The sequence below is a fragment of the Pyrus communis genome, chromosome 13 (assembly GCF_963583255.1).
Source record: "Pyrus communis chromosome 13, drPyrComm1.1, whole genome shotgun sequence".
Lineage (NCBI taxonomy): Eukaryota > Viridiplantae > Streptophyta > Magnoliopsida > Rosales > Rosaceae > Pyrus > Pyrus communis.
Genome location: NC_084815.1, coordinates 14,353,982 through 14,423,964, shown reverse-complemented (window position 1 = coordinate 14,423,964; position 69,983 = coordinate 14,353,982). Strand labels below are relative to the sequence as shown.

At 35.7% G+C, this 69,983-nt stretch overlaps 3 protein-coding genes and 1 non-coding gene across 5 annotated transcripts; all 4 read left to right on the top strand.

Moving 5' to 3' along the window:
* The first annotated feature begins 8,928 nt into the window (after positions 1-8,928).
* On the top strand, positions 8,929-11,963 carry LOC137713150 (tubulin beta-4 chain-like). Its single transcript, XM_068452416.1, has 3 exons — positions 8,929-9,443; positions 10,421-10,690; positions 11,019-11,963. The coding sequence occupies exons 1-3, from the start codon at positions 9,050-9,052 to the stop codon at positions 11,684-11,686; spliced, it is 1,332 nt and encodes a 443-aa protein (XP_068308517.1). The 5' UTR covers positions 8,929-9,049; the 3' UTR covers positions 11,687-11,963.
* Positions 11,964-12,275: 312 nt separating this feature from the next.
* TRNAC-GCA (transfer RNA cysteine (anticodon GCA)) lies at positions 12,276-12,347 on the top strand. The gene has a single exon. It is a non-coding gene; the product is annotated as a tRNA-Cys (tRNA).
* A 31,632-nt stretch (positions 12,348-43,979) lies between these two features.
* On the top strand, positions 43,980-59,016 carry LOC137711926 (lysine-specific demethylase JMJ17-like). Of its 2 annotated transcripts, none has more exons than XM_068451080.1 (34): positions 43,980-44,030; positions 44,129-45,514; positions 46,675-46,732; positions 47,052-47,174; positions 47,605-47,662; positions 47,758-47,894; positions 49,221-49,379; positions 49,482-49,568; positions 50,329-50,511; positions 50,707-50,859; positions 50,949-51,140; positions 51,235-51,300; positions 51,553-51,648; positions 51,770-51,856; positions 51,984-52,100; positions 52,182-52,389; positions 52,477-52,541; positions 52,835-52,893; positions 52,990-53,121; positions 53,212-53,368; positions 53,445-53,780; positions 54,739-54,921; positions 55,013-55,074; positions 55,743-55,821; positions 56,133-56,282; positions 56,364-56,497; positions 56,710-56,827; positions 56,912-56,985; positions 57,075-57,219; positions 57,472-57,621; positions 58,041-58,136; positions 58,221-58,316; positions 58,416-58,612; positions 58,697-59,016. In XM_068451080.1, exons 2-34 carry the CDS (start codon positions 44,178-44,180, stop codon positions 58,944-58,946), a joined length of 5,544 nt encoding a protein of 1,847 aa, XP_068307181.1. In that variant the 5' UTR covers positions 43,980-44,030; positions 44,129-44,177; the 3' UTR covers positions 58,947-59,016. The 2 variants fall into 2 exon arrangements, with proteins under 2 accessions (XP_068307181.1, XP_068307180.1); XM_068451079.1 differs by having other exon boundaries at positions 49,218-49,379.
* A 959-nt stretch (positions 59,017-59,975) lies between these two features.
* LOC137713557 (uncharacterized) lies at positions 59,976-63,205 on the top strand. The gene is made up of 6 exons (XM_068452868.1): positions 59,976-60,220; positions 60,304-60,361; positions 61,135-61,203; positions 61,280-61,375; positions 61,668-61,757; positions 62,217-63,205. Exons 1-6 carry the CDS (start codon positions 60,072-60,074, stop codon positions 62,265-62,267), a joined length of 513 nt encoding a protein of 170 aa, XP_068308969.1. The 5' UTR covers positions 59,976-60,071; the 3' UTR covers positions 62,268-63,205.
* Positions 63,206-69,983: the final 6,778 nt, after the last annotated feature.

Here is a 69,983-nt window from a genome sequence, read left to right as displayed (position 1 = left end):
AAATCATGAGTGACACCTAGCAGTATGTCATGGCTACCCAAGCTAATAAAAAAAGGTAGATAACCTATTCAGTTTAGGATTACAATGCAATACGGTCTTTCTCTAATACAATACTCTTGACCACATTGTTTGGTTTGATAGTTTATTCATGTCTACTATCCAATGTGATTCTTTTACTTATATGATTACCTTGAATGTGATTTGGAACAACTTCCTAAATCTCATTTCATTCATGTGATTTGGAACGACTTCCTAAATCTCATTCATACTCTGGCTAAAGATTTTTAATCATATCATAAAGTATTCTCCCTCAAACGGTTTGAAGGTTAAAGATCCCTTGTTGTGCATTCACTTGCCTCCATGGCTAAGTGGCTTAAACCCAACTATGTCGTGGACACCCTTTAACGAAGTGACTTTGATATAGTCAAATATCAAGGACCTAACCATAAGACAATTATGATGTCTTAGGTCAAATGACTACTTTGCATTATCCCAACCATGAGTTTTCATGTGACATGAGTATGAGAACTCCTTGTTGATCTTGTTCAGTGGACTCATTCTCTATTGAGCACCTACATACTTGTCTTGGTGTCAGTCACACCAATGACTCGAGACCAGTCACTCTCCCTAAGAGAAGACATAACACGTACTGATCTTAACGGACTGTTAATGCCCAATCGGCAATCCTCTGATCAAGAACGATTAGGATATGTATAAGAAAGAGAATGGTCTCTTGAATCTAACTTCTTTAGATCACATTCTCCCGATTACATGTTCCTTGGAGTTATCGTTTAAGCATATAACATTTATATAAGACGGCTTAAAACAATAATATTTATTAAACTAGATTAGTCTAACATGTGAAATGTCCGTAAAGTATCATCATATGATTGGCTTTAGGGCACATTTCCAACAAGTTTTCCAACCAACTTTCCAAGTTTAATTTCATTTAAGTCTTGAAATTCTTGTATAACAGCCTTCTTTGTTTGAAATCTCTTGGGTAAGGTCCTCAATAATGTTGTCTTATTAATAGGTTTTCCTAACCCCAATGCCTCATTAGTCAACATTCAACTTTCTCGTAAAAAGACTGAGAAAGTCTCAGACTCCAACATTCTTAAATCTTCAAACTTTGAAAGAGTCATTTGGAATTTAAGATCCATCACTTGTTTGTCACCTTCATGTAGAATTCGGAGTTTGTCCCATACTTGTTTTGCCGTAGTGCAATAACGAATATGTGCAAATTGAGTTGGTGAGATGGCAGAAACGATGGCGTTCTGTGCTTTTCTATTAGTCATAGCGGAGTTAATCTCCCCTTAAGTCCACTCACTTTTGGCATTTACCATAGATTCTCCATCAACTGTCCTCAAATGAGCCTTCCATTCAAAAATAAGATAATCCATATCAATTAGATCTTATGCCTACAGAAGGATTTGAAACTTCTCACTCCATGTGACGTAGTTTGTTCCATCAAAGAATGAAGGAAAGTTGCAAGATCCCGCAACACGATCATGATCCATGGTGATAATCCACTCAATACCAACAGCTCCTAGAAACCACTCTATGTATATCTAGGGCACGACTCTGATACCAATTGAAATTGGTACCAGGTGGAATAACCTGTAATTTAAAATCTATATACATGCTTGTCTGACTAGTTAGCAACACTTATCAACTAAGATCATATATGTTAGTTTAGTCACAACGGAAATAGTCAATTTTAAGTTCAGTTTACAAAAATGTTCTAGGTTAACTAAGATCCATTTTAGTGCACATTTTAACTCTGAAAAATGAACATATAACACAAGCAAAAGGTAAGATAAGTAAACTAGAAAAATGATAAATTGCACAAGATGTTTTTGGCAGGAAAAACCCACCTCTAGGTTAAAAAATCAGGGACTCTCCACTGAGTCCAATCCACTAGTGAAATCAAGATTGTTACAAAGTAACCACGCAAACTCCATTACTAGATCTTAATCTACGAAGCAACTTATATCTTTATGCAACCTTGCCTTTCACGAGGTGGACTCCTTTAGTCTTCACAAAGTGACAGCTCCTCCTGAGCTCTTCACCATATGGCATCGAAATCCAATCAACTTATGCAAATGATGTTATGATGAAGTTGATGCAAATCTGGATTTGATCGCCTAGTCAATTTCACCAATTAAACACTTGAAAGATGAAACTGACGTGAATCCAAAAAAAGATCAGCTGAAAGATTTGAAACTAAAGAAGCTGGACCTAAAACAAAGATCAAAGTCACAAAAACAAAGCAGCCATAATATGCAATGATATGGGTATTTAGTGCATGAATGTGATTTTTGTGGCCAGGGTTTTCAAGTGAGAACCAAAGGACAGCTCAAAGCTGAAACCTAAGATGAAGCATTTATAGAGGGCTTTGTTTTAGACAAAGAGAGAGGATGGAAAGGCCACGTGTCATGTGCAAAAGCAATCAGAAAAGATCTAGGGTTGAAAAACACTCTCGGGTAAAAGGTTGTCAGAAAGCCCATGTGGGTTGTCTTCAAGTGTGTGCCCAGCTTGCATAACAGCAACAATGAGATTTGACTAGACATAACCACTAGACAGAATGAACTGGAAATAATGACGTGAAATGCATATGTATGAACAAACCTTTGATGAGAGAAATTAAGCTCTTGAAGTGATATATCCAACAGCATGATCCTAGATAAGCAATTAAACCCTAAATCTAACTACATCATGTATAAACTAGACTTCACACATGCCTTAATTGGGCTCAGGGTAGGCTGCTTCAGGTTTCCCAATACAGAGGTTCAAGCTTTAGGTTTATGAGTCGAAGGGAAAACAGCCTAGCAAGTATCAGGCTTGCTAGAGAGGTGGTCTAAGGTGCGAAAGGGTTCAAAAAATCAAAACTAGGAAAAAAATCAAACCAAAGCAAAACAAAATTTGAACAAAAAAAAAAAAAAATTGAACCGGACCAAAATTGGTTGGTTCGGTTTTGGTCCTGGTGTTCTAGAAACCAAACTAGCAGAACAGAACAGATATATTATTAATTATACAAGTAATCAAAATATGGAGGTGTGAGGGTTCGAACCTCTTCCCCTTAAGTTCAGAGTAGTTGTTTCAAGCCAACTTGACTATAGGCTTTGTGTTGCTATAATTGTATGAGTAAATCATTTATAATATTTTGGATCTTTAATTCTTTATAGATTTCTTTAGTTTACAAATCCTAGCCGTCCAATCCCATTTCACCTCTTCGTTTTCTCAATCACTCTTTCTCCCACCCTCCTCTCTACTTTCTTAGTCTCTCTCTCTCTCTCTCTCTCTCTCTCGCAATCTTCTCCAATTCTCTTAGCAAATTCCTTCTTCCAAACCGTGATTTTCCCCCGCCCTTTCGAATCATTACCCCTTTCAAATCGGAAGATTCTAATTCGGACTTTCCAATCTCTCTCAGGTAATTTTCAAATTGAAATAGATATGATTTATAATGTGGGTTTGCTGAATTAAAGTGGGTTATTTTTTTAAATTATTTTGTTGGGGTTTTGCATATTTTTTTCTTATTTGCTAATTCATTTTTATATCTAATTATATGTTAAACAAATGATCAAATATCACGTTAATTTGATTCGGGTTGAAATTTCTTTCAACTTGTTTTGATTATATTTACTTTGTACAGCAAGTCTGGCTTATAGCTTGTGTTTATGCAGGTTTTCTACATGGACGTATGGACATAAGGTTTAAAGGATTGATGTGTACTGTATTGCTAAAGAAAAAAACCGAAACCGAACTAAAACCAGATCGGGAAAAATTGAACCAAAATTAAACCGAACCAAAATTTTGGTTTGGTTTTGATTTTGACAAAAAACTGAACCAAATGAAACTGAACCTACCCCTAGTGGAAAGCCAAGTAGGTTGCTGGCTTCAAGAGTAAGCCGACGCAAGAAGCCCAACATAACGCTGGTTTCTGGAATGTAGGCCGAGACACCGGCTGAGGTTGTAGACCCGGAGTGAAAGGCTCAGGCACACAAGCGTGGTGACGCATATAGCGAAGCCCAGGGGCTATTGCAGTGGTCCTCGTGTCAGAACGAATGAAGTTGTCTTGCTCGGCTCGACACGACTTGGCTTCAGACCAGCTGTCTGGCTTGGCGCGGCTTAAAGTTACAACTCAGCGCTATGTCCCATATATATATATATATATATATATTTTTTTTTTCTTTTTTTTTTTTTTTTTCTAATTCTAGAGTTTTCAAACCCAAAAATTCATGTTTCTATTTTCTTTCGTTTCCTTGACTCACAATAATACCACATAGCAATTATAAATTGTATATGCATGAACATACATATGCAATATACAATATATATATATATATATATGTATGTATAGAAAAAATATATATATTAGGGGTTCATGTATTATGGGGAATGTATTTATGCTTCAGGTCGAAGAAAATATCAAACTTGTGTTTTAGGAGAATCTGATTGGCAGAAAATGAAATTGAGCCTTTGAATTTGTAGGAATCCAGAATTTCAGCTCTGATGCGTTGTCTCATGTTCAACACAAAAAAAAGTAAATTGAATCAATAGAAGTACATTAATTCAATAAATAAAAAGTTAATCATAATAATAATGATTAGAACATAATAATCCCTTGAAATATGAACAAACTCTCTTTAGCGTAGCGTCAAAAGTGTGTTGATAATGTGTTATATGGCCTATCGAAATGATGTATTATTGAGAGATGAGAGAGAGGGTGCAACAAGCATAGAGAGAGGGTGTGGCAAGCATAGAGAAATGTGGGAAAAATCATATTATCTTCTCTAATTGCAATGTGGAAGAGAAGTTTGAGTAAGACTTCTATATATCGTTACCTCACACTTGAGAGAAATCATTTGATGTGTAAAATAAGGGAAATTTCTTTATATGAGTGAATTATTGTTCCATATTGAGAGTATGAATCCCATGTCGGGGACAAAAGAGACTTTATATGTGCTTATAAGTAATTGGTCTACTCTCTATATTACCAATTGATTTTATGGTAGAACCTCAACTTTCTTCATGCTATCAGAGAAGGTTGTCCTGCATGTGAAACCCAACGGCCGCACGCACTTCACGTTACCCTATTTATGTTGTCCATGTGTTAGGCTTGAAAATTCACCACACATGAGGGGGCATGTTGAGAGTATGAGTCTCACATTGGGGAGTGAGATCTTACATGTGCTTATAATTAATAATTGGACTACTCCATAGATTGTCAATTAAATTTTATAGTGAAACCTCAACTTTTTTCATGTTATGAAATGGTTGGTGAAGAAATATGGGAAATTTCTTGATATGAATTCATTTTTTTGTCTTACCTAGATAATGGTTTGTTGTGGCACTCCATGCCAAGGTCATGTGGCTACCAATATGTGCCATGTGCTCCTGCTTCCTGTCCAACTACATTACCGTCATATTTTTTTGTGCTTCTGCACCTATTTACCAATGTCTGTATACTCTAATCTATTGATTTTTTTTTTGTGTTTACATTCGTATGTGTATTAAAATTATTCTGATTCACGACGATTATGTGGTAATTATCATATATAGAATAAAAAACTATTCGAATTTCACATTGCAATTCATAATCCAAAACCTAAACAGTAAGGAACTAGATTGATAAGGGTAGGATAATTAATCTAATCATCCACATTCCTTCTCTCCCCTATTTTTGCTTTTCGTAATCCATCTTATTCGAAGTAAGTAAACATGTCATACGTGAGCATACTTGTAAATCTAAGCTGAATTGTAATCTGTAAATTTGGATGGGTAATTAGTAAGTTTTGAGGTTGAAATAGATACATACAAGAAGAGAAGAAATGGATACATACAAGAAGAGAAGAATAGACAAAAAATGAAGAAGAAAGTGTGGGGGGTTATGCCAAATGCATCTGCCCACCTTGAATGATGGGTGATTGGTTGCTGTCGAGGGAACATCCCAATCTAATTTTGTGATAACTTAAGATGTGGATGGTTCATCCGACTCATATATCTTTACTCTTTACCAAATCACAGTCTATTTATTTTCTCAATCACTTTTAAAAGATACGCTCCAACAGCCCATATGTTTAATCATACTTTTGTTAAATAAATAAAAAATTATATTTCTGATATCTTCATCCCCCACCCCACTCTTACTCTACGTTATTGGATTACTTTCATTTTAGGGCCTATTTGATAATTAATTCGTTTATTATTTTTACTTTTGTGTTAATAATAAAGAGAGTACATGGAAAAACGAGAGATAAAAAAGAGCGAATGAAGGATGGTAGGAGAGATGAAAAATATAACAATAAAACTAAAAACTATTTTGACTTTATTTATATTTTCAAAATTTTCTTTTCACTTATTTAATTCTTTCTCTCTCTCTCTCTCCCATATTCTCATTATCCGTCTTCCATCTTACACAAAATAAAATGGATTATCAAACGGAAGTTAGTACCATGGAGTTTGCAACAAGTTGCATTTTATATATGTGCTTCCAATTTTGATTAAATATTCAGCAACGTTGCATATCAAAATCATGACAATTACTGCACCTTACAGATAAAATAAAAAATAAAAAATAAAAAAACAAAAAAATAAAACCAAACAAAAAAACAGAGAAATGGGGATTTTAAGTTCAAGACCTCCAAGAACCAAAATTTTGATATCATATTTTACAACCCACTGGTTCCCAAATTTTTAAGCTGATAGGATGTTTTATTTTCCCCTTATAGTTTAAAAAAGAAAAAACAGGACACAAATCGAAATGGATGTGAAGATAATTAGTGGGAAAAATCAACACTAACCTAATTACGAAATTATATTTTGGTTAATTAATGTAAGAACGCTCAAGAGTCAACATTGGATTCCAAGCAGCCAAGGCAACTAGTGGGGTGTTGGAAACAGACTGACATCGAATCTCCCATGCATCCAATAATTGCCCCTCTCTCTCTCTCTCTCTCTCTCTCTCATACATATATACACACACACACACATTATAGTATACGTATATATATTGCCACCCAAAACTTGATCTGGAAATCACATTCTTCTGGTGCAAGTCATAACTCATCGATCACTGACCAAAAAAATCCATTATTGTGAAGTTTTATTGTTACTAATCACAATTATACAGTATGGCGAAGGGTAATATGTCTTGTTGTAATTGGTATAGGATCATAGTAACGTAAATCTAAGTTACTTTGTTTTCAGGATGTGTTTTCGATTTCTTGTTAGCACATCAAATCAGCCATAACACAATATCCAAAAAAATAAAATAAATTAAAATAAAAACTTCAATTTAGATAGAAAACTTGTTTAATATGAAAATAAAAAATAAAAAAAATTCGTAGAAATCTGTTTATGAATACTATGCATGGCATCATCCGATCGATAAGAAACAACATTTTCGAATATAGTACGCATTATTTTTAAACAAAAAAAAAATAAGAGCTTTGATTTCAACATACATGAGCAACTAGTGATTTAGATACTTTTTCTGGAGGGTGATTCCAAAATTCTTGTTGATTATCTTCTTCGTCACTGTTTGATGCATTGGTGAATTAGAATAGTTTGCACATATATGGACTTTCTAAACTTGACTAGTGATTTCTCATCTATTTCATTTCATCATAATTTTAGAGGGATCAAATTTTCTACTGATGCTATTACTAATCTTTGGCATCAACAGGCCTCTGATTGTCAATTGTTGATGACCATGGAATTTGCCATTTTGACACTCATCAATGACTGACATTTATGTCAAGATTTTAAAGTTGGGCTAGCGGCACTCTACTAATAATACCGATGTTGTCCCAACTTAACCACATGCACAACCCAACAGGTGTTGACTTTAATCACAAAAGGTCTCCGCGTTATCAATGGTGGAACCATTCAGTTACAAGTAGTTAAGTATTATGTTATGTTTCTAATGTGGGATTGCATTCTTCAACATTCCCACTGACATGGGACCACGCCTTTAGTGGGCCATAAGTGCAACCAATTCCACGTTGATAACCTTCCTTTTTTTAAAGCAGCGGAAGATTCATCGTCAGGCCAAGTCAAGCTAAGTCAAGTCAGGATCAAGTTAGGGTCTTGTTCACAATTGGAACGTATAGGTCTGGTTGGGTTGGGTTAAACCACTCTGATACCATGCCAAGATTTCAGAGTCAGGCAAGCGGCCCACTACTAATCACACTGATATTACCGTAACTTAACCACCTACACAACTCGGCAAGTATTGGATTTTATCAAAAAATGATGCAGTGTTGTTAGTAGCATGGAATCTTCAACAAATTATTCATGTTTCTGATGTGAGATTCCATTCTTCAAAAAATGATTCTATCTTGTTTCTGATGTGAGATTCCATTCTTCAACAAATTATTCACATGCAAGTAAACAACTGTCTTCGGCTCATTTGTCAAAAACATGTAACAACCGCATGATCAAGTATATATAACATCTCCGTACATATGCATGTATGATATGGTGTATGTTTTGTTCTTGTCATGACATAATATTTTTCACCTTTGAAGTAATATAGCATTTCTCTTTGGATACCATATCCTTGATTATATTAAAATAGAGAATAAGTATAGCATATTAATGGCGATGATCCTCATAATGTGTTAAATAATTAACTCAAATTAGGTTAGAGAAAGAAACAAAACCCCCAGATCAAAAAATGGGTATTTTAGGAATATCCTAATTAATGACAGAAGTGAAATGAAATGGGAAGGGGTTGATAGGTGAGATTGAATGTGGCCAGAAGATAGCAAGCATGAATCTTGTTGTCGCTTTCCCTTATCCAGCTCACGACTCCCTGGTTGGAGTTTTGACATGCCTCTCTGAACAAACCACACGAAATTATTGAATGAAAATTATTATTATCTAAATATATTGTCAATTATTTCAACAGAAGAAAAAAATTAGAGAGACTTGAACAACTACAAAAAGAGTCATTACCATTTCATAATTTTCCATTGTTCTTCTCCTCCCTTGTTTTCTCTTTAGCCCCATAAACCCTAATTTATTTATTTATTTATTTTAGAAAATGAGAGAAATTTTGCACGTTCAAGCTGGACAATGTGGGAACCAAATTGGAGGCAAATTTTGGGAGGTGATGTGTGATGAACATGGGATCGATCGCACGGGAAAATACAACGGGAACTCTCACCTTCAGCTTGAGAGGGTGAACGTTTACTACAATGAAGCAAATGGAGGGAGATATGTGCCTAGGGCAGTGCTGATGGACCTCGAGCCGGGGACGATGGACAGCTTAAGAACAGGTCCTTATGGGCAGATTTTCAGGCCGGACAACTTTGTGTTTGGCCAGAATGGAGCTGGAAACAATTGGGCTAAAGGGCATTACACAGAAGGAGCTGAGTTGATCGATGCTGTTCTTGATGTGGTTAGAAAAGAGGCCGAGAATTGTGATTGTTTACAAGGTATTTAATTTGTAAGTTGAGATTGTTGGCCATTTTCTTCTTTCTAATTCTTCTTTTTTCTTCTAAAGTCCTAATTGATGTGATCGTATATTTCTAGAAAAGTTGGATACAAAATAGAAGATTTACTAGAGAATGTGGTTTTGATAGATTCTAAAGATAGATCAAAATTAGTTTGGACAAATTATTGTGTGGTACTGTAATACGATGATGTTGTATAATCAGTTCACGTGTTATAATATGAATAAATATCTATTGATATACACCCTTGAAAATATATGAACCTCAACTTATATTATAACATTTTAACTAGTTATATTACGTGACCATATTCCAATACCAGACAATAAGTTTTTCCCCTTTTTGTATGTTTTACCTACGAAATGAACACTGCAGGTAACACCGGAAAAAATGACAAAGACAACATGGTTGGCTGGCTATTTTGATTTTCTTAATTATTTTTTCATTTTTGGGTTTGGTCTTAATTAATTTTATTAAATTTAATCAAACAAATTATTCATATCTTTCTGCAAGGCTTTTTAGTTAAAATGGTCTTTGAGATTTGCATAACTCCTCACTTTGGTCCTTGAGATTTGAAACCAATAGAATTGGTCCCTAAGTTTGTCCACCATCAATCATTTTGGTCATTCCTTGAAAAATCTTCATTAAATAAGAATAGAATGACCAAAATACCCCTAATTTTGTCAAATCATTTTTATCATTGTTTATTAAATTGAGGGTATATTTGTAATTTTGATCCTTACTTAACATAATTGTGCACGGAATGATCAAAATGATTAATGGTGGACAATCTCAGGGACCACTTCTATTGATTTCAAATCTCAAGGACCAAAGTGATGTGTTATGCAAATCTTAATGACCATTTTGGTTAAAAAGCCAATCACAAGCAAGGCACAAGATCTTGGCTATGTTCATCATGATCAATAAAAATTAATTAAGTGTTTAATAATCTGTTGTAGGGTTCCAGATTTGCCATTCACTGGGAGGTGGGACAGGGTCAGGAATGGGAACCCTACTGATATCAAAGATCAGGGAAGAGTATCCAGATAGAATGATGATGACTTTCTCAGTGTTCCCGTCACCAAAAGTCTCAGACACTGTGGTTGAACCCTACAATGCCACCCTCTCTGTTCACCAGTTAGTTGAAAATGCTGATGAGGTCATGGTCCTTGATAATGAAGCCCTCTATGATATCTGTTTCAGAACTCTCAAGCTCACAAATCCAAGTTGTAAGTATTAATCAGTAATAGCCTTTTAGTCATATAAATGCAAGTTTTCCAACAATCTAATATGTTGCGTTGTCAGATTAGAATTGTTTGAATCATTTGATTACGTGAGTTTATTTAAACATTAGACCTAAGTTAAGAGTGTGACAACTTAACATGCATTCACATGTTCTCTTTTCAGACAGACATGTTATGTTATTAAGTTGTCAATCTTAAGGTTCATATTGGAAGTTTGATGACATAACTTGTCAGCTAAGAAACAAAAAACATTATCACTTCGTTATTGTACTTCTAAATACTAAAAGGTCCATTTGCATTATACATGCTACAGTCGGTGATTTGAACCATTTGATTTCCACAACCATGAGTGGAGTCACATGCTGCCTTCGCTTCCCGGGCCAGCTCAACTCCGACCTCCGAAAACTAGCCGTGAATCTCATCCCCTTCCCCCGTCTCCACTTTTTCATGGTTGGTTTCGCACCCTTGACCTCTCGCGGCTCCCAATTCTACAGAGCCCTCACAATCCCCGAGCTCACTCAACAAATGTGGGACGCTAAGAATATGATGTGCGCCGCAGATCCACGCCACGGCCGATACCTGACAGCATCGGCCGTGTTCCGGGGAAAAATGAGCACAAAAGAAGTGGACGAGCAAATGATCAACATACAAAACAAGAACTCCTCATTCTTTGTGGAGTGGATTCCAAACAATGTGAAATCAAGTGTTTGTGACATTCCACCAACCGGTCTTGCCATGTCCTCCACATTCATGGGGAATTCAACGTCAATTCAAGAGATGTTTAGGCGGGTTTCGGAGCAGTTCACGGTCATGTTTAGGAGAAAGGCCTTCTTGCATTGGTACACAGGTGAGGGCATGGATGAGATGGAGTTCACTGAGGCTGAGAGCAACATGAATGACTTGGTTTCTGAGTATCAGCAGTACCAAGATGCTGTGGCACAAGATGAGGGAGAGTATGAGGAGGAAGAGCTGGAGGATTGAGGATTGGGATTTTTCCAATTTTAGGTTGCTTGGGAAGGAAGAAAATAAACTGGATTACGTGTTGGGCTCAATAACTTGTGCTTGTTCTATCTTGATTTTTCTTTTTCTCTTTTTTTTTTTTTGTTTTTTTTTTTTTGTTATCAATAAGGAAAGCCTTTCCATTCGTGGGATTTGGGTTCAATTATGTTGTGAATATGTGATTGCTGTAATTTTTATGAGTTTTTATAAGAGAGAAAAACAATAAATTTCTGTCTCATTATCACGAATTATATTTTTATGACACTAATTAAATTGAGTGATTTGTTGCTTTTGCTTATAATGTTGAGACCACTTCCTACACATTGAAAACTTAATTTCAAATTTAATTTTGAGTTCAAACATTACTTTTCACCTCTTCATTGCATCTGAATTTTAAACTCATATATAAGTTTTTTTTTTTTTTTTTTTGGATAGGAGCCATATAACTTATAACATAGGAACATTATATTTAAAAATAAAATAAAAACAATTTGATCTGTCGAAGCCTTAGAACCCAGAACCTAATGATGAATCCTATATATAATCTACAAAAGAACTATTGTTTACAATTGGGTCCATAGCTCAGTGGTAGAGCATTTGACTGCAGATCAAGAGGTCACCGGTTCGAACCCGGTTGGGCCCTTACTTTTGGGTGCTTTCTGTTTTATTTTTTGGTTTCTTCCTACATTCGTGCATTTAATGACGTTTCTTTTGCTGGTCAATCATTCAACAAGATTTTTCAGTTCAGAAATAAGCAATGTCGACCTCCACCGGGTTTCTTAGATTATTAGTGATTAGGATTCTTCAACCGTCATACACACTTTCGTATGATTGCAGAAAATATTTCAACATATTCAATTTTGAACGTAGATGACTAAAGATTGAGTTATTTTTACCCTAAGAATAGTGTCAGAGACATCCTTCTCTAAGAAGGCTTTCGTCATCTCGCTCGATGTTAGGATGCGAAAATCGCTACCCAATCAATTTTCATTTGAATTATTTGAGAAAAGAAGGTAGCTTTGCTTGTGCCACCTAAGGGGTTCTTCGAAATCCTATATCCTAGCTCCAGAAACTAGAAACAATTTAGATTTTTTTAGCCATAAATCAATGAAAATTTTACTAATTAGCCATTTATCAATAGCCAATTTTTATTCTAAACTTAATGAATACAATATTTCCATTAATTATGTTTAGAACAATGAAAAATAAGACGTGTTGCATGCTCATATAAATACATGAGTTTTTGTTTGATCTTGTCAGAAAAATGCTTGTGGGTAATGTTTGTTTATGGTGCTTTGTCATATGGAAAAGTTAGAAAATACACCTTTTTATACGTTTTGTGATCTCAATATGTTTGTTTATGGTGATCTCTGTCTTTTTTTGTGCTTTGTGGTCTTGAAATTTGTGCTTTGTGGTTCTGAAGTTTGGGTTTTCATCAGTTTAATTAGGGTTTTTTTATGCTGGAATTTCAAGGGATGATGAACTTTTCACAATTAAAATGTATCATGGCAGGGAGCTTAGTGATGACTTCTATGTCAGAGGCAAGGTTGATTTTTTTTCTTTTGTGACAAAGACTTATTGCTAGAGGTTCATAATATGGTTGAGGAACTAGGATATGGAAATGTGTTCATGAGCTACCGTTATAGGTTCTTAAGGATGGAGATTCAAAATCGGTTGAAGCTATTGATGACTGATTCATATGTAATCAATACATGCAAATATGTGCCAAAACACATGATGATTGATGTCTACATTAAGAAGATAATACCTTAAGAATGTGCCTCTCCAGAGATAAAGTTTATTAAGTCATTTGAACCAGTTACTCAAACCAGTGTGGTTATTCAAGAAATTAATGGTGATAAGGATGACCAAAAGAGGCTAGTGCAAGTTAATATAGGAAAGGGCAAGCTAGCCATTGAATATCCAGTAAGTGGGCTTGGTGATGATTGTAGTGTGCCTTCCCAATCTGTGAATCAGAGGGTGTATTTTCAAAGTAAGCCAAATTCAAACATTTGCTATTTGAAAGTGGAACAAATGAAGGAATGGCTTTTGATCAGCTATAAAAAGGCCTTGATTCATTGGGGTTTGGTGATCTTAATGTTGATGAAGCTGGAGATGTACCGTCCTGTGTTGAAAAAGTTGAAGATGAATTGACGGTGGCTTTGTGGAATATGAATTCCATGAAGATGAAGTGTTGGCTAACATTAAGGCACAGAATAATCAACAACAAGGGAATGGATTTAAGCAACAAATGAACTTTGAACAAGAGACTGATGCAGATGTTAGTAAGCCAGACTACAATTCAGATCGCATTTAAAGTGTCCATGAAGATAGAGATGGTTATCAAAACAATAGTGAGTTATATCATGAGTTTAACAAGAAGATTGACATGAAGAACCCACATCTGTCAATAGGGTTAATATTTAGGGATGATGCACAATTTCGAAAGGCAGTAGTAATGCACGTATGGGGATGTTCATTTTCTACGAAACGAGAGGTTTAAGGTTGATGCAGCTTGCAAAGAAGGATGTCTTTGTTTTGTTAAGTGTGGAAAGATATGTAATTCAAACAACATGCAAATGAAGAAATTGCTAGATTTTCAAACATATAGTAGATTGTGGGTCAATAAGAATATGAAACAGACTTGGCTTACTGAAATATACTTGGAAAGGATCCAGCTTAATCCAATAAGGCATGTTGATTCTTTTGTGGAATTGGAGCTGAATGGAAACATGGTTGCTCGAAGAAGAAAAGCCCATAGGGCAATGACTACTGCTTTGAAGATTATTGTGGGTAAACATGCTAAGCAATGCACTAAATTATAGGATTTTGCTGACGAAATCAAGAAGACAACCCCAGGGAACACCGTGAAAATTATACTAAATGAGGGAAGGTTTCAAAAGATGTATATGTACTTGGCTGCATGCAAGGAAGGATTTAAGGTTGAGTGTAGACCTTTGGTTGGTTTAGATAGTTGTCATTTAAAGTCTTAGCATGGGGGTCAATTGTTGATTGCTTTGGGGATAGATCCCAATGTCCCATGATGAGACTTGGGTGATAGCTTATGCAATTGTTGAGATGGAGAACAAGGATTCATGGATTTGTTTTTCAGAAATTTTAGCTAGGAACATTGATATTGTAAATCAACATGGTTAGACCTTTATTGTAAATCAACATTCATGGATAAGGGTTTAATTCCTACATTCTTGAGGGTTTTTTCCTGATTGTCACTATAGGTTTTGTGTGCGGCACCTGTATACAAGCTATAAAGATCAATTTAAAGGCAAGGCATTGAAGGATGCTTGATGGGTTGCTGCCAAAACCACCACAATTCCACACTTCAAAAGAGTCATGGAGACACTTAGATTGTTTAACAAAGATGCATTTGACTGGCTCATAAAGATGCCTACCATTCATTGGAGTAGGTCTCATTTTTTAATTTTACCAAGTGTGAAATGTTGCTCAACGACTTGTGTGAAAGTTTCAATATTGTGATAGTGAAGGCAAGGTCCAATCCAATTGTAACCATGCTTCAAATCATTCATATTCATGTTTGATGAAAATAATTCAAATAAGGAAAGACATTATGGGAAGACAACATAAAGTTTTGTGCCCCAAGATTAAGAAGTTGGAGGATGAAAGATGGGAGTGTGTTCAATGCATTACTCAATGGTCTGGTGAGACAAAATTCTAAGTGGATGCTAGAGAAGGTGACCAATATGTTGTTGATTTGACTAAACGTACATGTTTATGTCGAAAATATGACCTCACAATCATACCATGCAAGCATGCTATTGCTGCCATTAATTACAAGGGAGAGAAGCCAAAGAACTGTGTGGATTAGATGTTGTTCCAAGGCCATGTACTTGGAAATATATTCTCACTTAATCCAGCCAATGAATGAGATGTCTATGTGGGAGGTCACTGAAAATCCACCTATCTAGCCTCCTCTATATACCAAACAACCTAGAAGACCCAAGAAGAAGAGAAACAAAGAGGTTGTAGAAAGGACAAAAGAAGCTGATCCTACACAAAATGAACCCATTAACAAAAGTGGAGATTCCACAGCCACAATAGCTCTCAAGAAAAGGCCAAGGGACCCTCAAATGTAAGATATGTAAAAAAAGGGCCACAATACAAGGACTCATCACATGCCTCTACCTACAAGACAAGAGGTGTAATATAACCCTTTACATAGTTATATGATTTTTAAGTTGATTTAACATTTCGTAAATCCTGCAATCCTTTGATTTGTTTTAGGCATCAAGTTCTGCACAAGGAGCAATATCCAGTAATCGAGGTGGTGTACCAAGGAAGAGGGGAAGGAAACCCAAGGTAAGAACTGCTCCACTTGTTTTATTGAGTTCAGGTTTGTAAATCAACTTGTGGCTTATATGATGATGATTTAGGGATTTTTTTGTATATTGAACCTTGAATGTTTTTGCTGATGTGGATGTTATTATACTCAACATTGGATGGAATTTTTGTGAAACATTGGCAGCAGATAGGACATTATTTGCAACTTGTTAGGAACTATCATTTTGCTTAGGTACTTGCTGAATATCTTTTTGGGAACACACTTGTTATTTTCAGTTGAACTACCACATGTTAGCTTTGGTTGCCAATTTTTGGAACATGTTTGTTATTTTCAGTTGAACTTTCATGATATAAATGCTAATTTAGTTGTCTATTTGGATATTAGATGCATTTCTGCCTATTCGTTGATTAGCATGTCTCATTTTGTGGGCATATGCCTTTTTGCATATTTTTGCCGGCAAATCCCATAAACAAATATGAAATTCAAAAACACATTATTTTGAGTGGGAAATTTGAATTTTGGGCCACATGGCACTTTTTGGGGAGTTGATTGACGTCGCAGTAGGATGTCTATGTGTTTACGTTTGGGAGGGAAAATTGAGCCCTATGGTGAGATCCACGACTATCACGTCAACTTTTAATAAACAAATAGATCAAAAATCCGACAAAAGTATTATATTGAAATAAAATAGCAAATGATGTATGAAGTGAATTGTTTTGAAAATGTTGTATAAGTAAAGAAGCAGAGAAATTATACAATTACAAGCATGCCATTGCCAGCAGCATTTTTCTCTTCACCTTTTCAAAGTAAGATCAAAACAACAGATTTGATCCTTTACAAATATATACATAATGTTTCAAACGAATCATATGATAATTTCTCAAGATTCTTGTATTGGAAACAGGTCATTTGAACAACAATGAAGGGCAAATTCATCATAAACAAAAGAGACCAAAACAACCCATCCAATAATATTGCAAAATAATGCTTCAAGACTCATAGCGCATGAACCAGTCATGCAATAGAAGATTAAGGTTTTACTTATGTTCCGACTTTGTGGTCTACTCGATGACTGATAGTCTCTTTTTAATTTTGCCTAAAGAAATTGAGATCCCTGTACAGTGCTCGTTTTTCTGGGAAAGAGCAGTCCAATACAGAGGAAATATGTTCATCTTCGACCTTTAGCATCTAATCGTCAAGCGCTTGCATTCCTTTTACCTTCAATTACAGAACCCTCTTTGTGGGCTATTTGCACCTCGTCACTCTTTCCAAGTGCCAAAAGAGATGCGACTTGCAAATACAAGGCAGTGTGCCAAACAGGGGAAATAATCTCGGTGCCTTCAACCATAAAACAAAAAACCCAGAAAAAATGTGCATAAATAAAATGTCATAACACACTATACAATCATTAAACAATATTGCCTCAATTTATTTTCATTTCTCCAATATAACAGACTTACGGTCTTCTTCTTAACTCTTCTTGATCATTTACTCATGTTTGGTACAGAAGAAGGATGGAAAACGAAGCAGCTCTAAAGGAATAGGTCTTCGCCTCCTGCTATTTGGTATGCATGGTGGTACAGTATTGCATGCAGATGGGAAGAAAGATAAGAATCTTCTTATCTAGCTACCATTCAACTTCTTTCCTTCCCAAAGTAGATTCTAGGTAAGCGTAAATCTAAATTATAACTCACAGTAATTCGATCCATCCGAAGTTTGAAAATGGTAACTTGGTGAGTGCACTACTGCTCCACTTTTCGCTCTCTACCAAGCAAGCTTCCCGTTTCCCCTTTCACCCTTCTAGTTTCTTTCCCTTTCATAGTCTCTCTACCAGACATACTGTTAGAATTGGTTCTCCCGAAGATTAATCCTCATTCCCACATCAGGGCGTCATCAACTACCGTGTGGACATCATTTACTTTAGTTTTTAGAATTATCTGAGCTTACATTGGTGACAAGCCTGACGACTGTCTTTGGGTTTTCTAGTAGTGCTGGCTATCATGTCTGGGTGGGTGCAAATAACTGAATAGTGACATGTGGTGAAGGTGGTTAGGATGGGTTTGCTGGCAATGGATTATAGATCTGATAGTTTTAGTGGTTATTCTCATGCAGGAAGAACAATCAAGGTAGTGATGCATGTCGATTTTGTAATGAATTTATGGAAAGTCTAAGGCAGCCAAGTGAGGATTGGAAAGCCCCACTTCCTAAACTCAGCTCAGGTTCACTCTAGATAGGGTTACCAGAACGCATATCTCTTGGTGAAAGCAACATTACCCTTTTTTCTTTGAGTTCAACGTCGCCTGCATCTGGTTGGTCTGTTGTGCTAAGATAACACCAAATCAATCAGAAACCAACTCAAGCTAACTCACAGGAAATATACAAGATGAAATGCAATAAAAATATAAAAGACACCAAGATTTAATGAGTACATCCTTGGAGCAAAAGGAGTACATCGAATTTACTGTTCGGTTCGGTTTTTCTTCGGTTTTTTTTCGATTCAGTTTGGCCTTTTTTCTGATTTTTTTTTTTCTTTTTATAAAAAAATATGAAGTTTGATAAAGAATGTGTGCTTACAATTGCAATTACTTATTGTAAGAAAATCAAAACATAATTACCATCGTAGGGTTCTATAAGAAAACCCTTGCAGAACAAATCCGAAATTATACAATTGAGACACAATCAAATTCACCACCACAATTTTTGCAGTTTGACAATGAGAAAATGCAAAGTGGAAAACCCTTGCAAAACAAATCCGAAATTACAAGAGTCTTACAACCTCATATAGACAAAAAAAAAAAACCTTCATACACTTGCAGCATTGGCCAGTAACCATCGTAGAAAAGACAGAAAAAATTGAACTTCATAAAAATGAGAGCCCTTTACCTTCACCATCTGAGTCTCACGCCTTTTTATACACATAAATTAGGAAGGACGAAGACACAGAGTTGCGATTGCGAATGGCAGAAGGACGAGGAAAAAAGTTGAAAAACGAAAGAAGGAAGGAATTTGTGATTAGGTTCAGGAATGATGAAAGAAGAGGGAGAGAAGACGGTAGGTGGGTAGAAACAAAAGAAAAAGAAGAGGGAGAGACATGCAGCTACTAGGGAGAAAGTAGAAAGAAAAGACCTAGGTTTGCTGTTAATCAGATTTCTCTTAACACATTTGGGCTTCAAGTTTGCCCTTCAAAACATTTGGCTTTGAAGATTGGGCTAAAAAAATAGAAACCCAATATAAATTAATTAATTAATATATTTTCGGTTCGGTTCGGTTTTCGAATTACATAAACCAAAACCGAACCAACCAAATTCGGTTCAATTTTTCACATTCGATTCGATTTTTTTCGGCCTTGTTTCGGTTCCGGTCCCTTTTTTTTCGGTTTTCGATTTTTTGAACCCATCCTTTCTATAAACCAAATGGGAGTGTATACAAAGAAATAAATAAAGAGGGAAATATAATGATTAATTTCCTCACTATACAAAGCTCAAACCTATTACAACAACTTCAACTTTGATAGAGTAAGTGCTAACACTATAAAATAGTAGATCATCTACCACGATAATTTTATCACGGCCCTTAGGAGTCTGTTATAAAGAGTACAAATTTACCACAGGCACAATAACTATGTGGTGAACAAAGATTTTTACCATAGACAAATTTTAGCCCATTTAGAATAGTTGTGAAAAATCACGCACAAAGTTGCAAGTTGTAAATATACTAAGCCACTACGGGCAATGATCATGATTAATATTGTTAGTATTCATAATGCCTTTTTGTTATCTATCATGGACATAAGAGGTAGTATAATCATTCATGCTTAATTAAAAAAGATTAAACAGGCAGGACACCACAATTTTGCAAAATTTCAAACTATCTTTGAGATTTGACAAATCCACTTTGCTCTCTATCTCCTCTCTGTGCCCATCTCTTCCACCTTATCTTCCTTTCCCCTGCACTAATTTCCGTCATCTCTCTACACATTATGGAATTTAAAAAAAAAATAAATTAATTATGTATGAATAAATATTTCAAAACAAATAAAAAATCAAAAGAAAAATAAAAATAACGCACGTCTCCCACGCCCAATTTTTTTTTTTTGCCCTCCCCTTCTTTCAAGGCCATTTAGAAAAAAGAAGTTTTATTTTTCCCCTAAGTTCCAAATAAAAATAAATAAAAAAAAAAACTGAAATGAAACTACACGTTTTATTAGAAACTGTGAGCAGAAATCATCCCCACCCACTTTTTTCTTCCATTCCAATTTTCTGATCTAACTTCCTCTTCACACAAACCTCTCCACAATCGATCATTCCTGGCACGGAGGAAGAACAAACAAAAAAAATAAATAGAACTCAAGGTTTTGATTTCCCTATCTTTTTTGTTCTATCACATTAATTAGGGTTTTTATCTCTATCTTTATTTCTTTTGCATATCTTTAACTATTCTTCATGATCTGTTTAGTCTTGAAATTGGTATTAGGTGAAATATCCTATAATTTAAAATTCAATATATGATTGACTAACTAATCAGCCTCACCAGTCAAGTAAGAATAAATTTGTTGGTTTACCAAAAGCAGGAATAAACAATTAAACCTATTTTACTAACGGGATCCTAGTTCACTAAGGTTCAGTTTAGTACACTTCTAAACTCTGATAGACTTAGTTGAAAGCACATGTATATTTGCAAGTTACGAGAACATGTAGCACGTACATAAAAGTGAGCAATGTGACAAGTAATAAATGACTTTCAACACAAAAAGTTTTTAGCCGAAAAAACCCACATCTGGGTTAAAAAAACTAGGGACTCTCCATTAAGTCCAATCCACTGGTGTAAACAAAATTCATACAAAGTACCCACACAAGTTCAATTCTTAGATCCTAATCTACGGAGTAGCTTATATCTTTGTGAAACTTTGCCTTACACAAGATGGACTCATCGTCAGTCTTCACAGGATGGCAGCTCCTCCTCAGCTCTTCACCTTGTGGCACAGAAAACAAACACAACCAATGCAAATCATATGATGATGATAGTTATGTGAAATATGGATTTAATGACCAATCAATTTCTGCAATCAAATAGTTGAGAGAAGAAACTAACGTGAATTTGAAAGACTTGGTCTTAAATGAAGATTTAAAACTTAGTAATAGACCATAAAAAAATGTAAACCTACTTCACAATGATTAGGTGTTTAATGCATGAAGAAGGTTTGGCAGCTAAGGTTTCATAAATGAAGAAGAGGCAAACTCAAGGCTTTCAAAAACACTCTCTCTTTAGAATAAATTCTGAAACCCCAGAACCAAAAGAAGCCCTAAGCAAATGTTTTATGCAAAATGAATGTTTCTTTTCAGCTAGCAAGGACAAAGACACTTGTCAAATTAGAAAACAATCTGGACAGATCAACGACTAAAAGCTGGTAACCAACAAAAATGTGTCTGTCAGCTCATGTGGACTATCTTAATTTGTGTGCCCAGCTTGTATAAAGTCAGAAAGCAAACTAACATGACAACTTAAACTAGTCAGAATGAAGACATGAAATGCACATGCATGACCAAACCTTTTGATGTGAGATGAGCCACAACCTTGAATGTATATTCCCAATAGTAGCAGTTCATAATTAGAAAATAGCCTAAAACTAGATTGAGCATGTGGGAAAATTACAATATTGACAAGGAAAGTCAAACATTAAAGTTTAGACTTCACAAGTCTGATGTTGTTACGAGGAAAATAGACACAAAAAGAAGGAGAAATAAGGCGGTAAATGTCTTCCACAGAAGTTCCGCTTCCTTCTAAATGATTCCATGTTTTACAAAATTCGATTCCAACATTTTGGTTGCCTGCACACTGAAAAAGAGTAATCAAAACAAGTGGGGAAGAAAACAGCATGGAAGGCTAGAGGAATTTTACACACTTTGTTCATGTCCATAGAACTTTTTTCAATCAAGAACCATGCTTTTTCTCATTTCAATTTTGGCTTCTTTGTTTGTTTGTCTATTTCGTGTTTTTATTTTATTTTATTTTATTTTATTTTATTTATTTTTTTATTTATTTGTTTTTTTTTTTTCGCTGCATTTGTTTTGTTGTTAGCTTTAATGTACATTGTAATGCTCGTAATATTTGTGGTTTTTTTATGTAGTTATTTTAATTGTGCATTTTTGTTGGTTATTTTGTATAAAAATATTTAAATATAATATTTCTTAAATAATTTTGTTATTTTTTTTTTAATCTTTTATAATGGGAATTGGCCATTGTTAATTAAGGGTGTGTTTGTTGTATCGGACTATCTCGGACTGTACTAACTTCAGGGACTAAGCAAGACTGGCTTAGACTAGACTAAGTTGGATTGACTTAGTGATGCGTTTGGTGCAGTGTCGGACTAAAAAACAGGATAATTAATAACTATAATATTATATTATATAATACACATCTAATAATATTTTATAACTAAATCAAGCTTTTTCTTTTTTATTTCTAAAGCAGACACTTCACCTCTCATTCTAGAGAGTTCTTCCCTTTTCTTCCTCTTTAGTTTCGTCCCCCATCACTTCTTTTCTCCATCTTTTTTCCTGCAACACAACATCCTTCAAATCATTTTTCTTGTAAATCATCCCCGTGCTACTCTCCCCTCCCTCTTTGTCTTTCCATTTTTCTTTGTCCCAAAGCTACTATCTCCTCTTCTCTATCTATTCTTTCTGAAATTTTCTGGAGAAAAGGAAAAACTTTTGGAAATTTTCTGGGAATTTTCGGGAATAAGGAAGAATTTTGCTATTGGGATTGTTGTTATCGTTTTGCATATATGTTTTGAATTTTGGTGTTGAGATTTAGGCAGTGGGTGGTGCTGGGTTTCATATCTGGACATGGGTTGGCAAACGGAGTTGCCTAGAAGCATTCCTGCAGATTTGCAGTTCACAAGACTTGCTGCATGCAATCGTCCTACGCAAGTTTGGAGACGAGATTAGCAATCCCATGGTTTTTGGGGGGCTTAGCTAAGACTGGCTAGGCCCTGTTTTAGTCGGGACGAGTGAGAGCTAATCTCATTAACTTTAAGACCTATGGGGAACAAACACGGGACTGGACTAACCCTTAGTCCAGTCCAGTCCAGTGAACTTTAGTGAGGGAAAACAAACACCCCCTAATAGTCCACAATGGTCATAGGGCGTGTTGTCATATCCCAATTTACCATAGGCATTATCCATGGTTACATCACATTTGACAACGCCCATTATCTTGATAGAAAATGTAACACTTTATCACATATTATCACGTCCAGAATCCTAACAGGCATAATATCCATGATAGATTGCAATTTACCGCTGGGATCAATCGTATTAGATGAACTTTTTTCTTCTAGTGTAACCAAAAGGAGAGCAGCAGCTCCACCTCTCTCTAAATGGGGCTGTCGGCAAAACTTCTTTGGTGGGGCGGTGGCTACTTTTCTTTTTCTTCTTTCACTAATAACCAAAGGGCAACAGCTGCCCTGACTTGTATTTAAAATCCTAGCCACCATGTGGCATTAAATGGTAACAAAAGGACCCAATTCAATTGGGCTGCTACGTTCACTTGAGGCCACTGAAATTTAGCATCAAATTCAACAATATCCACCTTAGCCAAATTTTTTAAAGTACTATGACGAGCCAAACCAACATAATTAACAATTAACATAAAACTACTCTCGAAAGTAACAAGAGAATAACTCATGCCCAGCAAAAAAGCTCCAAAACTCTTAGTGCTCAACACCTTCTTTATATAGGCAAAATATGAGCCAAGTTCAAGCAATGAACAAACTTAGCTACACCAACAATCTTGGTTAACATATTAGCAGGGTTGTCTTTCGTTGGAATCTTTTTGGAGAATAATCTCCCTTTCACCAACAACCTCACGTACAAAATGATAACACACTATGTGCTTAGTCCTCGCATGATGAACCTGATACTTAGCCAAATAAATGGCACTCTAAATATCACAATGCACCTCCACCTACTTCTGATCAACTCTCAAATCTCTAATAAGTCCATATATCCAAATGGCTTCCTTTATAGCTTCAGCAACTGCCATATATTTATCCTCTGTAGTGGAAAAGGCAACAGGCGACCGCAAAATGGACTCCAATAAACTGGCCCTAGCCATAGTAAATACATAGCCTATAGTAGATTGTTTTTTTATCCAAGTCACTTACACAATCTGAATCAACATAACCAACTGCAATGTTGCCAATACCAGAGTCATCCCTCTCAAAGCATAAACCAATATCTCTCACACCATGAAGATACCTTAATATCTAGTTAGCAGCATGCCAATGCTCTTTACTTGGATTGTGCATATATCGACTCACCATACCAACTGCATGAGCAATATCTAATCTAAAGCATACCGTTGCGTACATCAAACTGTCAACCAAATTAGCATATGGTATATTTTTCATTTGCATGTTCTGTTTATCAATTTTTGGACATTATAAAGAACTCAATTTAAAATGATGAAATGACGAACCAAAGGGGTACTAACCGATTTGGTTGAATCATGAACTCCAAACTTCCAAATCAACTTTTCAATGTACTGTTTTTTATTCAAGCACACCAAACCCTTTTCTCTATCTCTAATGGTCTTCATGCCTATGCCAAGGATCTTCTTTGCTTATCCAAGATCCTTACTCTCAAACTCATTCTTCATTTATTCCTTCAATTTCTCAATCTCATCAACATTCTTTGAGGCAATCAACATATCATCAACATATATCCACAAATAAACTAAATACCCATCTTGCAACTTCTTGAAGTAAACACAATGAACATATATCAAACAATAATACGAAAAATTCTAGAGTTGACACGTGAAATTTTACCCATAAGATATGACAATGCCCTCATGAAATTGGTGATGCTCACATCTGTTCCAAACGCAATACAACCGCAAAAAATACTTGAACTGCTAACTACGACTTAAAGATAAGACAAGGGAATTAAAGATAGGATTAATAACTAATCCCTATCTTTAAACTTTCTTATTAAAGACTAACTTAATCAAGCAAAGAATCACAATCAAACCCAATCAAGGATTCCACGAGATAATCCCAAGATATTATTTAATTAATAATATCCTCGAGATAATTCTCTCCTTCATCCAACGAATGCCACACCTTGACCAATTGGACGTCGACACATGGCATCCAGACGCATATAGGCGCCTATCTCCCAATAAATACCATATTCTACTCCAAATTATGATAAGCTTTTGCTACTCAACTAAGCCTTAAAAACTCTCTTTCTTTTCAAAGAAACTAACTTAGGCATCTGAGTTTCATTGGCCACAACTAATTATTTTGTAAATACAAATTCATCAAGATTAAAGATGACAGTTTTTGCTACCACATCAGGATTCTCAGTCAGATCATGCTTAAAGCCATTGAAGATATGACTTGTCTCCCAAGACAGGAAATCATAATTCAAGTCAAATTAGGATATCTTAAGGATTAGGCAATGTAATCATAATCTTAGGAGGATTGGATATCTTATCCTAGATTTCATCCAAGATAGCCTCTCGATTTAATAGGATTATTCTCTATACAAGGACTCTCAAGATCTCTTTAAATACTCTAGCTTAGTATTTATGAGGGGATTTGGACTTTTCTCCGACCATTCTCTATGCGAGGGTTGATATTCTCTACCATACACATATTCTCTTATACACGCCATTGACTAAGCATAGTCATCGAGAAACATCTATCACACGCCTCACCATAGGCTACTGGTCAAAGATGGTTCACAATGTTATACATATCAAACCACTCATTCTTTAGAACTACACCAATGATTTCATTTTCTTTCCTGGAGGTATGTAGACAGTCTGATCTGAATTCAATCACACTCCCTAGTCAACCCTATTCTCCTGTTGTCGAAGATCATCGGCAATTCCAACTGAATTTCTCCTTCGTCCGTGGATGTGCGCAACTTTGGTTCCAACAAAGAATTGGGGCTTTCTAGTTTTTTCATAAGGTTTTATTATTATTATTATCATTTACTGTACCTTTTACTTAACCAAAAAATATAATTTTTAAAATTTTTAATTTATAAATGTTTTTTAAGTTTTAAGTAATTAAAACACTCGAAATAGGTGTTAGTATAATTTCTCAAATAAAGAGACTTTAGTAAAAACATGATGAACTTCAGGTGTTAGTGTAGACATTTAAATTTCATTGCATACAAATGATGCATCACAAAGCTCCACATGGCGTATGACTCATCACAAATGGACAAGTCATCAATGACATGTGGCACAAATCAAAGCAAAGGAAGTATAAAACGTTCCCAAAATTCAGCAAAGGGGAGAAATCTCCCTTTCGGCAAAAGGATCCAAATTGATCCTAAAACCGGAAAGAAAGTTAAAGCATCTTCATAAAACAAGCAAGAATTGAAGATTGCTTGCAAAATAGGCAACAATGGCTCTTAACTTTGGCCAAGGAAGGGAATTAAGACACAAAACATGCCTAAATTCTCCCATGGATGAATTAGGACATAAATCAATGCCAAATCCAACTAAAGGCAAGCTTTAAGAAGCCTATAAATACAAGTCCTCCCACAAGCATAAGGGTCGAAAAATCTCTACACAGAAAAATCTCTGCCAAACCTTTGAAGACTAATACGCTGCCAAAGCTCTCTTCGAAAAACATTCAACCAAAGCCGAAGCTTTCTCTCGACCAAAGCCGAAGCATTCCCTTGAAGAATCAACAAGCGCTCGTGCTGATTCCTTCAAGACTTTGTTGCAAGCTTATAAACTTGTAGCAACATTCGTTTCAAGATCAAGTCGCCAAGACCCTTGAAGCAACGAAATCCTGCATCAAGCACTACCCTTTGCCACACCTTTGAGGGGAAGATCATCCAACATTATTTTCAAGCTCAAAACTTGAAGCAATCGTTCAACCGTTCGTCCAAGATCAAGTCATCGCAACCCTTGGATCAACAATCACGCATCTACATCAAATTTGAAGACTAAATCATAGGAAAAATTGTAAACAGAGATTGTAACCTACAAATTCAAATCAATACAAATTTACTTTGTACACGTGTTCTTATTTCATTCGTTACAGAATTTTCATGTTTACGGTTAGTATAACGAAGTCTTCACAAATCACATTTTCAGTAAAAAATTTGGGCGTGTACGACATTTGATTCTGATTACGAGATATACCTCCATTTACTAAATTTAGGGAGTAAAAGAAAAGGTGGGACCACACAAAATTTTGGAATCCAATTCCAAAATTTGGGGAATTTGGATTCCTTACAACTACATGGTACTTGGACTCCTGATTGTTAAGGTAATCAGAATAAAACGTTTGCTCATATTATGCCCCATTTAGATTTTTATTTCCAAAAATATCCTTTATATTAACCCATTAAACCCTAGACTCTCTCACTTCCTCTTTCACTGCAACCCCTTTCTTTTCAGTGGCAGCTTTCGTCAAAATTACAGACTGGTAAATCCCTTCGTCTGTTAAGTTTTCATCTTTGTGAATTTTTTTTGTTTTGAATTCATCGTGGAAAGAATTTCATGATAGAGTGAATGGTTTCATCTTTGAAAATGATTTTTTTCTTCCGACAGCCCCATTCTTTGTCATCGTTGATGAGACCCAACTTTCTCGATGTTTAATTTTCACTATAAGCTCTAACCTCAGTTTGTAAATTCTTGAACTTCACCGAGCAAGTTTTCAAACTATATATCTATGTCTACTGTATATATTTATGTTATTAGTCAAATCGCATTATTTGTAGTATTAACAAAGATTTTATATATCTATAAGCTAAATCCTATTTAACCTACTTTATCCAATCGTATCTTATACGATGACAATGCTCTTTCAGATGGTACATAAGCGTTATTTGATTTGAGTTATGTGGAATTTGTAACTTAAATAATTCGATTAGGATTATTTCATGTCCTGCATGTAGTGATTAGGAAGAGTGATAGTTTATCCCAATACTTTATGCTCAAATGCTTATTAATCAAATTTTTGCCATCTTCATGAAATTAGGAAGAGTGAGGACAAGGTTGTGGGCATATTACGATTTATGTTGAATTCCATTATATTTTGAGACTAGGTATGGAGGAAAATAAATAAATTATTGTAACTGAATGTGTTATGTACTGTTAATTTAATTTAGTTTGGTGATATGTTAATTATCTTGTAAATTAAAGTCATTCATGACATTTATTTTCTTTGTTATATCATGTAGACAAATGGCTCATTTAAGTTTGTCCACAAAGAAGAAATTACATGATGTGTTGGATGTGTTGATTGTCTATCTTCGAACTATTGTTGTTGCCAGTACTACTTGTTTCTATTCTTGGTATCGTTTCCAAAAACGCCTTAGAAGTCCCTCACCTTCTCAATGGTTTTATTTTTAATTTTAAGGTCCAATCTTCTCCATATGTATTCTAAGTCATATGATCTATTTATTGTAGAATTTAAATTAAGCTTCAAACTTATTTCAAGAATATTCCCCGTATATAATTGATTCCAACAAAACCACAAGCCTTAAAAATTTATTCTGACAAAGAAAAAATTTTGTTAGAAAAAAATATGATTACTTCCGACAACAACTAATCACCCTCGAAAATATAAAAGTATTACCAAGAGGACTTTTTTCCCTCGAAAATATAAAAATATTACCGAGAGAACTTTTTTCCCACGAAAATATAAAAGTATTACCGAGAAGACTTTTTTCCCTCAAAAATATAAAAATATTACCGAGAGGACTTTTTTCCCTTTCAAAATACTAAATCAATTTCGTCAACATGAGTAAACCTTTGGAAATAACCATTCTATTTCCAATAAGAACTTTACTCGTCATTAATACAACAGGCGCCAATTCTTCCCGCCAAACAAAAGTGCATTTCCGACGAAACTTGGGACTTTTTGCAAGGACATTATGTGCGTTGGTAATAAAACTTGTTTCATGTCATGTTACAGACGACCCATATTTTATGGTCGCAAAATGTGCTTTTTTACGACGGTTTTTTTTAGGCCCTCGAAAAATCTTTGTCAGTAATGACTATTTTTTTTTTGTAGTGATCACTATTTAGGTAATAACGTTTGGAATGCTTTATTTATTTCTATGTTAAGAAAGACATCACTGTTTGTAATCAAAATCATTTGGAATGCTTATGTGACACATCCTAACCCGGATTGTCCACTAGGACTCCGAATCGAGTTGTGCTGGCCGACACCTGGAAGGTGACGAAGCCATAAAGTATGGTGATGTGGAATATGTGAACAAATTTAAACCTAAAAGTGCCTAAACATGAGAGTGCGCTGTGAGCGGGAATGAACTCATTTCACACGTGATGTCAGAGCATAAGTAAAGTACAGTAAAGTGGATTGAAAATCATACCGTCGAAGGTAATCTCCAATACCAAGACTTGTTATGAATCCTCGTCGATACGAAAACTCTGCTACTAGAACCTGGAGGGATAAAAAAAAAAAAAAAAAAAAAAAAGTGAGTGGGCCTGAGTATAAAGCTTTAATAAAGACCTTCTAAACAATATAACCCTTCGCTGTAATACTTGTATAGTTTCTAGGAAATCATACTACATATAAGTATGAAGTCAAATGTTAATCAACATTAGATCCAAGAATAATCCAAAATCACTACATATCTGCAACATTATAATAAAAATCAGGTGCTCATTAATTAATGACAGCCCACGAGTCGGAGTTGCCTAACACAACCTGTACGATTCATAAATCAATCTATGACAACACATGAGTTAGAGTTGCCTAATGCAACCTGTATGACTCATAGGCAACATGCACGACAGTGTCGGAGTTGCCCATTACGACCTATACGACAATGTCGGAGTTACCTATCATTTCAACCTATATGACAGTGTCGGAGTTGCCTATTGCAACCTGTACGACAATGTCGGAGTTGCCTAATACAACCTGTACGACAATGTTGAAGTTGCCTATTATTGCAACATGTACGACAATGTCGAAGTTGCCTATTGCAACCTGTACGACAATGTCGGAGTTACCTAAAACACAAATATAGTCATGCCATCAATCAATCATTTCAAATAACACCATAAACTCACTTGAACTTACTTAAGCGTCCCGCGTCCACCTTAGCACTTCAAAGCATTCACAACATAAATCAATTTAAAAGCGTTTATGGAATTATCAATCATATATATACGATAAAAAGGAAAATACCCACTCACTTGAGGTTCGTGCTATGACTCCCTAGCACGAATATCGAGACATCATGAACGATCTTCATCTAGAACAATTATTCAGTCACGTCTCAGAACTCTTATCAATAGAACATGTAACTTACATAAAACACATCCCAAGAATGTTCTAGAATGATTTGAGACCCATTTACCAAAAGTCAATCATCGGTCAAAGGCCAACGGTAGGGTCGACAACTCTATGTAACTTAATCCGGAAGATCTGCATCTCGGATTTCCATTCTGTAACATCCAAAGATCCACATTTTGCTTCTAAGACATCATACTAAAGTTTCATTGCCATTCAACGGTTGGATCTCCGCCAATTGCCAATTCAAGTGGCGGTCAATGTTTTATTTTACGAACTTACAAATCTAATTCGGAAAGATCCGTACGTCAAATTTCCAATCCGTAAGTTTCTAATATCCTCAAATATTACATACTATATTGTATTAAAAGTTTGGTGATGATCCAACCGTTGGATCGTCAATTCACATAATGTTTAAGTAGTGGTCTTTATCAAAACTATGTTCCAACGATGAGGTTTCATCAATCAGACTTCACCTATGGAATTGGGATGTCAAACTTAGCTTAGAAAAGTCAGGGGATGACTCAGCTTAAGCGCCACCACCACGCACCACCGCACATGGCGGTCGGCCGTCCTGATTCGTCGGAAAATTCAACTATCTCCAAAAATTCTCAAATTTTATAGAAATGAAGATCTCAAAGAGTAGAGCAAGTTTTATACCTGTGGTCAAGTCCGCCTTGGCTAGGAAAGGCTCCAATTTCACTCAAACCCCGCAGAAACCTAAAATAGGTGAATTTCGTTTGTCCTACTTCAGTGTTCCAATGTCTCTACCACTGGTTGGGTCATGTTCCTGGGTCTAAAGAGAGTTGATTGAGGGTGGTGGTGGGTAGTGAAACTCATCGGAACAGTGAAATCGACTTCGAACGCCTCCGGTGCTCTGGCACTGTTCTTGGTGATTTTGGACTTAAAAACCCACGAATTTGGGTGAAGATGGAAGAGGGAAGGTTGTATAAGAGGTTACAGGTGTTGAACAGTTATGATTTGATGGAAGAAATGGCAAAATTCGCCGGAATTGGTTGGGTTAGGTGTGCGAGTTGTACGGGTCGAGGGAAAGCTAAAGGCTTTCCTTTTTTTCTTTTCTTTTTTTTCTTTTTTTCTTCTTTTCCTCCTCCTTTCTAATTGTTCCTTAGTTCCATTTAAATTGATTGGTCCTTAATTCCCTTGCTAAAAGCTGATTGGCTTCCTTCCCACAACTTAGGAGCTTAAATTATTTAACTAACTTTAAATAATCAACTTCAAACGTCTGTAACTATACCGTTAGAATCCGGACTCACAAACGACTTTTGCCTACACTTTCATAGCTTCAAGATCTATTTGGAAACATTAATTGTGACTTCGAACGGTCAACGAAAGTCAAACATCATTGCCTCTAAGGGCATTTTCGTGAACTCACCACTTTAAATTTTATAAAACTTAAAATTTTGGGACAAGATGTCACAATCTACCCACCTTAAAAATTTTCATCCCCGAAATTTAAAATCATTAGTTATACAAAAGTAGCAAAAAGACAGCAGAGAAATAGATATGTAAGGAAGATATCAAGTTAGCATGGTTGCATAAAAGAGGATACTATTCGGTCACGATCGGAGTGCAGTGATTCCTCTTTCATGCCTCCAAACTCGTACTTTCTTTCTCCTTTTGCACAATACTATACTATACTACTTTATAAAACATACAGTCAAAATTATTTATATATATGTATGATAACATCCTGTCAAAATACATATATAATAATATAAAGTTATTGTACTAAAATTAAAACTAAACATAGACTCTTTTTTTTTTTACCTGCGCACTCATTGCGTTACATACCCCGAAGATGAACATGTAGTATCTTTGGGTTGAGCCCAGACAATGAATAACTAACTAAATAAGTAAATACAAATGCTAACATAGCATGACCTACTTGTTTATTTGCTTAATGAACCCAACGAATAAGTTATTGATATTACGGTATGCAGCCAGCAATACAAACAACTTACTGTTGTCTCAATAAGCAAGTAACAAATTCCTGAGGGTGCAATATTACCATCTTGCTCCTCATTGTGAATTATACATACATCGTTGATCTAAGTCTCAATAGTGCTCACGCAGTACCCTCACAGGTAACATTAACAATAATCATAATTTTTCTATATCATAATCTCGATCATCTAAATACCTGTTCGCAATACTCATATTTTTCAAACTTGCTCAGTGCGTAAAATCTTTATACCAAGGCTTAGACAATACCATAGCCAAACCAGAAATGTAACCGTAGCTACAAGTAACTCTAACCAGGGTAAGTGCTTACCATGACTGGGCAAAACTGTAAAATATTCAAAAGCAATATGTCCTTCAATGTCCAGATAGTTCATTTAGACTAACCATTAGCATGAGGGCGAAATGCAATACGCGACAAAGCATAATGCATACGACCTTCAAGAAAGCTTTCCAAGATTCGGAAATGAAACATGTGTCACGGTGATATATAGTAGCGACATACACACCACATAACCCATCAATGCAGTTCATAACACCATAGTGAGCAAGTTCATATTGAATTTTCCCTTGAGTTAGCAAAACTACATCAATAAAAACAATCAAGAATTTGAAAGTCAAACAAGTCCAACAAATCTAGAATATAAGGAAATTTAAATTAATGTATGACATCTCACTTCAATGGTAGTTTCTAGAACATTCAATCACCAATGGTTAAGATTCGTTTAGCAGAGTATTTGTTGGGTGATTTAGAATTTCATGTTCACGACTACATGTCAATGTCCTAGCAACTCCTTTAGACGATTTGCTTGTTTCAAAAATAATACCAAGTGTAGTAGGGAAGACATGGACCCAAAATTTACTAGAATACCTTCCAACACAAAGAGATGAATATGGAATCCCCATTAGAATAGACGCTAGTCTAAACGCCCAAGAAATCTGATAATCTCATGAATGAGGAATTTTACCAAGTGGTCTAAAATGTAGTCCCTCTGGACCAATACAAAAAAAAAAATGGATTGACTTGTCAAGTCTATCTATAAGCATTGAAGCATCATCATCATTTCCACATGATCAATGTCATCGAACGGTGTAAAGAAAAAGGTAAAGTAAAACAACAGTTCATTTGTCAAAACTTTATTCATAATTAACATCCCAAACCAAACTAATTTTCCTTGGTCGACAAGTGAAGAAAAACACTATAGTAAACAAAAATCAATAAGAATTTGTCAATAAGGTCGACAAGACCAAGAATTGTCTCGAATTTCACAACACTTCGTGAGAATTCCAACTTTATTCCGCTACTACTTTTTTGGAGAAAATAAAAGAATATCATTTACGAAATCACATCTCCAAGGAGAAGTATCAATTTACACAAAGGTAATATTTAAGGAATTTGATGTCAAGCTGACTGCTGATAATTGGAGAATTTAATCTCGTTACTAGAATAGATGAAATAGTCGTCTACAAGACTATAATGAATTCGTCAAACTACAGAAGGAAACTCGAGTTACAAAGGTTGGTCGATTAGACCATCAATTCAAAGTAGAGGATAGCGATTTTTAATCGTTATTCGAGGAGGTTGCCAAAATCTAAGTACGATCCTGAAGCTCAGTCTTTCACCTTCGCAGATAGGTTTGAGATTTCCAAGATAAAATGTTTAATAACTAAGTTCTTCCAATAAAGTAGGATTTGTTTGAAAAGTCGTAAGGAAAACTAATATATGAGTTGTTTGATAAGAAATAGGGAGAATAAATGTGATGTTAACAAGGTGGATCAATGGTGTATTTTACTTCTCGCATTCGGTGGCATCCCAAGTAAAAATTTTGAGAAATGACACCAAGGGTATACATCCTCAAAACGTAATATACTACTAACCACTTTACGACATGAACTAAAAAGATCTTCACAACTTTCTCGACACTCAAATCACACTAACAGTGAGACATCATATCTTATTTCAATTCTATTATCTATCTATGGAAGTAATCGAGAGGTGGCTAGCTGAAGAAGTTTTGATTATCTAAATGGCCAATATGGTTAACATAACCGTGAGTTTACTGTCTTAAAACAGAGTTTATCCCTAACTACCCGAGATTTAGTTTCTTAGGCTCCAGCTGTAACTGTTAGTCAGTCTTTTGGTACACAAATAGTACAAGGAATTGGTGCCATAATTCTAGGCAAAGTACTTACTACTTCGAGGATTTCCACTGACCGTAGATATAACAATTCTTACTTCCGTGCCAATGCTCATCAAAATGACGGGTATAGCATCAAAAGTAATGTGGGAAGTTAGTATTGGTTAGAGTGTTTTAAAATCGGAAAAAAAATAGAATTTTCCAGTAATCTACTTTAGAATGGACCTAAACGGAAGTCGATCTCCCCCTGAAGATCCAGAATGATCACTAGCATGTTTGGAAGAAAAAAAAAATTGTGCTATCAGGGACCAAAAGTGATTATCCCAAGATATTCTTTCGTCGAGTGCTACCCCTATCGCACTACATTGTCACTCGAGACATTTCTGTAAATTTCAATGAACTAAAACTTCGTAAAGATTCTAGTAAGTGAAACATTAACAGGTACTGCCAAGGAACTATCAATGGTTTCCTAACTCGAAAAGATTGGAAGAAATGACTAGATAGTAATGGAATTGATAGGGAATTCTCCCCTTGAGATACATAATTATCAATATAGTAGTCCTGCTTCAGGGCCATCAACTTATCCCAAATCTACATCTTTCTTTGGCAGGAAAATTCTTCCCTTATAATTTAGAGGCATTCATCAAAATGATCTTCTAAAACATCGACAAGTCGACAAAACTGCCCAAACTTAGGAAAAACTAACACATTTTTCGTATTCGACAAGGTGGCAAGATTCGAAATTAGGTTCAAGAATCAAGAATGCTTACATCACGCGTGTGCGCAAATCTGCCCAACTTATGCTCTGATACCAAACTGACACATCCCAACCCGGATTGTCCACTAGGACTCTGAATCGAGTTGTGCTGGCCGACACCTGGAAGGTGATGAAGCCATAAAGTGTGGTGATGTGGAATATGTGAATAAATTTAAACCTAAAAGTGCCTAAACACAAGAGTGCACTGTGAGCAGAAATGAACCTATTTCACACGTGACGTCAGAACATAAGTAAAGTACAGTAAAGTGGATTGAAAATCATACCCTCGAAGGTGATCTTCAATACCAAGACTTGCCACGAATTTTCGTCGATACAAAAACTCTGCTACTAGAACCTGGAGGGATAAAAAAAAAAAAAAAAAAAAACAAGAGTGAGTGGGCCTGAGTATAAAGCTTTAATAACGACCTTCTAAACGATATAACCCCTCGCTGTATTATCTATATAATTTCTAAGAAATCATACTACATATAAGTATGAAGTCAAATGTAAATCAACATTAAATCCAAGAATAATCCAAAATCACTACATATCGGCAACATCATAATAAAAATCAGGTGCTGATCAATCTATGACAGCCCACGAGTCGGAGTTGCCTAACGCAACCTGTACGACTCATAAATCAATCTATGATAACACATGAGTCAGAGTTGCCTAATGCAACCTATACGACTCATAGGCAACCTGTACGACAGTGTCGGAGTTGCCTATTGCAAACTGTACAACAATGTCGGAGTTGCCTATTATTGCAACATGTACGACAATGTTGGAGTTGCCTAAAACACAAATATAGTCATGCCGTCAATCAATCATTTCAAATAACGTCATAAACTCACCTGAACTTACATGTGCGTCCCGCGTCCACCTTAGCACTTCAAAGTATTCACAACAATTATATGTAGGTAATATGCATATGGATATGCCTTAATGCAGTCTAAAACTCAACCATATCATAGTATTTTAGATTATATAAATATATATATATATATATGACATGACATAAAATGCATAAATCAATTTCAAAGCGTTTGTGGAATTATCAATCATATATATACGGTAAAAAGGAAAAGACACACTCACCTTAGGTCTGCGCTACGATTACCTAGCACGAATATCTAGACATCACGAACGATCCTCACCTAGAACAATTATTCAGTCACGTCTCAGAACTCTTATCAATAGAACACGTAACTTACATAAAACATATCCCAAGAACGTTCTAGAATGATTTGAGACCATTTACCAAAAGTCAACCATCGGTCAAAGATCAACAGTAGGTTCCACAACCCTATGTATCTCAATCCGGAAGATCCACATCTCGGATTTCCGTTACGTAACTTCCAAAGATCCACATTGTGCTTCTAAAACATCATACTAAAGTTTCATTACGATCCAACGGTTGGATCTCGGCCAATTGCCAATTCAAGTGGCGGTCAACGTTTTATTTTACGAACTTACAAATCTAATTCGAGAAGATCCGTACGTCAAATTTCCAATCCGTAAGTTTCTAATATCCTCAAATATTACATACTACCTTGTATTAAAGTTTGGTGACGATCCAACAGTTGGATCGTCAATTCACATAATGTTCAAGTAGCGGTCTTTATCAAAACTATGTTCAAACGATGAGATTTCATCAATCGGACTTCACCCCAGCGCCGGTCGGCCATCCTGATTCGCTGGAAAATTCAACTATCTTCAAAAATTCTCAAATTTTACAGAAATGAAGATATCAAAGAGTAGATCAAGTTTTATACATGTGGCCAAGTCCACTTTGGCCAAGAAAAGCTCCAATTTCACTCAAACCCATTGGAACCCTAAAATGGGTGAACTTTAATTCTCCTACCTCGATGTTCCAATGCCTCTACCACTGGTTGGGTCATGTTTCTGGGTCCAAAGGAAGTTGATTGAGGGTGGTGGTGGGCAGTGAAACTCACCGGAACGGTGAAATCGACTTCGAACACCTTTGGTGCTTTGGCATTGTTCTTGGTGATTTTGGACTTAAAAACCCATGAATTTGGGTGAAGATGGAAGAGGGAAGGTTGTATAAGAGGTTACAGGTGTTGTATGGTCATGATTCGATGGAAGAAATGGCGAAATTCGCCGAAATTGGTTGGGTTGGGTGTGCGAGTTGTGCGAGTTGAAGGAAAGCTGAAGGCTTTCCTCTTTTCTTTTTTTCTTTTTTTTCTTTTCCTCCTCATTTCTAATTGGTCTTTAGTTCCATTTAAATTGATTGGTCCTTTATTCCCTTGCCAAAAGCTTATTGGCTTCCGTCCCACAAAATGGGAGCTTAAATTATTTAACTAACTTTAAATAATCAACTTCAAACGTCTGTAACTATACCATTATAATCTGGACTCACAAACGGTTTTTGCCTACACGTTTGTAGCTTCAAGATCTATTTGGAAACATTAATTGTGACTTCGAACGGTCAACAAAAGTCAAACATCCTCACCTCAAAGGGTATTTCACAAAATCACCACTTTAAAATTTATAAAACTTAAAATTTTGGGACGAGATGTCACATTATGATTTCCAATACTATTTGTGTAATAACATTTGGAATGATTTATTTGTTTCTAAGTTAAGAAAGATATCATTATTTGTAATCAAAATCATTTGGAATGATTATGATTTCTAATACTATTTGTGTAATAACATTTGGAATTATTTATTTGTTTCTAAGTTAAGAAAGACATCATTGTTTGTAATCAAACTTATTTGGAATGCTTATGATTTCTAATATTGTGACGTAGAATGGCACCTGTTTCATCTGTGAAATGAGAAGGGGACAACAAAAACACTATTGGACAACCATTGAGGAGACAATATTGGTTGAGTCATTGCTTGAATTGCACAGTGACCAGACTTGGTGAGCTAACACCAGTTTCAAGAATGGTTATTTGGAGAAGATAGAAGCTACGATGGAAGCCAGACATCTAGGGTGTGGATTAAAGGTGTTTTCCTACATTCAACCACGAATCAAGACATTGAAGGCAAAATATTTTACCATAATTGAATTGCTAGCACTTAGTGGATTTGAGGGGAATAAAGAGAAAATGATGTTCGTCTGTGAGAAAAGTGTGTATTACGAAACTACAAAGGTATGCATGTACATAAATCATCACTTGAAACCAATTGATATAGTAATTTGACTGGATATAAATAAATTGTTAAAAATACTGTGAGTAATCATCACTTGAAGCCAATTGATATAGTTATATATTGACGAGCTCAAAATCCTTTAAACTATTAATTTGCAAGACTTTTTGTGCATGTTTATATTTGAGAGAGATTAATTTACCAAACATCCCCTCATTTTCTATGTGCATGGAACAGATCATCTCGAACATATACTATCATCATCATGCAACAACAATCTATCAGTCATTTTAAACGTTTGGCACCCACATCACGATTTTTAATAAGAAACATACTAGATTTTTGTTAAGTCCTGATTAGAAATCAATGTGGTATTTGAGATTGCATTTATCTGATTCCATTTTATTTTATAGTTTTCTTTCATGCTTTGGGTTTTGTGTTTGTAGGGTAAAAATGATGCAAGTGGATTGTATGATAAGGCTTTTCCGCACTACCACACTTTGGGAAAGATTTATGCGAAAGATCATGTTGTGGGTGCAAATGCTAGTAACGTTGATAACAAGGAAGAAGAAGTTAGACTTGAAGATGCCAATGTCAATGTCAATGAGAATGAAGGTGATGATGAAAGTGGATATGATGTTGACACGTATTTCTTAGTACCAAATACCTTACAACGACAAAATGCAGAAAGTAATACATCAAATAGTGGTCATAAGAGGGCAAAAGTTGGGGATGAAATAGCTCATCAATTTTCCGCTATGGCTCAAGATGTGAGACCTCGTATTTTAAATTACATATTTATAATTATTTATTTATTATATATATATATATATTTCTATTTTATTTTAAAGAGTTTATTAGAAGCCTAATTTTATGTACAAGTCTGATATACCCATTATTCTTATCTCATTCAAATAGATATCTTTCTACCATTCTCAGTTACCTTCTTCTTGGCTCTAGAATTGATGACTAGGTTGCAACGTGTGTAGTTTGTATGAGAAGTATTGATAGAGCACTCAATTATGCATACCAATTGAAGCTATTAGTTGGACGTTTCATGCATATTAGCTATGCATTTGACATCTTGTACATGCAATGCCTTAGTCATCTTTAGCCACAAAACCATCCAGTTGGAAGCTAGTTTGACACCGCCTATTTCTACTATATTTTGGTTGCATTGCATTATTTCATTCATCGCATATTAGGAGACATATAATGGCAGGTAGAAAGCCATGCATGCATGCAAAGACATGCAACATGTTAGTGCATGTATGTATGTATGTATGTATCTATGTATGTATATGTATGTTTAGAAAGAGTTTAGAAAAGAAAGAGAGAGGGAAAGCTAGGGTTTGAGGTACGCTGTTGTCTTGTTAAAACTCGGAATATTGAGGTGAGTGGTTTATGTAATCTGTTTCCAAATATTCTTATTTTCTGATAAACAAAAACCATGAGTTATTGTGGGGTTTATCTATTTTCAAATATCTCTCTATTTCAAGTCAAGCAATGTTGAATTTGTGGAAATGCTTTCGGAATGATTAATATAGTGATATGTGGGTATTTGGAATTGTTCATGGAGCATGAGAACTTTAGTGTTGCATTAATCCAATGGATAAATGTAAATTGCACACGGGGACATTAAGGCAGAATGGCCAGTAGGGGTCACGTGGTGAGTTACAATTTATGAAGGATATAATGAACATGTAAAAGGATTATGTGATATGGCACTACGTGTATAATGATTTGATATTATTATGTATTTTCTAGAGTGACTAAAATGGCTTCGCTTGATTGGTATATTACATATTCTACTCACTAAGCGACAGTGGTTGTTGCTCACCCATCACCTTTTTATTTTACAGATGAGTTATTTGGCAAGACAAGTGTGCTAGACGAGCTGAGATTGTGTTAGACAAGGGATTTAAGAGTTTTATTTTATTTTTGTACACCCTGTAAGATTTTGGAGTTACTTTTATAAGAGAAGTTTCGTTTTTCATTTTATTTTTACATTTACTCTTGCACCGGGCGTTAGGTTTATTTTTCCACCGAACTCTAGTCCAAGGCATGACAAAAGCTTTAGTTGATATCAAACCTTAAGTTTGATGGTCTAGTCCATGCATTCTCAACTGTTATAAATTTGACTCAAATGCAACAAAAACTTGATGGTGAATTGAACAAAATAGAGATTTTGGCTCCCATGGAATTATTTCAAGTCACCAACTTCTTGGCCAAAGAATATAACTTACTAAGGGTCTTTTTCACTATGTCTGACGAAAGGAAAAGTGCATATGACTACTTTGTTGCAGACTTGGATGCATAATGGCATCTAAGTGACTGTCCGAAGATTGTGAATGCTAGTTTTTTGGTATGACCTGCTTGTTGTCAAATGACATATTTGAGAAGATTGTGAATGTCATGATGATTAGGAATGAGCACTTTTTGTTGTTATTATGATGTTTGGGCAGGTTAGAAATATTTTGTTGATAATATGATGTATAGGCATGTTATGAATATTTTGTTGATAATATGATGTTTTCGGCATGGCATGATTATTTTGTTTAGGTTGGTTATTATGGTTAGAAAGATGTACTTTGATGTAAACTATTGACTTTAATCAAGTTAATTCTAGTTTCCTAAATTGAAAATGCTCCTAACAATATGTTTCTACTTCCTTCTAGCTCATTCTCATTATGCAACTCCACTTGCATATTCCGAAGAAAAGAAACTATAACTTGAGCAAGAAAATTTAAATATTAAAGTAAATACTTAAATTTACAAATAAATAAAACCAGTTTAAGTGTGTCTATGAAATAAAACAGCAATTTGAGTTTTTTTTTTTATTGTATATTGTATCAAATTTTATTCAAAAAATAAGCATATAAAATAGGGAAATACCCTAAAATGGAACAATTTCTTAATCTTGGGACAAAAATGGGACAACTCAGCCATGCACACCATACACAAAACCAAAATTACTAAAATACCCGCATATAAATACCAAAAATCATTAGTCCATTGCATCACTGTTCTTATTTGGAAGAGAGGGATGTCGAGAGAGCTCTGTGAGCTTTCAGTTTCTGGGTTAAGCTTAGAACTCTGAACTCCAATTTCGAAGAAATGGAAGTCCAAAGAGGGGCGAGAAAAGTGTGTTAAGTTTTGGGTTGACCTTCATACCTCCGATTTCGAACAAGGGGATGCAAGAGAGGTGAGAATAGGCGAGCTGGAATTTGTACCATATTTTCTGTTTTGGCAAGAAAGTTCCATTTTTTCCAGCAACTAAAGCTTCGATAGGCATAGTAAGGTAGGGTATTTAGTTCCAAGTTCCTTCATCAATGATTTATGGAATAAATGGGTTGTTTGTAAGATGAATTAATACTTAGAAGTTAAATTAAGGTTTGTGTGTTCATGTTGTGACATATGGGTTGTGAAATAAATTTCAAGTTTTGACATGCTACAAAACCGGGATGAAATAATTTCTGGTTTAAGTGTTCAATTGCAGAAATTTGTGAAATTTTTTTCTATAATGTGCATGTGGTGTGCATGGCTACATCTTAATATGAGAAGCGGGAATGTTCACCAGTTATGATGCATGTATGTTGTACCCCGAAATTTAGTGAGTATGACCACAACCTAGTTGGCCTAAGATAAAAACAAAATTAAGAAAATGCTTAGAGGACATTAAGGGTCATGCGTGTCCATGAAATAACGACAACGAGTATCATGTTTTCCATGTGCATAGTTAAGCGGTGGTTAATATATGTAACAAGACTTTTCAAACTGTCACTGTAACCTTATATATGTACCAATTATGTTTTCATTGTATCCACTATACCAATATGTTGCCGTTAAAGTTTCATCCGTTATGTGCATATCATGTGCATGTACTATATATATTATGAGCATGTGGTGTGCATATAGTGTATACGGTGCGTATTTATATCCTTGATACTCTTCATATTAACGTAGTTTATTACTTTTTCCTTTGATTCAGAGGCAAGCCCTGCAAATATGAAAAAAGTAAACGAGTTCGTGAAACAATTTCCTTTGATTCGGTTGAGTTCTTTCGTGCCCATTCAAACTGCAATTTTCAAATCCTTGAAAATCAAATTTGATACTAAATTCAAATTAATGAATCTTCGATTCTTCACATGAAGTTTAAAGTCATTTATCTGATTGCATCATTTGTCCGATTTTGAGGAGAGAGCTGTGAGTTATGGTTCTTGGGTTGAGCTCAGATTTGTGAGCATAACATGTGCCTGTTGTGTATGAGTGAGCTTAATATGAAACAATTTCATCAATGTCCTTCTCTCTTCTTTCTTTCCACTCCGATTTCTCTCTTTTCCCTCAAAATTTATATTTTCTTCGAAAGGCAATTGACCTTTAATATATTTTTTCATTTAAGTGCAGCAAAAGCCAAACCATATTTTAGTGCTTGTAAATTTGGATCGAGAGAGGGAGTGGAGAGAGGGAGAAGACAAAAGAAATGAAAACCCACATATAAATTAGAGAAATGATAAAAAATAAAAAGATCAAAATTGAAGATTTGGGTCTCCTCCAAGAAACACCAAACCAATCACTTCAACTCCAAAAATCCATCAATCAAAAGGCAAAATTAAGCAAACTCAGTTCACAAAACCTACAAATGAAAAAGTAAAAAACAAAGAAGATGAGTGGGTTAGAGAGAGAGCTCTTGTGCATATTTGAAAATGTAGAGAGAGGAGAGAGAGAAAGAAAGAGCTCTTGGATGACGAAGATAGGTAGGGTTCTTTGAATTGGAATTGGGTGAGAGAGACTCTTTCTCTCTCTCCTCTCTTTCTCTCACTACAAAATGAGAAATGAGGGCTAAAATTTTTGGATACCCCTTTTATATGGGAGGACAATTTGATCATTTCAAGGTGTAGGAAAAATCATATTTCTGTTTGATTGTTATGCATGCCGTGTGCATATTTGAAATGTCCTATTTATGTCTCAAGATTAATAAATTATCCTATTTCTGAGTATTTCCTTATAAAACATTTGATTTGGGACATGGGCATTTTAGAATCATACCAGTTTATATTATGATTCTGCTAAATTAATAATCAATTTTATGGAATCAATGTCATTTTTATTCCGATTCTAAAAAATTTAAATAAATAATTTTAATAAGAATTCGATTCTGATTTCTCCTCAATTTAATTCTTCCTATTTCAATTACGAATATGTAAACGAGCACTTAGCTAAAGTTCGGAAGTGCCCCTTTAAATAAGAAGCTCTTTTGACGAAAAAAAAAATTGAAAACGCCTAAATCCAGTCAAGACTCTGACACGTGTTTCCAAATGAGGAAATAGACAACAGTACGGTTGATCAGTATATATCACACACGTGCGACCAAACACGCTCTCAAGCCAAGAGCAAAACAAATCGCCTGAATCCTGACCGTCGATTCCATCCCACACCACACGCTCAGCTGCCCGATATCGCAGCGCGTGAAGAGTCCCCCAAACAATCCGCGCCTCGATGCAAACGGCGGAAAAAGACCAAACGAGACAAACACAATAACGACGAAACATACGGCCAGTAAAAGATAGGGTTACCATTCTCGTAATTTTAACCATTTTCAGGCCTTAATGCGTAAGTATCCTTCTTTCCTTTAGGTTGCCTTGGTCTTTCGTTTCGTACGAAACTCGGAATTCACGGTTCACTCGCCAGTCTGAGGTTATCTACAAAAGGTACGCTCTGCAAAACCCTAAAAACCACTCGAGTTCGAATTTCAGTACTGCAATGTCAATTTAATTAAATTAATTGGAATTTAATTATGTTTATGTAGGTAGTTAGTTATATGCATATAGGTTCTGCGTATATGTGTGGTGGTGTTGATGGGTAAGGGAAAACCCAGGGCTGTGGAGAAGGGAGTGGTAGGTCAAAATTTGAGTGTTACAGCATCTGGATCATTGAATATTCCATCTGCACCTGTGTATTACCCTAGTGAAGATGAATTTAGAGACCCTTTGGAGTATATTTATAAGATCAGGCCTGAGGCCGAGCCGTATGGGATTTGTAAGATAGTTCCGCCGAAGAGCTGGAAACCCCCGTTTGCGTTGGATCTGGATTCGTTTACGTTTCCTACAAAGACGCAGGCCATTCACCAGCTTCAGGTGCGGCCTGCATCTTGCGATTCCAAGACTTTTGAGTTGGAGTACAGTAGGTTTTGGGAGGACCACTGTGGGAAGAAGTTGCGGAAGAGGGTGGTTTTCGAAGGGGAGGAGTTGGATTTGTGTAAATTGTTTAATGCTGTGAAGCGGTATGGAGGATATGATAAGGTTGTCAAGGGGAAGAAGTGGGGGGAGGTTGCTCGTTTTGTGAGGCCGCTGATAAAGATTTCGGAGTGCTCGAAGCACGTGTTGTGTCAACTGTATCGAGATCATTTGTTTGATTATGAAAAGTATTATAACAAGCTGAACAAAGAGGGGGCTAGGAGATGTAAGAGGGTTATGCCTGTGGAAAAGAGGAGTGAACAGAGTTTTGAATGTTCCAGCTCCAAAAGGAGGCGAGTCAATAATGATGGTGAGAAAGTTAAGGTTGGTAAGGTAGAAAAGGAGGATGAGGAGCATGATCAGATATGTGAACAATGCAGAAGTGGTCTGCACGGGGAAGTGATGCTTTTGTGTGATAGGTGTAATAAGGGGTGGCACATTTATTGCCTGTCTCCTCCATTGAAACAGGTTCCGCCAGGGAATTGGTATTGTTTGGATTGCTTGAATTCCGACAAGGATAGTTTTGGCTTTGTTCCTGGTAAGCAGTTCTCGCTGGAAGTTTTTAGGCGTATGGCTAATCGCTCCAAGAGGAAATGGTTTGGGTCAGGATCTGCATCAAGGGTGCAAATAGAGAAAAAGTTTTGGGAGATTGTGGAGGGTTCAGTCGGTGAGGTTGAAGTTAAGTATGGCAGTGACTTGGATACTTCCATATATGGGAGTGGGTTTCCGCGTGTAAATGACCAGAAACCAGAATCGGCTGAGGCCAAGATATGGGATGAGTACTGCAGTAGCCCATGGAATCTCAATAACTTGCCCAAATTGAAAGGATCAGTGCTTCAAGCTGTTCATCATAACATTGCTGGTGTTATGGTTCCTTGGCTGTATGTTGGGATGTTGTTCTCATCTTTTTGCTGGCATTTTGAAGATCATTGTTTTTACTCAATGAATTATCACCACTGGTATGTATATCTTGTTTATTTTTTTAATAGTATATACAAGATAATTTTGGCTACAAATGCAAAATAAACTATCCACGTAAGATGATTATTAGTGGGGCTTTGAGTTGTAAACTTGTGCACATTCCATGGAGCAGGATCAGATGCCAACTCCTATTGGTTTGTGTACGTTTGTGTGTGACAGAGAGAAATATTTGGGGCCAGCAAATAAATACAAGACTTAAGAAACATGAAGAGAAGACAAGGAGACACCCTTATTGCCCTAAAAAAGAAAAGAAAAGAAAGACATGATTTCACTCAATTTTTTCCCATGGAATCCTATGAAATTAATAATAAAATTTCTGTCTATCCTGTTTATATTGTGCATTAAAAGAACTCAAAAGAAGCTATGTGCGGGATGACTTTTGAACAAGATTTTAGGTTATAACCACAGAGGACAGCATTTTCAGGAAACATACATGCATCACATACAAAATGCACTTTTGGAAGTAATGTTTCTTTTGCGATGATTATTCCTAGTGCCGTTTTCAGTCAACATAAAAGTGCAGATATTGGTAAAATTGTTATCGCATTGAAGTATACCTGGTTGACGATACCAGTTTTGATTTTAACTTTGATTATGGTTTACTTAAACCTGTCCATTTGTCATCTTCCAATCATGCACCTTGGGTTCTTTTAATGATTATTTGAGTACTGAAACAGTTATCTAACCTCGGCCATGTCCTAGTATCATCTCATTGTGGTTGGCTTATAGTGACGAGTCATTTCTATTTTTAGTTTCACTGATCAAGTAAAAACTAATTTTGCATCTCTTGCCCTACTAGTTTGGAAGATTATGTGTTTCATAGTTGAAAGCCGATATGTTGGTAGACTTATGAGGCTATGCTGTTGGATTACCTTCAGACTTTTGCATATATTTGAGAAAAAAACAACTTTCGAAGTTTTATTCTTTTGTTGTCTCTCTGTAGTGGATGAGTATTTCACTTTTCTTCATTAAATTATATTCAGGATTTTTTATAAGGAAACTTGTGGGATGTGAGCTTTCAAAGTGACAATTCATATTCAGTGATAAAATATTTGCTCTTTTTCAGAAGTCAAATATTTTTTCTTTTCTGTAACTTAAGGTGGATGATTTGAATGTTAGCTTAATATTGTTTTCTCAGGGGAGAGCCAAAATGTTGGTACAGCGTCCCTGGTGGTGAAGCCAGTGCATTTGAGAAGGTAACCCTTTCATTTTTTTCATCTATTTTGGGGGTTTGGTATTTGTTCTTAGAATATCAGCACATTCTTATTTATGGTATCCTTCTTGTACGTCAATTTTTTTTTTTTTTTTTTTTTTCTAATTCAGAATTTCTATAGTACATTATTATGGCAAGGGAATGAATTTAATCATACCTCTCATTGCCTGCTGTAATTCTCTTCTGATTCTGTAAATCTTCATATTTACCATTGCTTTCGTTGGTGGTTCAGATGCTAACCAAATAGTGTTTTTCTGATGCTGAATTATTATAGACACATTTTTTTACTTATGTTCTTGTAGGTGATGCGCAACAGTCTTCCTGATCTTTTTGATGCACAACCCGATTTACTCTTTCAGCTTGTCACCATGTTAAATCCATCTGTTTTGCAAGCGAATGGAGTTCCTGTATATAGTGTGCTACAGGTTTGAGCATTTTGAATTCGATATCGTGTATTGAAAGCCTTTCTTCTATAATTGACAAAAAGCAATGCTGAAAAATGCTAATATTAATTTTTCACACAGAAGAATATGAATGGGGAGACACAGTGACAACCGTGATAGTTTTTACATTGCTAGAGATTTCACTTTTTAATGAAATGTTGCTAGAGGTTTCCTTCGTTTTTGCACTCCCCTTTCTTTTGAAGGAGTTTGGTAATATATAGAATTTTGAATTAAGAATCTGTAGGTTCTCAATTGTATGCAATGCTCTGGCATGGCTTTCTATAAGTACATTCAAAACTGGATTTATGGTTTCCTTTTCAACTTTAATTATACACATACCAATTTTAAATTATTCATGTATCTGGTATCTTTAGTAATTGTTGATGTTCTTTTCACACTTGCTCTCTGCTAGGAGCCTGGGAATTTTGTCATCACCTTCCCCAGATCTTACCATGGAGGCTTTAATCTTGGTATGGCATTTTGCTTTACAAGTTGATAGTGGTTAGTAGATGTAGTGTTCAGTTAATTGCTGCGCAGGCATAACACTTTGCTCTGGCATTTTCAGGTTTGAATTGTGCAGAAGCTGTCAATTTTGCTCCTGCGGACTGGCTACCTCATGGTGGGTTTGGAGCAGGGCTGTATCAGCTTTATCACAAAACTGCCGTTCTGTCTCACGAGGAGCTTGTTTGTGTGCTAGCCAAGGTTAATTTTAGTGATAGAACATCTTATTCTACTGTATGCATGTGTACAACAAATACCCTAAACTAGCTAGCCAATTCAGTGTTTGAAATTTCAAGTATTTGCTTGGTGTTTTGGGTTTCGGCTGGAAGCTTGGGGGACCAACATCTTATGCAACTATATGCAGGTGTACAACAAATACTTAGGCTTGTATTGTATAATGATACACAAATGCAAGTCCTGTTTGCTTGGTAATAAAATTTGTGATTATTTTACCCAGTGTTTTAAAATACTCGCCTCGGGGCATGCCTAGGTGGCCTCGGAGGCTGGGCGGGTGGCTTGCCGTCTCTGTTTTGTGGGAGTCGGCGAAAAACTCGTGTAGCTTTGTCGGGGCGTGCCTGGGCGGATGAGGCTCACTCCAGGGCGTTTGATTAGGTGCCAGTTTTATAAAAGTTGCTGAAATCTGAAAAAATTTCGGTTGAAATCTGCGTTTTGTTTTCAGTTGCAGTGAAGATGAAGAAGACGCGAACTTTTGGCTGGTTTTTCGTTCTATTTTTTTCTGCACTTTACTAACAGCTGTTACAGATTCTTTTAGCATTCTTTTTAAGATTTGGTTTTTTTTTTTTTATATTATTTTTATAGATATTAAAAAAATAAAAGATTAGCAGAAAGAAACTATTTTTATACTTTTTATATGTTTTGATATATTTTATGGACCTAAAAAAACTCATAAGACATTTTACTTTTAACGTTATATATTAGTATATTACCTACTTTTTAACGTTATATATTATCCTTTATTTTTCTTTTTAAGACTCCACATAGGTTCTGTGAGGCTTCACCTCACGCCTCAAGGCTTTCGCCTAGGCAGGGTATGAAACGCCTTGCCTATGCCTTTGCCTTTTAAAACATTGGTTTTACCTGTTGAACAACTTTCATTTTATATCTCTTGGTTCAAATTTTAGATGGGATGCTATTGCAGGCTATATGTTGTGTAGTGGGTGTTTCCATAATGCTCAAAATGAGCTCATTTAAAAATATGCAAACCTCTGCAGTTATGAAGCTAATATTATATTGGAGTAGCCCTTGGGTTATGAAGCCATTATAATGTGAATTGAAGGCATAATAATGTTTGTTGGATAGCCCTTGGCTGCATAGCTTACACTCATCAATGTACATTGTTAAAAAAGGTTTTCACGTCTGATTATCAAATTATAGTCAATAATGCTGCAAAAGTAGTTTTCTTGTGCCAACATTGTTTATTGGTTTCCTTTCTCCCTTTAAATTCTTTCTCCAGTCACTTAACTGAATTATAGGTCTCATGCGCTTAATTTTGTTTTGGTTTAGAAGAGTGACTGTGACAGCAGAGTATCAACTTATTTGAAGAAAGAATTGACAAGAATCTACAATAAGGAAAAAACCTGGAGGGAGCGCCTTTGGAGGAAAGGGATCATCAGATCATCCCTTATGTCCTCTCGGACATGCCCTGAGTATGTTGGTACCGAAGAGGTACTTGCCATACTGCATTACGACCTTGTGTTTGGGCATATGCTGTGCAACTTTAATTATTTTCGGATGATAATGATATTTCCTGCTGTTTTGTTTTTGTAGGATCCTACATGCATTATATGCCAACAGTATCTTTTTCTTTCTGCTGTTGTTTGTCGTTGTAGGCCATCTGCATTTGTATGTCTGGAGGTATGTGATTCTCAGATTCTGTTTCGAATCCTCCCTCTGTTTTGAATTTGTGTGTAAATTTAGTTCAGACGTAACATATGATCCTAACCCATGCACATATAAACCTTGCATGGGATTGTTATGGTTTGAATGGAGAAAAAAAGGAAAAGCACATGTTTGCACAATTGTTCTTTTTTGGAGATTTTTTTTCCCAATTATTTTAAGTTGATGGAGGTGATGCAATGACCAATCACCTAGATATTATCTATTCAACCTTTAGTAACACTGTTTGGTAATTAAGGGTGGAGTGAACATCATGAGGTGGAATAGATTGATTGAGGACAAAAGAGTAAAATAAAATTTTCAAGTATATTATACATACTATTGTACATGATTCTGGTCCTTTAATCTTTTAGCATCCTAACAAAGATATGGATAATATTTGTAAGTAGATTTTTTTCAATGTTTGGGGGTATTGAGTCAGAATGCAGATTACTTGATTGGAAATTTTTAGTTTAGATGATAAAACCCGACTGTTTTTTTTCTGTTTTCATTAGGGGTTTGATAGGTGATATTAATTACCTGATCTCTTTCACCCAGAGTTGATAACTTTGTTTCTTATCCTTACCTTGCTAAGAATTCTCACGTACTAACTAAATTATAATGATAACTATTTACTGTGTAAAATCAAGTTATGAACTTGGTTGGACTAGGAACTTGGAAGTCTGACTGTTCAACCCATATGCTTTATTCTCACAAAAATACTTTGCCTTTTGTGCAGCATTGGGAACACCTTTGCGAATGCAAATCCAGAAGACTCCGTCTTTTATATCGTTATTCTCTGGCAGAGTTGCATGAATTGGTCCTTGAAATGGATAAACATGGTTTTGAGGAGACAACACAAAGTAGGACTATAAGAAGGCAAATCTCATGCACTGATGAACCAACGGCTTTGACAAAAAAGGTAGGATTTTTTTATCTTGACTGATAATGTTAGGTTGACTATCATGCTTTGGATTGGGTTTTTAATGTTAATCTATTTTTCTTTCTAATGATTTTTAACATTAACCGACTTACTCAACAAATGTGGTGCCTACTATGTGATGTATTAGTATGTGGATTTTTTAAGAGTGCTTCTGAGGCCATGCAATGCATGTAGGTCAAAGGGGGCCATGCCACTTTTGCTCAACTTGCAGAACAATGGCTTTTGCGCTCGTGCAAGATTTCTCAGAATCCATTTTCAAGAGACGAGTATGTGTCTTTATTAAAAGAAGCTGAACAGTTTCTTTGGGCTGGCTCAGAGATGAATCCTGTGAGTTTTAACTGCTTTTTATCTTCTGTTACGTTCTGAAATTTTACCTAACAGACATTATGCTCATCTACTTTCACATTGAAATATAGGTGCGGGAAACAACCAAGAATTTGATCAGATTTCAGAAATGGGCTGAAGGTGTAAGAGATTGTCTATCTAAACTTGAAACTTGGTCATCTCGCAGTGGAAACAATATCGAGAAAGTTCACTTGGATTATATCAATGAGTTGCTGAGTTTTGATGTGGTGCCCTGTTACGAGACTGGGCATCATAATTTGAAGGTTACAGTTTTCTGAGTGGTTGCAATTGTTAGTTTGTGCTTATCCTTGGCTTGCCAACTAAGAATCTTACCAGGTGTGTGATTATGTGATACAGGGTTATGCAGAAAAGGCAAAAATGTTGATACAGGAAATTGAATCTGCTATGTCATCATGCCTAAAGGTTTTTCTCTATTTCTCTTAAGTCTATTTTCTCATGAGTTTATCTAACAGTGTTCTAAAGATACTAATGTGAAGAAAAAGGCCAGGGCCAGAGCGAAGCTCAAGAAATTCACCTTTTCTCTGGTCACGCATATACATGAAGAAAATAGGCATTGTCTCTTTTCGATGTCTACAAATAGCACTATCAATTACAGTGTGATCTCATTTGACTTCGTTCATAATGATTAACATTTGTTTACAATTGTCCCTCCAGATATCGGAGTTGAAATTGTTGTATTCCAGAGCCTGTGAGCTTCCAGTCTATGTGAAAGAAAGTGAAAATTTACTACAAAAAATTTCATCTGCAGAGGTAGTTTACTTTATTTGGATTCAAATTCTACTAAAACCTGAGTTAACAATAATTCGAGCTATAACGTATTCTTGGTATATGGCAAGTTAATGTTTATAATCTGGCTTCATTATCGGGGCAGGTCTTGATGGAAGGCATAAGAAAATGTATCTCAGAGACACGTACTGCAGCAATTGGGATTGATGTTGTTTACAATTTGAATTCAGAGGTAATAATGGCTGGCATGCTGTTCTGTTGCCAAACTTTGTGTTTTGTTTAAATCTTTTAGGTTGTGAGTTGTGACTTAACAATTTGTTTTTGGTGGTTGGGATCTTAAAATTGAATCTAATAAACAGATTTCAGAGCTCCAAGTTGAACTCCCAGACATGGATAGGCTTTCAGATCTATTAAGGACGGCTGAATCATGGCGTGCTCGATGTGGTGAAATTTTGAAAGGTCCTATTAGCCTTGAGGTTAGTGATATGGTTAATAGGCTACCCAAATGATTTGCATGATTTAAAGTACTTGTACTTATGAATACATGGCTTCTGTAGGATGTTGAGGCGCTTCTGAAACAATTGGATGGTTTTACTGTTAACACACCAGAGCTGAAGCTTCTGAAGCAGTACCACATTGATACAGTTTCTTGGATTTCTCGTCTTAATGCTGTTCTTGTGAACATTCACGAAAGGGAGGATCAAAATAATGTAGTTAATGAGTTAATGCTCATATTAACAGATGGAGCATCTTTGAAGATTAAAGGTTCTGGAATATGTTGACTTTTTCAGTACTTGTATAATGGAAATAGGTCTCTCATGTTGCTAACATTGGGTTTGGTTTTTTTATCAGTTGATCAGTTGTCTATCGTAGAGTTTGAGTTGAAGAAGGCTCAGTGCAGGGAAAAGGCGCTGAGGGTAAGTTACTATTAGTATGTAATTTGTCTCCTTCCCTTCCTCCCTCTATAGATGGTTGTGGGTACCCAATGGGATTAGCTTAGGCCCACTGGATTTGTGTCTGTGAGTTTTTGTGCATGCCATGTTGCAAAATTGCAGTGTGTACACAAGAAGTTAAGTGGGCCTAAGCTGACCCACTGGGTATCCATCCCTCCCCCTTCTTCTGGCCTGCTCCTATGTTGTTTCACTTGTTTTTTGTGCTTGAATCCTAATTAGACACCCAAATGCATATAATTTACTTGGAATATGTGCAGATGCGAGATACTAAATTGTCTCTGGACTTCATTCAAGAAGTGATGATGGAGGCAAGAATGTATGTTTTTTAACCTTAATGCCTGTTACAAGTTTGAACTAAAGACTCTGGATTATATTTGCATTTACCCTTGGTCATTTGGTGTTTCTCTTGCAGGTTACATGTTGAGGGGGAGAAGTTATTCGTTGATATGTCTGAAGTGTTAGCTGTTGCCATGCTATGGGAGGAAAGAGCGAAATATATCCTTGCACACGAGGCTCAGATATCTGACTTTGAGGATGTTATCAGGTCTTCAACATGCTTTACATTTTTTTAACCATATGGGTGTTCGTGGATAAGTTCCTTTGCTGGTTCTAATAATTGATTTGAATGTTTTAGGAGTTCGGAAGACATACATGTGCATTTATCTTCTCTCCATGATGTCAAGGATGCACTATCAAAGGCTAAGATCTGGTTGAGTAGGTCAAAGCCATTTTTAATGACTTCTCCTTTGGTATCTGTTTCAAGTCCTTTGCTGAATGTCGACACCTTGAAGGTTCTCAAATGTCTCCTGTTTGTTTTCTTTGCTAAAAATTGAAAGACCTAGATGACAATATGGTTTAATGTTGCAGGAATTAGTTTCTGAGTCAAAGCCTCTGAAGGTTTCTTTGAAAGAAATAAGGATGCTTGAGACTGTTTTGATGAACTGTAAGGAATGGGAGAATGACGCTTGCTGTCTACTGCAAGATACAAGGTGCCTATTTGATATTAGGATCATTGATGATGGAACAAGAGATGGTCTTCTTTCTAAGATTGAACATCTAATTGCAAGAATCAAATCCATGGGAAGCACTGGTTTATCTCTTTCTTTTGACTTTGGTGAGCTTGTGAAACTTAAGGAGGCTTGTTCTGTGCTGCAATGGTGTAAGAAGGCTCTTTCTTTCAGCATTGGAGTTCCTCCCCTTGAGGTGATACTTCATACTCCAATAGTAATCAAATTTTATGTTGCGGTTGTGTTCAACTTCATATGAGCTTGCAATAGTGATTGTACAACATGATGCTTAAGTTTTAGTTGTGGTAGTATATCCGTTTTCCCCTTGCATTTCCTACCAAATCCAGTTATGACTGCTGGCAGAGTTATCACTAGAATCGTTAATATTCCCATGACTTGATCCTCCATGCTTCCTGGTACTAACTTTTCGCCTTCAAGTTGAAAGGACAATTGCTAAATCTTTGAAGTGCTTGAAATTTATAGTTCTTAATCTGAAAATGTTTGCAGGTGTAGAGCATCTCCTCTAGTTATTTTATTAGGATGAGAAAATGCATTTAGCGGTGGAGTAGCGACCAGCTCTTGTACCAATTAATGCAATATATACATGATAGAGAAATATGATGGACAGGCACAGCACAAGGAATGTATCAATGTTTGTCCGACACATCATAAAAAGTGTATCAATGTTTGTCCATTGCATCCAGGACTCCTAGTTTTCCGTACAACTAGAAGCCTGTTTTTCACAGAAGTTTTGTTTTTTCTTTTTTGTCTTTTATTGTTCATTTTTTTCAATCAAAGAGAAGGGAGAGATGGCGAGGACATAGACTAGAGAGCTGAGAAAGAGAAAAGGAATTAGGAAGAGTAAATATTGGCCCTAAATGAAATGACAATCCCAAGTCTCAACCCACCACAATCAAAATGAATGCAAGGCTCAAGTTGCTAAGCAAGAGTAAATGAGTATTATATAGACCAACTTAAAAAAGTGTCCCTGTGATTGTTAAGCTACCTTGGTGCTAGTGGTGGAATGATGAGGATGCTATCTTGGTCTTGCTTGGTTTTCATGTGCCTTGTTTTAACACTCTATGATTCTTTTTACTTTCTATACAATGCCTTTCTGTTGGCAATTTTATGGAGACTTGTCATTTCTGTTGTAGGATGTTGAAAATTTGGCGAGTGCTGCAGAAAATTTATGTGGTACATTTGCCCCTAGTGCATTGTGGGGCTCGTTGGTTGAAGGGCTGAAATGGCTTGAGCATGCTGCAAAGGTTATTTCTGCATCATGCAATTCTAAAAGATGCACTTTAAGTGAAGCTGAAGAAGTTCTTTCTAAATCTCAGGTGTTTTTATTTTCTGATAATATTTCAAATCAATTCTATACATGGATATTTTTATACTTGCCATACTAAACTGTATCATCATCTTTTGCAGAGTATCAGTGTCTCCTTCCCATTGATGGTTGATCAACTTGAATGTGCTATTCAGAAACACAAGTGAGCTTGCAGTGTCTTTTGACCTGTCCATTGTTTTACTTTCACTTTTTAAACTGAAGTGCATCACTTGATATATTTGTGGGAGGAGTTAGAAAAAGTTTCAAGGACTTGGTATGCATGCTACAAGTCCAGGCTGTTGCAGAATATGAAAATGAGGCTAATAATCTGAGTGTTTGAGAAAAGTGTTTTTCAAATACTGTTGTCACTGCAAAATTATTTCTTTAGAAAAAAAAGTACTTATTCCCAAATTTGTGTACATATTATTTGGTAATATTATGTTGGTTCTGCTTCTACTAGAAATAAAATTTCTGTCATGATTTTATTGTATTAAGCAATGTTTTGATGTTTAGTTATCAAGTTGAAGGAAAGAATTTTTGGAATGAACTGGTCCTTAAAACTTGTATACTAGAATTTCGGGGATGCTGCATGATCCAGTGGCTTGTTTTCTGCTAATATCATATTATGATCTCTTTGGGCGGTCTGATTTATTGTACCTTTTCCCTTTTGATCTTGAGGGAAAGGAAAACAATTTGGGCCCAAGCATGCAACAAGCTGGATAACAAAAAACAAAAACAAAAAAAACTTTTGGCTTCTGGGTTTTCAATTTGTATTGACCTCTCTTGCATTACCAGTATGATTTATAATAAGTAATTGTAAATGTATTGTAGGTCCTGGCTTGAGCAAGTGCATCAACTTTTCAGCCTAAGGCCAGGAGAACGATCTTGGTCTCTAACATTACAGCTAAAGGTATGACGTCAGATTGTGCGCTTATACATGCTTTAGTGCTTTTGACATGACAAAGTTCATCTTTGTTCCCTTGCAGTTCACCTTTAAGTAAATGTCTTCACTTGTATTTATAATGTTAATAGATCAGCATAGGTGATGTTTGATTATAACTGATGACTTCTATGATTGTTGAAGAGTACAACACTTTGGCTTGGTCAATGTTGTATAACTTTTGCCTGCTTTCTCTTGTCAATTATATTGATTGTTAAATTACATTCGATTATGTACTTAAATTCCTGAAAACATGCCTAATATGATTCAATTGCACTCAGGAACTTGGAGTTTCTGCTGCTTTCAGTTGCACAGAACTAGATTTGATTGTATCTGAAGTTGAAAGGGTTGAGAGTTGGAAACAACAGTGCATGGATATTTTCAGGATAGTAGTTGGAGATGATAATTCATTGCTTGGCAGTTTAGAAAAGGTTTTCAGCTAAAACTGTAATTTATTACATCTAATTGTTATGTTTTCCCTAGGGACTTGAATCGTTGTTATTGATTCACAGATAGGACAGACTCTAAAGAGATGTATACACATATATGAGAAACCACATGGCTTGAAAGAGAGTAGTTCTTTTGCTTGCTGCTCCAGTGGTTCTCTGGATCAGGAATTTCTTACTTGTTCTTCATGCAAGGACTGGTAAGTTATTTATTGCTATTGTAAATTTTTGCAGGTCCTTCACCCTTACGTGTTATTATTAGTACTTAATTGTTTCACAATAGGTTGCTATTTCAATCTTATTTTTGCACTTCAATCACATGTTTTTACTATGAAGAATTTCAAGCAAGAAACACAATTCCTGTAAATTTTCCCCTCTGTTATAGGTTATAACTTGATATCTTCTTGAACAGCTACCATTTGAGGTGTCTAGGGTCTTCCATGGTAGGTGGAAAACATGCAGAATATGAATGCCCATGTTGCCGATATCTGGTATCTGGAACTTCTTCTCCAAGTGGGCTCAGTACTCTGGTATGTATTTAATTTGTCTAGTATATTCTGTAAGGAAGGCTGTATGTTTGATATCTATTTTAATATCCTATTTATATGGTATAGAAATTTGGTGGGATGCGTCCAGAACTTCAAAAAATTATTGAACATTTATCCGGTGAAGAAGACTTCTGTGTTTGGTAATGAAGTGCACTCTTTTAAGTTACTTGTTTATTCATACTTTGTTCTTAAAGTTATTGAAATTATTAACATTGTTTTGGATTTACAGTATTAAAGAAAGAGATGTACTGAAAGAAGTTTTGAAGCAAGCTCAAGCATGCAAATCTCGCTTGACAGAATTAGTGGATTTTGCATTAGCTTATTCTGATAAGGATCTCAGTGTGCTCGTTGAAAAACTAACAACAGCTTTAAAGGTATCTTAAGGAGCGTTTTGCTGTAGTGTTGAACTATTTTATTTTATTTTAAATATGATGGACCCATTGGCTTTGTCATCTAGCATAAATGCCTTTGGGTTGGAATTTGCTAGTTATGTTGTTAGAAAACTAGTCTTCCAGAAATTGAAAAGAAAAATGGAGAATAACCAATCTTGGTATATTCTGTCGATGGGAATGACCTTGATATAGGCTTGGTACATCTTCGTGATTGAAATTGTTTTTGTTATACAGGCCAGAGAAATGCAGGGTGTACATGATCATGAAGGTGATATCAACCTTATGTTGGCTTTATCAAGATACTCATGGAAAGTCAGAGTCAATAGGTTATTGGAGGGTTCACAAAAGCCCACAATCCAACAGGTTCAGCAGCAGTTAAAAGAGGTATGTCCTGCTGATATTAAATGAATTTGAAGCGCGTTCTATGTTCTTAAGATGGATTTCTCATGCAACAATTTCTCTGTCCTTTGTGGTTTTTTTCGACCAAACGGTGGCATGGAAAACATTTTCCAACAGTTGGTTATTAAATCGAGAAATTTCTTTGCTTGTGCACGAGTACTGGATACTGAGAAATGGTGGCTACAGTTTTTTTGCTTTTAGAAACTAAAGAAATGAAAGAAAAAGCATTTAATACATTGAACTTCAACTTTTAAGGCAAAAACAAATGTTCTGGTGTGAGGTCACTCTTGATTGTCCAAAATAGCTAACCTTTATCAAGTAAAGCAATTTAGCAGGAAAGAATATCGTCTATTTTTTCTGTAGTGAATGTTCATGCATTTATTTATCTTTTCTTCAATGTTTAGGGAGCTGCCTTGAACATTCTGCCTGCGGATTATTATCGGCAGAAACTTACCGAAGTGAGGATTATTGGTTTGCAGTGGGCAGATACTGCTAAGAAGGTTAGGAGCACTTTTCTGTCCTCTCTTTCTCCTATCTTCTCTCTTTCTCTCTCCTCTCCTCTCTTATTTGCCTTTTGTGCACAGGTTGCTGCCGATTCTGGGGCTCTCCCCTTGGATAAAGTTTTTGAACTTGTTTCGGAGGGTGAAAATTTGCCTGTTCGTCTAGAGAGGGAACTTAAGGTACAGAGGAGGGTTTCGTCTTAATTATGTGCTGTGGCCTTTTGTTAATAAACTATGCTGATCTGACCCCCTAAATTAAAAAATGCATACTTGTTTCAGTTGTTGAAAGCTCGGAGTATGCTTTATTGCATTTGCCGAAAGCCGTATGATCAACGAGCAATGATTGCGTGTGACCAATGTAATGAGTGGTATCACTTTGATTGCATTAAATTACGTTCCACACCGAAGGTTTACATATGCCCTGCATGTCAGCCTCTAGGAGAAGAGTGTTGTGAACCCGCAGTGGATCAAGAGAGGTCAGTCTTGTCTCCTCTAAATTTATTGTCTCCTATACCATGCGTGTCCAATAACTGGTTCTCCCAAAATGCATGCTTCGACAGATGTAGTGATGCGAAATCTGTAGAGCCCAAAACGCCCTCTCCTACGCATGCAAAGTGCAGGACGAACCCAAAGAAGGCGGAGTCCAATCTAGCACAAAAGATTCTTGCAATTACAGAGCCCAACAATGTTTATAGGTGTTCTAGCGGGATAGAACGTTTATGGTGGCGAAATCGGAAACCTTTCAGAAGGGCGGCTAAACGACGTGCCAAGCTTGATAGTCTCTCTGTGTTTTCTCATTTGGAAGGGTGAAACATTAAAAAGAAAATTGGTTGTAGGTCATGATTTAATTTATTCAATTGATTACCCTGATTTCAGCTCACGTAGATGGTCCTAAATTTTAAATACTTGAGCTATATGATGAGTTTTCCCCTTTTTTTGGTTCGTCCTGGAAATATTTCTGAAGTTATAAATGCAACTTTTCAGTTGTATGGAGTAAAGCAGCCCCTGTTACCCGAAGGGAAGTGATTTTCACACGTTTTTTAGCATCTCATGTTTTCCTATTTGTTTATGGCTATTGAATTAAATAAATTCAACAATTAGGATTAAATCGTAATCTGTAAGAGGCTAAAAAGGGTGTGAGAATCACTTCGGTTACTCTGGTGGTGTGGTATTACGTCTATTTGATGTGTGCCAGTATAACTCTATTTTTTAGTGACTTTCACCGAAGATTACTCCCAATTTCACTCCATCTCGTTAAACATAACTCGAATTGATAATAATTTTAAATACCTTCAATTTACTTTTAAACCGCATTGGCATCCCCGATCCGACCCATCCCATTGCCAAAGGTTCTCTTTCTTTTCTTTGTCTTTTTTCGTGAACAAACGATATTAACTATACTAAGGTAAGATGATGGATTAATCTCCCAATCGTTTAGTGGTAATGTGATTTAAATTTGCATTTAGCAAAAATCAAATTTAAGATTTCTCATTTACAAATTTAGAAGAAAAAAAAATTGTAGAAGTTTTGAAAACGGGTTGAAATAGTAAACGGGCTATTATAACAGGTAACTTTTTGCAAAAGCACCAAAAATTTAACGGGCTGGGCCAGCCTAATGCAGGCAGACTATCATTCAACCCGGTCCGACCCATTTAACTTGTCCTTTTCACAAGTTCCAAAGTGCGACGAAGTTAAGCAAATATAGCCAATCAGTAAGATCTAGTTGTATTCCTGTTCATTTATTTTATAAGCGAAAAATTTAAAGTTAAGTTCTGGTTGAAAACGAATTTAAACCCTAACTAAAACTCTCCTCGTAATATCGTTTGTGGGAAAAAAAAAAAAAAAAAAAAAAACATAAACTCTGGCGCTCCCTCGCTAATCAGTCGACGCCGTAAGTGTTGGACAAATCCGTAAGTGAGTTCATCAAATATATAGATGAGGTACGTGAAGCCGCTGAACTTGTTCCAGGATCTGGTCAAGGCCAATGCTCTGGAACGCGGGCGGTTGCTGGGTTTGGACGTCGGCGACAAGTACGTCGGCGTAGCCGTTTCGGATCTTCATAACAAGATTGCGTCGCCCTTGAGGTACTGGAATAATTTCCTCCTGTAAATCTTCAAATTATGGTTCACATATGAGTTTGGGTCTCTTAATATTTGATGCGCCGCAGTGTTCTGTTGAGGAAGAAATCAAATATTGGTTTGATGGCTGCCGATTTTCAGAGTTTGGTGAGTTTTTTTTTGTTTTTTGTTCATTTCCTGATTTTATTTACTTGTTTATGTTAATTGAAGGGCCATTTACAAGTTAAATTCTAGAAATTGAAGTTACAGATGTTCTGGCACTGTTAAATTCTGGAAATTTAAAATGAAACTTTGGGTATGTTGTCAAACATTGGTTTGAACGAAATATGAGTTTCTACACTATTTTAACAGATGTGTCAGTAATATCGACGATATATGTCGATTTTAGCCTAAACTTCAGCGTTTCTCTGATATGAGGTGAAGTTTAGACATCACCCCCCAACATTGGTTACGATACGATAGGGCTAGGGCTCATACAAGATGTTAATAGTTTTGTTCTTGTCAGATAATTGGCCAAATGCCTCTCATTGTTTTCATCTGTATCCGTGTTATACACATTTCTATAGCAATATGTGGCCAAAGACATTATCGTAATCTTATACGTTTTAAACATAAGTAATTTTCAGAGTGAAGTCTAGAAATCATGCTAATGCAACATTAGGTGCTGCCTCAATGATATCTATATGCATTTAGTTTTTCTTCGTGATTGGTTCTGAACTTCTCATGAGTTTAGGAACTTTGGTTTCTCCTGGTCATACCCAAGTATTCAATATCATTAGATTTCTAGGCGTAACAGGCATGTAACCAAGCATGAGTACAAATCATACGTGATATTACATCAGTGATGTGAGACTGTTTGAAACCTTGGTCCATGTTAGTTCCCGGGTCAGATTCATAACTCCTTCTGTTTCTGTATGCAGATTTCTGAGCTTTCTCTGGTGGGCTTCATTGTTGGATACCCGTTCGACAGACAAAAAGGGACTCCTGATGTGTGTATTCTTAGCTTGAGTTGTCTATGTGGGGACTCTCTCATTTTTTTATCATGATTTTCTTGTCTTTGTTTAGGCTGTCCAAGTGAAGCTTTTCATTGACGACCTCTCTAAGACAAGAAAACTGGAAGGCTTAAAGTATACATATTGGGACGAGGGATTTACATCAAAGGTTAGTGCGTATAGTGTGGGAAAATTATTTAGTCTTGTGACATGATGCTTCTGACACACTATTCATTCATCATATGGGCACTGCTGCTAACTTGGATGTGTCTAGTGTTAATTTACTATCCGTTAGGTTTTGCAGTTTTTTTGTTTCAAATGTTAAAGATCTTGCTTGTACTTTGTTTGCCGGCAGAAGAGCAGCCTACACTTAAGAGTTAGGCTATTATTACAAATTACACAACAAGTATCCTTATTTTGTAAGCGATCTAGAATCTCAGATTTTATTTTACCGCAAACAGAATGTGGAACTACTGTTGAAGCCTTTGAATCTGCCTCCAGTTCAGTCCAAGACAATTATGGACAAGTTTGCTGCTGTCGGTATACTCCAGGTAGTGTTGTATGTTTTCTTCCGTTACATAGAATCCAATAAAAGGTGTCGGATTGTGCTAGATAAAACTGAATAAATATTGTAAGGGACCCGTTTGATGACCCTTGTTTTTAGTTTTTAATTTTTCACTATTTGTGCTTGAGATATGGGGAAATTTATAATAGATGTAGAAGAAATGTACACAAAATGAAAACTAAAAACCAAAAGCTACTGTGAGTTGTTTTCCCTCTCAAGATTTCATTTTCGTTCATTATTCTTTATTTCTTCTCTCCCACCAACTTTCTTCGTCTATCCTTTCTCCCATATGTACTTTCCGCATATCTCAATCATGTGAAATGGTGGTTATCAAACGAGAACTGATTCTTTGGTTGTTTCAAGTAGACAATACAAAGAGCATTCATCTCAATCAGGTTTCAGAGTCTTGGGTGCTAACATCAATTTATATTTCCATATTTGTCAGGGATACTTGGATTATGTGAACAGAGAGCTGAAGTCTGACGTCACTCAGTAAAGTGTCTCTGAATGGATATAGCTGTTTCTTACTTGTTCATGACAGAGCGATTACGTTACGACTGCACTCAAGATATACTCTGCGGATCACCTATCATAGAAGAATTGAATTGGTAAGGTTCTAAGATCGTTGACCTGACTGGTAAGCAAACTTAGTACTTTCCTGAGCTATTGGAGCTGGATCAAAATTATCACAAATGAAAATTTTGGTGAAGATAAATACACTCGAGTCTCAACCGATGACGATGACTCCAATTTTGTCCTTCTGGACTTTGTACTGTAATGTTCAAAACTAGGATTATAGTTAGTACTGACATGACATAGTTAAGTTCTCAAGCTTTCCGTTTAAATCATTTAGGGGAGAATTTTTCCAGAGTTTGTTCCCGGTCGATTTTCTCGGCAACTCTTTTCTTGCATAACAAACAAACCCACAAAGCACTCCAGTCCTATTGACAAACAGACCGGTACCACTGTACCACATTATATTTTTCAGGCATGAGCTGCGTATTGCGCATATCAACTCATCACATCCGCTGGTTTTTAATCTACAGAAATGGAGGGCTGAGGTTTGTTGTAAGAGAGCTGCAACGTTTTGTCACGCAGATGGAAAAATGTTCTCTTTACCAGGGCGGAATCAAGGATGCTTCTGGTGTGGATGCTTGGATTTGCACTGATATCCGGTGTAAAGTTGTGGAACTTGATCTCGGACTATCTTCATCCGTGTGTCTTAAGTTGCGTAGATGCCTTTTCGAGTGCAAAACATTGGCGGTTTAGAAACTGTTTCTCAATTACCTCCATGTTCGATTTTCACAAAAGTTTATGCCCGCGAGGTGTGGCAGATTGAAAAACTCATCATAATGTCATGTCAGTTTATAAATTAACTAAAGGAGTGCGTCAACGACCAATGCTCAAATTTGACGGCATTTCGAATAATTAGCAAGTGAAGCAAAATAATGTCATGTGCTAAGACTAAAGTACATATACATATGCATAATATATACATATACATACATTAACATACACACACACACACACACTCTTATACATACATACATAGAAACAAGTAGTTATTTGACTTGAGACACCACATATGCCTTTTGGGTATGCCTTTCATCATTTGACAATGTAACAAAGTACATGCCTCATCTTGGGCATGTTCCTAGCATTGTTGGGGTCATTAATTTATCCGTAGAGTCATGTAAGTGTACAACAAGGGACCTCTAACCTTCCATAGTGGAAGAAGAATACTCTAAGATATGGTTAGAGAGTCCTCGGCCAAGTCATATGAATATGACTTAGGAACAATGTTCCAAATCATATTCACTAGAATCATATACAAAAGTATCGTATTGGATAGTAGACATGAGATAAACTATCAACCAAACAGTTTATCAACTAAACAATGTGGTTAGGAGTATTGAATTAGAGAAGCACTGTACTGCATTGTAGTTGTAACTGAATAAGTTCTTCAACCACTTCTATTTAGTTTGGGTAGTCATGGCATACTATCAGGTGTCACTCATGGTTTGTGAAAACCTTGAATATTAGTAATCATAAATCTTCGTCATAGGGAGATTGAAAGTAAGTTTTAATTCACAATTGTTAGTAAGAGTCACAACCATCCACTGCCTCATTAATTGGAACCTAATGGATCGTACACTGTGTTAGGGTGAGATGAAAGATATGTAACTGGGATGGATATAAGCAATTAAATAGTTTAATTGTGTATGGTTAAAATTAATTAATTATTTATTTATCATAAGAAAGGTTTGTACTAGGCTTCAAATGAGTTTCGGGTTTTCTAGGCCCAATGGGCTTTGATCCATAAGGTCCATTAAACTTTGTATGACAACTTAAACAAAATGAGACACAAGCCCACCCACACTAGGGTAGCTGGCTATACATGAGGATTGGCCTCAATTTCACTTATGTCATTCACTTGTGTGTGTAAAAGTGACCTTATAGGCAAAAACTCATTAGGGTTCCTTGGAGAGAAAGTTTGGAGGCACACAAACTCTCCCTCTCTCTCTTTATCTAGTCAACTAGATAAAGTTTTATTAGCATCAAAACTTATCCTAGTTTATCCATCTTGTCTTCACATCACATCCATGGTGTGTGGACTTAGAGGTGCCATCTCTTTGCTGCTTGAAGAATCCTTTCATCAAATTCTCAAGGAGCAAAGAAGCAATGAAGAAATAAAGATCCAAGGAGCAAGGAGAGGACTTGAAGGCCCTCCACTTGGGTGGTTGCCTTGTAAAAACAAGGATGCTTCAAGGGTAAAGTTCAAACTTTCTTCTTTCATTTATCGAAGGAGTCTTGGTTCACCATCCACTAGGCCTTGAATTTTTATGGAACTTAGATTTGTTTTGAGTTCATACTTTTTTTTAATTGTTAATATATGCATGTGTTGCTCAAATAATCTCTATGATGATTTGATTTCATATTATATATTTTCCCTTATTCTTGGTATGTTTTGGTAATTATTTTGGTGAAATTTTGATACTTTGAATTATATTTTCAATGTAGGACTTTCAACTTCCTCTTGAGAAAAAGTGATCAAATAGATGAATTTTGGAGTGATTTCAATTGGAGGATGTTTGTGAGTCTCTCAACTAGTTCGTATCAACGTTTCAGATTTTTCTACCAAATGGATTATTTATGGCGATGAAATGAATGAGCAGCGTGCAATGCTGCCAAAGTGACGTTTTTGGGCTTATTTGGATTTTTTGGCGTCCAAGAATGTCTCTTTTGGGTTCGGACCCTCATGGAGATATGTTCATAATGTCTTTAAAATAAGCTATCTTGGGCCTGTTTTGGAGCTTTTTTGAGTTAAAAACGTGGCTGATCAGTTTGATGGCATATTCTCCATGTTTGACTAGGAGATTGTTTCCTAGTTTCTCTTTATTTATTTTGTTTCCTAGTTTTATTCTAAGACATTTTCTAGGAATGATTTCAATTGTAGTAGCATAAATAAGGCCTTTTGGCTAGCCCTAGTCGTCTTCTTTGTACAACTTTGGAGAGAGTAATTTGGCTAGAGCTTTTGAAGATTATGAGACTTTTACTTTCAAGGTGTTTTAACTCTTTTTCTATTTCAATAAAATTCCTTTTGATTTTAATTATGAATATCTGTAATTAACTTTCTTTTGCTAGGGTAAGGCCATGAAATTAGAATGAATATGTAGTTTTTATTTAATTGCTTATGATATTATGCATACATACTTTGAATTATTAATCCCTATGTTTAAACTATCATCTTAATGCTTAGCTACCATTAGGATCTTTATAAAAGTAATTTGATGCAATTTTGTCAGAAGGTTTCTTGAAATTGGTTATGACTTCTTGTGGTTAATAATTGTAATTTCACTTAAGGCGAACCCCACGTCTTAATGGTTGCATGATTTTTCAAAGAGTTTTAATAAAGCTTAATAAGTCTTTTATGTTTACATGTGATCCGAATTGCATGTTTGATATACATTCTAGGTTGGAGGTCCAAGTAGAATATACATTAGGAAAACCTAACCTTCAAAGTTGCATGTCTAATTCATAGGTAATTGATAAATTACATAGGATTGTTAAGGTGACGGTGGAACTCTAGTGCTTTTACAACTTAATTTTCAAAAATTATTTTCTTTCCCTTTCTTTAATATTGCAGATTTTTCTAATCTTTTTAATTAAAATCAGTTTCGTTAAGCTAGGTCATAAAATCACCATATTTTCTAAAACTTTGTTTTAAGTAATGAATTAAGATTTAGACTAAATATAAATTGTTTGTAAATATCCCTGTGGAGAACGACCTTGCTATAACCGTTTATATTATATTACAACTACCTATTCTCTTGCAAGTATTTTGTGTGATTTTAATCTGTTTTGTGCATGTACTAAAAATCCTATCACTATAGCCAACAATTTTCATTCATTTTTTTTTACTAGCCAAATTTTTTTTTTGTTCGTACCAAATAAAACTAGAGAACTTATGAAAAAGGATCCCACAAGTCCAAAACCAATATACCCTACCTTAGTGTAAATATATCTTCGTATAACTATAAATACAAAAATATAAAAACAAGAAGCACATGACTTATTTTGAATGAAAAACTTAGGAGAATTAGGAAGAGATGACAAATGGATGATTTCAAAAAATTGATATAATGAATGAGTTAAAATTTACTTTATATGACAAATTGAAGAAAAAAAAAAGTATAAATTCATATGACATTTCAATTTTTTATTTTTTATTTTTAGCATTGAATTATCAGATTAGATAGCGATCAACCATCAATTGGCAAAAGAATCATGCCACTTCAATAAGCGGGCCAAAACTCTGCATGAAGACCACTCAAATTGTATTGAAAACTAAACCAACCAAAGCTTGTAATCCTTCGGCCACCGGTGGTGCATCTCCCTATCGAATAATTCAGCCTCACTCTTCTCTCAGCCAAACCCTAAACCCATGGCCGATATAACTTTTGGTCATTATTTTGGCCCTTTTTTCATGCCCCCCAAGTCTGGTTGATCGACCAACTTTGACATATGGTAGTGGTTTTAAAACTTCACATTTCGTCAGTATTTTGACGTAATTTGGTCGTCGAACTAGGCTATTTGCTGACTTTCATCTTGTACGGTATTTGCATTTTCCTCAATCAATGGAAGTGGGGGTTTCAGTAACGTTGTCGACTTGAGTAACAAATTCAAAGGCCGACTCCTCCATATGCTTTATGTCAATTTACTCTCGGGCCACCTCTCTCCCCTTCCTTTTCCCTTCGTGAAGGAGATGGAGAACAGCCTTCGTTGCATGTTTGAGTAATAGATGCTCTCTCAAGGTCCTCTTTTTTCTAGGACCTGTGAGGACCTCTTTTATATGAGCCATAAAATTAATCTAATGGTAGAAAAACTGATGAGTTTATATAATCCTGTTACACCTAAATAAAATCAAAACATGCTAAAAAATAAAAATAGGGTTCAAACTCATCCTTCATTCCTGTTTCCTGAGAGAGATGAGCAAAAATGTAACCAGTTCGATCTCATAGAAATATTTCGTCAAGGACGTCGTCCCAACCCTCCCTTTCTACCGCTCTGCTCCCACCCTTGAAGATCGTTGCTGGCGGTTCAAGATCGTCCCTAGTAAGATTGTTCCTCCATCATACAACAATTTGCAATTAAAATTAAAAGTGAAGCAAAAAAAAAAAAAAAAAAGAAGAATGGGGTTGAGGTTGAACCACAACCACAAAGAAATATAAAATCGAATGGTGCTCAATTAGGAAGCATTTCTGGGTTACTATGAGACCTAATTAAAAGAATGGTACTCAATTAATTCCATTCTACGATAAACATCAACGTGATTCTACTTTTTTCGACAATGGGGACGGAAAAATTGGGAGAAATTGAAATCAATACAACTATAAAGGAAATACATTTTCGTAGCTTCAAAGAGAATTTTAATTTTCTGAGGACATTATGAAATCGGAATTCACACTGCTCTCCTTCAACCTATAGCTGTCAAAAATTTGAACGTGAACCCATTTTTTATTTTATTTTTTAGCGTGTTTTGATTTTGTTTAGGTGTAACAAGATTATATAAATTCATCAATTTTTGTACCGTTAGATTAATCCTATACTTATATAAAAGAGGCCTTCACAGGTCCTCAAAAAGAGGACCTTAGGATAGCACTCCTAGTTTGAGTAAATTGTTTCGCCAAATTCATAATCCGAACCATTAGTTATGTTGGTTGAATTATTTTGGTCATATTGACCACTGTAAACAAATTGACTATTACAATCGAAGAAGAAAATTCACAAGCTTAAGTTTCATGTAAATAGGTATTATTTTTGAATTTTCATGAGTGAAAGTTTAAAAATAACAAATTTCGTTGTTATTTTAGGCTAACCAAACAAGAAAATTCACAAATTCTAGAAAATAAAATTTCTTCATTTCAATTTCCGTTAGTTTAAAATTCTTTAGTAATCTTAAATTGTCTCATCCAAACAGAGTGTTACAATAATGTCATTAGAGGCATATTGGCTGCCCGAGTCATTTTGGCCACTAAAACCATATTGTTCATTTCGTATGTATTGGCCACTAAACCCATACTCACCGCAGTTTATCCACCGATATGAATATTACAATCCATATTGGCTGCTTATATACAGTATGCCACTGGGCATGCCAAAACTGTTTCCCTTTTGTATTTTTTTTAAGGATTTAGTCTTTTCTTTGTCTAGATGCGTGAGTGTGTTGCCACGTGAACTAAATTGCCTGATGTAGAAAAAATGTGAGTGTGAATTGCGTTTGCACCTTAGATTTGACTTCTAATTAAATGATTGAACGGTTTTTTACCTCGAAGACAAGGCTTTGAAGCAACAACCAAAATAATGTTAAATGGTGAAGGTAAGGATTGAGCGAAAAAGTAAAAAGAATTTAGAATAAATGAAATTAAAATTAATGTACTTGTGAGAAAGTAAATTAAATGAAGAGCGAGTGCGTAAAAATAAAAGTTCTTTGAAATTAAATAAAATTGCAAAAGCAAGACGGAAAGTAAAATGTGTAAAAAATAAAAAATAAAAAAGACAACTGCAGTTAACTTGCACAAAGTAAATTAATTAATAACATAAAGTAAATTAAAAACTTGTATTGAAAGGAAATTGAAAAGCGATAGACTATGGATTACATTGCGCTGCTCCTAGAGAGGAATTGAAGAGAATAAAATGATAAGTTTGTGTGTTTAATTAGGGATCATTTTCTTTTCCTTAAAGCTTGTATTTATAGGTTTCCGTTAAATCTAGATACCTTGTCTCGTGATCACGTCAATCAACGGAAATCTTCCTAATCGGTGATAGTTTACATTGACTAGCCTTGATTGTGTCCATTCCATCATCTTCATTTGGACCAAAAAAAGTTTCGTATGACTTAAATCATGGGTGTAATTTAACATAATATCATTTTCACCTTTATTTGGACCACTAGATTCAATTAGACTAGAGAGTGTAAATTCGGGTACAAAATACCAAAACAAAGGTGGGTGTCATGTGGGTCACATGACTTTTACTCCCACTTGTATAGTCAAGTTTGAAACACATGTTCTTATTTTTTAGTTTTAGACCAGTAATGAACACCTTATTGACCACGTTAATTACTAATTAATTTGTTTTTAATCCATACGACTTTGCTATTGCTCCATTTGTCTCGATATTTTTACACCAATAACATTGAAGGAAAACATCTTTTCCTACATTTATACTTAATAGATTTATTGTCATTGTGGCGTCTTAAATCACTAAAACAATGCCATTAAATCTCTATAACAATGCTATATTTTAAACTCTTCACATTCGATATCGTAATACTAGTTCGAAAAAATCATGACGACGTATTAGTGGCTCGGAAAAAGAAGTAAACTCCCGTTCTGTCTCCCATTTGAGACCGGCCCATGACCAAATTCTAACCCATTCCAATTAGTAAAGTATTACTTTTCGTCTCCTAGCACTGTTTACATCAGATTAACAATCTGTTGAACCTAACCCAGCAAAAGATGCCCACACCAAAGGGGTCATTAAAGAGGGAAACGAGAGAGAGGCGAGGGAGGGAAAGTGGAGAGGAATGTGGGGACTGGGGGCCCTGGAGGGCTCTGTGCCCTAAGCAAGGGCAATCTGATGAGGACATCCTGGTTGGTAGTTTGGTAGGCTCCACACTGTTGTCCAATAGCATTAGGCCTTTCCTATC

Bases quoted from the DNA above. Each gene is read 5' to 3' on its own strand.
- LOC137713150 (XM_068452416.1), top strand. From the start codon at position 9,050: ATGAGAGAAATTTTGCACGTTCAAGCTGGACAATGTGGGAACCAAATT. The intron at 9,444-10,420 runs GTATTTAATTTG...AATCTGTTGTAG, and splicing joins GAATTGTGATTGTTTACAAG to GGTTCCAGATTTGCCATTCA. The intron at 10,691-11,018 runs GTAAGTATTAAT...TACATGCTACAG, and splicing joins CAAGCTCACAAATCCAAGTT to TCGGTGATTTGAACCATTTG.
- LOC137713557 (XM_068452868.1), top strand. From the start codon at position 60,072: ATGAGGTACGTGAAGCCGCTGAACTTGTTCCAGGATCTGGTCAAGGCC. The intron at 60,362-61,134 runs GTGAGTTTTTTT...TTCTGTATGCAG, and splicing joins CTGCCGATTTTCAGAGTTTG to ATTTCTGAGCTTTCTCTGGT. The intron at 61,758-62,216 runs GTAGTGTTGTAT...CATATTTGTCAG, and splicing joins CTGCTGTCGGTATACTCCAG to GGATACTTGGATTATGTGAA.
- LOC137711926 (XM_068451079.1), top strand. From the start codon at position 44,178: ATGGGTAAGGGAAAACCCAGGGCTGTGGAGAAGGGAGTGGTAGGTCAA. The intron at 47,175-47,604 runs GTTTGAGCATTT...GCTCTCTGCTAG, and splicing joins CTGTATATAGTGTGCTACAG to GAGCCTGGGAATTTTGTCAT. The intron at 53,122-53,211 runs GTCTTCAACATG...TGAATGTTTTAG, and splicing joins GACTTTGAGGATGTTATCAG to GAGTTCGGAAGACATACATG.